Source organism: Empidonax traillii, unplaced genomic scaffold (assembly GCF_003031625.1).
Source record: "Empidonax traillii isolate 1590-97213 ecotype Southwest subspecies unplaced genomic scaffold, ASM303162v1 scaffold380:size670999, whole genome shotgun sequence".
Lineage (NCBI taxonomy): Eukaryota > Metazoa > Chordata > Aves > Passeriformes > Tyrannidae > Empidonax > Empidonax traillii.
Genome location: NW_020955573.1, coordinates 131331 through 201751, shown reverse-complemented (window position 1 = coordinate 201751; position 70421 = coordinate 131331). Strand labels below are relative to the sequence as shown.

At 45.2% G+C, this 70421-nt stretch overlaps 2 protein-coding genes and 1 long non-coding RNA gene across 3 annotated transcripts in view; 2 read left to right on the top strand and 1 right to left on the bottom strand.

The window, feature by feature from the left end:
• HMGN5 (high mobility group nucleosome binding domain 5) overlaps nucleotides 1-1475 on the top strand; it is a 5839-nt gene extending 4364 nt beyond the window's left edge. The window contains exon 4 of the mRNA XM_027893082.1: nucleotides 749-1475. Within this exon, the coding sequence (XP_027748883.1) occupies nucleotides 749-796 (48 nt within the window). The 3' untranslated portion in view covers nucleotides 797-1475. The remainder of the gene's footprint in view (nucleotides 1-748) is intronic.
• A 14256-nt stretch (nucleotides 1476-15731) lies between these two features.
• LOC114062054 lies at nucleotides 15732-19901 on the bottom strand. Its single transcript, XR_003572298.1, has 3 exons — nucleotides 19822-19901; nucleotides 16356-16491; nucleotides 15732-16001 (listed from the first exon to the last, which is right to left on the bottom strand). It is a non-coding gene; the product is annotated as an uncharacterized LOC114062054 (long non-coding RNA).
• BRWD3 (bromodomain and WD repeat domain containing 3) lies at nucleotides 19590-67238 on the top strand. Its single transcript, XM_027893085.1, has 40 exons — nucleotides 19590-19696; nucleotides 19811-19869; nucleotides 19997-20026; nucleotides 20290-20349; nucleotides 28174-28324; nucleotides 30335-30433; nucleotides 36293-36453; nucleotides 37101-37322; nucleotides 38755-38855; nucleotides 39468-39538; nucleotides 40428-40528; nucleotides 41697-41737; nucleotides 43192-43296; nucleotides 44233-44386; nucleotides 44810-44944; nucleotides 45335-45463; nucleotides 45871-46096; nucleotides 46789-46959; nucleotides 48889-49072; nucleotides 49537-49630; nucleotides 50254-50403; nucleotides 51305-51381; nucleotides 51999-52176; nucleotides 52666-52782; nucleotides 53219-53326; nucleotides 54388-54512; nucleotides 54684-54766; nucleotides 55308-55419; nucleotides 55737-55798; nucleotides 55886-56041; nucleotides 56768-56888; nucleotides 57425-57550; nucleotides 57635-57716; nucleotides 59286-59342; nucleotides 59654-59794; nucleotides 60017-60169; nucleotides 61643-61806; nucleotides 62333-62430; nucleotides 62864-63022; nucleotides 64194-67238. The coding sequence occupies exons 1-40, from the start codon at nucleotides 19660-19662 to the stop codon at nucleotides 64976-64978; spliced, it is 5385 nt and encodes a 1794-aa protein (XP_027748886.1). The 5' UTR covers nucleotides 19590-19659; the 3' UTR covers nucleotides 64979-67238.
• Nucleotides 67239-70421: the final 3183 nt, after the last annotated feature.

Sequence of the window (70421 nt, the reverse complement as noted above, 5' to 3'; positions counted from 1 at the left end):
AGATCTGCAGAGTCAGCTCGGTCCTGTCTCTTCATCTGCAGCCTCTTCTCACAGGTCCTTGCTGTGGCAGCTCCTGCCTCAGAGCTGCCTTTGACTGGGACCAGCTGCAGGCTCTATCCTGGTGGGATTTTTTCCCAGCAGATCCCTTGCTGGCAGTAGCAACACAGAGTTTTCCAAGGGCTCTCTTTGCCCTTGATTTCTCTCTAACTGACAGAGAACTCTGGTCTCTCCTCACGGGTTCAGTGTCACCATCACTCAACTGGTTGTTTATTCTTTCATTTCTAAAACGAGATCAGGAGCTGCTTTGCTAAAACAATACATGGCTGATGTGCCTCAGGGGGTCTTTGAGAGGAGCTTTGCAGGTTTGACGTGCTACCTTCAAAAGTAAAAGCACATTTTTGTAGAGAACAGGTGGGGACTGAATCCCCCAAAACCTGGACAACAGTACCAGGGGTTGATGTGTAACTCTGAGACTTCCTTGTACAATGAGGGCTTGAACTTCCCCTGTCATAGCATTGATCCTAATCTAAAATACATTCCCAACTTCTGCCTCTCTGTAGGCACTTATTCTAAAACTACCTCAAGTTGTTTTCATTTTTACAATTATCAGCCTCGTTGCTGTGTCAGTACTATCCACACAAAGTGTCCGTGTCTCTGCTAACAAACTGCTCTCTCTTTGATGCTTGTTAGATTGGAATCCAATTAGCATTTCCAATAATATTTCTATTCTTCCCAAACACTTTTATAGGCACCAGCTGCTGAAGCATCTGATGATAAGGAAGCCAAGTCCGAGTAATGTTAACCCTGCCCTATATCTCCATCATTTGGTCTCCGTACCTCCATGCTGTATTGTTAACAGAGAGGAATATTTTTATCAACTATTTTATAAATGCAGGTTTTTTTAGCATGAATTTAATTATGGAACATCTTCATCTCGGTTACTTGGGAATTAAATCCCTAACAAACAAAAGAAAACAAAAAACAAAAAAAAAAAGTCATTGTTTTTAAATTTTGTGATTGTAATAGTTTGTATGGTACATGGAAAGAATAAGTGGTGGTAGCTTTTGACTTCTGTCAGTGTGTCCCTTTTTGTGTAAGTCATGCTTACAGACTTCAGATTTTAATTTTTCCCTTGTATGTGTTGTATGGTTTCTTAAAGTGGGGAGGTCTCAAAACAAATAACTGTGTGAAACATTCCAGTGGTTCTGTGGGTTGCTTTTATAAAGAAGGTGAGCTATTTTCATGAAAAAAAAAAAAAACCTAAGAGCTGGAAATCTGTTGTTTCCCAAATGTAATTTTATTTTGTCAGTTTTGAAAAAAAAAAAAAAAAAAAAGAAAAATAAATAAATAAAAGTGTAATCCTGTTTTTAAATGAAATACAAACATTTCTTTTCAAAAAGGGCAGGTTGGTTGTATGTACCCACTGTTAGGAATTTTGCTGGATTTATCTTAATAAAAAAGACTCCTCAAAAGCTGATTGTGGTTTGTTGCTTGTGCTGCTGGAAAGCTCCCAAATTCCAGGAGAGCTGCAGTGGGACAGGGAGAGAGCAGAGAGCTTTGGGGCTTGAGCCCCTCTCTGCTTCAATTGTGTGACTTCCTTATTCTGGGAATAACAGCTGGACCAGAGCAGTGCACTGGGGGTTTAGTCCCAGTTTTGTTACTACGGCTTTTCTGTGCAGCTTTGCCAAGGACACTTCCACTTCTGCTGCTCAACCCTCCTTTTATAGAAGTCTCATCCCATTGGTGACCAACTGCACAATGTATTTAATAAGAAGAAAAATGTCTGCAATGCAGAAACTTTATCTCTGCTTTGAAATTGTTCTGCAGCCCAGCCTGGAAATTCCAGGGGCTTGAATATTTTATCTCATATCCAAACCCCAACTCAGCAGCTGAGGGCAGAGTGTCTTGGATTAAATGTGGGATTTGGGATCAGTCCCCCAGGGCACAGGCTACTAGAGGATGTTTAATGTGGATTTAATTTTCCAGGCCTGAAGTGCTGGGAATTTTTATTCCTGCTGCTTTTGTTCTGTAGAACTGCTCAGGGGTAACTGGGCTCCAGCTTCCTCAGCAGCAAAGGTGAGGGAGTTCTGAGGGGCCTTTTCCTTGGCAGTGTATTCCCTTAATCCCACAGACATTTTGGGATGTACTCTGGTCTCTCCTCCAGTGAAAACTGGACATAAATAACTGGATTCCCTTTGCTTGGTTGGATGAGTGGTGAGATGTGGGTAAAACCAGGGGGATTCTGAGTGTTCCAGTTTGAAAATGATCCAACAATAGTTCAGATCTCATCCTGACTCTTTTACATCTAAAAATGATGCACTGATTTTCCTCCCCTACAAAGGACAGGCTGGGAGAGCTGTGGCTGCCCCTGGATCCCTGGAAGTGTCCAAGGCCAGGTTGGAGCAGCCTGGGATAGTGGAAGGTGTCCCTGCCCATGGCAGGGGGTGGCACTGGATGATCTTTAAGGTCCCTTCCCACTCAAACTATTCCATGAGTTTTGCCTGCAGTTGATGAGAAATCCCAACAGGCCTGAACTCCAGGGAGAAAACACTGGAATGAAATGTTTTATCCATTTTCCCCCAGCCTGTTGTTTCCCTAAAAGGGCTTCAAACAGAAACCCAGTTCTGCAGGAAGGGGAGTTCCTTCTCCAGCTCCTGATGCTGTTGAACCTTCTCTCTTTGGCTTCAGCCCCCAGTCCCTGAGTGTCTCAAACGTTGCCATTTGAGCAGCAGACACCGGGTATAGTCGGTATTTCCTTCCCAGCACAGGCCCATCCCTCTGCCACGGTACAACCAGCCCATCACACGCTCACTGGGGTCACTGGTGTCGTGTCCCTCAAACACCGGAGTCCTGAGGTTGTCACCCAGAACAGACAGCTGGGTGTTTGGTTCTGGTTATTTCTTCCTCCTCCGGTGCCAGGGCGGCAGTTGGTCTTAATTCTATAACTATTGTTGTGATCAAATTCCTCTCTCAAATAAGTACAGAAAATTGCCCAAGAGCTTTGCAGGGAAACTTCCTCGCTCACACTGAGAGCTTTTTGCAGCCATGGGGGATTGAGGGAGTTGCACAACTCAGTGGATTGTGTGGCTTCTGCCAAACCCTCCTCATGGGCTGGGCTTGGTGTGTAGGCACCGAATCAAAGCCCAGCTCCATGGTGTATCCCAAGCTTGGCTTAGTTTGTCCAAAAAGTAGAGGTTTTGAAGGAAGAAAATCCTGTAGAGTCAGCCTACTTTCAGGTTTATTTGGAATTTGTGGAGAAAGCACCTTCTTTGAGGTCCTTGGCTGGCTCTGGGTGCTGGCAGTGTGTGTTACCTGTTCTGATACTGGTTATGAAAGATCCATGGAATTGCTGTGTGTCTGATTGTCATTATTAATCAGAACAATTAGAGACCTTGACACAATGAGGTGAAGAGGTTAATGGTTCTGGGGTGGAATGAGATGAGCTCTAAGGTCCCCTCCGACCCAAACCATCCTGGGATTCTATGAAAATCCAGCAGGTCTGATTTTCAGATCCTGAGCATCTCCCTGGCAGTTAATGGAGTTCCACTGGCGTCAATCTGATGAAGGGGAAAGCAAACTGAATGCCTGGAATGGCAAGGATGGCTCCTCCCTCTGCCTGTCCCCGCTGCTGTTCCTTCCCCTGCAGCTGCCCGAGCCCCTGCTCTGAAACCTGATGCCCTGGACGGGCTCCAGAGAGCCCAGAACACCCCCAGGCCCTGCCAGGGCTGTCGAGGAGCCTCCCTGGTTTGGAGGGAACAATGTGGACGTGGTTCCCAGCCAGAGCCTGTCCCACGCCTGGAGCGGCTGGAGCTGGTCATCAGGGAGGGTGGAGGTGGGGACGGAATCACCGGTGAGCACCGTGCCGGGCTTTGGAAGGAGCGTGGTTAGGGTTGGGATTGGGTGAGTCCAGGAGAGGATGGGGAGAGCATTGGAATGCTGCTCCTACCCCCTTCATCCCACACCTTTCAGCTGCTCCCACAGAACCTGTGGCTGCCCCGTCCATGGAAGTGACCAAGGCCAGGTTGGGCGGAGCTTGAAGCAACCTGGGATAGTGGGAGGTGTCCCTGCCCGTGGAACTAGATGGTCTTTAAAGTCCCTCCCAACCCCGGCCATCCTGTGATTCCATGGTTTGGTTCTGTGATCTGCGCTGATTTATCCACCTCTGCTGGGAGAGGACAGAGGGGCCAGTGGGAGAGGATCCCCCCGGAATGACTCCCTGCCTTCCTCCTGCAGCACCAGCCAGGGAATCACTGGAAATGTGTCAAATGGAATCTGGAAGTGATGTCCAAGAGTTAGGGTGAACTTCAGGCGGAGGTAACACCTGAAAGGACTGAGAGGAAGGTGGTGCTTATGAGATAGAAAAGGAAAAAAATAGCAGATTAGAAAACTCCTTTCCTAAGAGCTGGAATCCAATTGACACCATAAAGCTCTCAAAGGAATCTTAATACAATTGGACACATCTTAAACAATTCCAGACGTTTTTTAAAAAAGGGGGAAGGGAGGAAGCACGAATAACACAGGGGAAAATGCTGGATTGAAACCTAAACACAGAGTGGTCAAGACCACTACCCCCTCCCAGCCTCGGCATTCCCGGCATGGGGGGTCTCGGACCCCCTTTGGAAGTGCCTCCCTGCCAGGAGCGAGGTGAGCTGCTCCCGTTAGGAGGAATGAAAGAAGCACAAGCCTGGAACTCACAGTCAGAGCTGCTCCAAAGTTACCCCAGAGCCAAAATCTCGCAAACTCGCCGGGGTTTTATTTGTTTAACAGGAACAATTCGGGGAGGGGGTGGAAGTGCATTTCTTGGAGCTCAAACCAGATGTGCGACATCCCGGCCACAAAGCCTCGGCTTCTGCGCTGTTTGTTTTCCCCCCAGGAAGATAAAAGGAGCTGCGGGGAAGGTTTGGATTGGGGCTGCTCTCGGGTTTCACCCTGGCTCCGAGGGCGCTGGCAGGGGCTGCTCCACAGACCACAAACAGCTTTTTTGTTTGACGGGGCCGGGAACGCTCCCCCGGAACGCGGCTGGGATGGAGGTGGGCTGTGCCTGAGCCTCGGCTTTCCAGCGGGCTGGAAGTTTGCTTGGTTTGATTCCTTCCCTCCTATAAAGCCACCGTCCCAGGGGTGCTGCCCGGAGCTGCTTGGCCAGGTCGTGGTTCCATTTTGCACCGGGGAAAGGCTGGAGCCGCCTCTCCGAGCCCCGACTGCCCCATCCCGGGGAAATCCTGCAGGATCTGCCTTCCCCTCCTATAAATCTTTCCATGCTGCAAACAGAAAGTTCCAAATGCAGGCCAAGCCTTCCCTGCTGTTTCACCCTTGTGGTTTATAGACCTGTTACCAACGGAGACCTTGGAACAAACTCTGACTCCTCTGCTCCGTGTTTACTCCCACGTGTGCATCCCAGTGGGCTCCTCTACACCTACAGCATCACCCTGGGAATAATTAAAATAATTAACAAGTGTAATTAACTGTTGGAGGGGAAAGGAGGGTTTTAGCACATTGTATCAGCAACAATTAAATAAATCACCCCTTTTGTCTTGCAAAGGATTGACAGACAGGGGGAACAAGGAGGTGGGAGTTGCATTCCCTGAGTTGTATTCCCTGGTGCAGCGGCACCAGGACAGTGAATAGGGGTCGGTGGCTCTTGTGTGGGGACACAAAGCAAACAAAGAGGCCCCAAATGAAATTACTGAGCGGCAGATGCAAAGCCAACATATTTCACACGATGTGTGAAATTAAGGCACGGAACTCACTGCCCAAATGGAGCCCCAGAATCATGATGGGTTGGTAAGAAATTGGACAGATTCTTGGAGGACGACCCGGTGGGGCTGTGGGACACAAAGACTTGTCCCCAGTGCAGGGCCAGCAAACTGTGGGGGGTGGGACAGCACCTGGAGTTGTCCCCTGGCTCTGCCCTTCCCCATCACCTCTGGCTGCAGCTGGAAGTGAAGGGACACAGGTTTGGACCCACCCTTGGTCTGAGCCCCTCTGGCCACACTCTGGGAGCCTCCAAAGGAGGAAAACTCGCCCACTGTCCCCTGCACGTGGCTGTTGGTGGGGACAGACACTGTGGACACACCCTGTGCTGCCCACCTGGGCTGTGCACATCCCCTGGGCAAGTGTGTTCCCAGGAATATTCTCCATTGGAGTTGAAGGATGGGCTCCTCCTGAACCCCTTGAGTGGGAGAAGGTGCCCAGGAGGAAAAGGGCACCACGTCCTTCTGCTCTTGGCAAAACTCCCTCCCTAACACCCACCCTGGGGCCCAGGTTTGCTGGGGGCTCCAGAGTCAAGGCCAGGTGAGCTGGAGAAGGGGGCCCAGACTCTCAGCTCCCTGTGTTGCTCAATTTGAGCTTGGGAATAATTTCCAACCCCCTTTTTGGCCCATCTGGGCTATAAATCTTTCCAGCTTCACTTAGTGCTGTAGCCTCTAGGTGGTGGTCATGGCTGGGGATTCCTGTGCTCTGCACACACAGCCAGGGCAGTGGGAGCTCCCGGGAATCTGGGGTGATCCAGCTGCCTGGGGCGAGGCACCGGGACCCACAGGAGGTATAGCAGGAGCAGGGATGGCAGGAGCAGGGATGGCAGGGGCAGGGATGGCAGGAGCAGGGATGGCAGGAGCAGGGATGGTAGGAGCAGAGCCTGCAGCTCGCAGGGCATCACTGGATGTGGCACCGTGGCACTGGAACGGCTGCTCCTCAGGGCTGGGGAATGTGGTGGCAGCAGCTCTGTCCCAGTTCCCTAAGCAGAAACACCCCATGAGGATACACAAGGCCAGTCTGGACCACGAAGCAACCAAGGGAAAATGTATCCATGGATTTCTATCATCACTCAGGAGCGTGACGTCCCTTTGGGAACCAGAATGCTCTGGAGTGCCGGGTGCTCCTCCTGCCTGCCCTGCAGCCTCTTCTGCTCAGGAATTTGGGGGCTGTGTGTCCCCACCCTCCAGTCCCACCATCAGGGACCAGAGGGTGAGTGCTGGCCAGCCAGGCCGCTCTCCCTTGGGATGCAGCACTAAAATCACTTTATGACATGATTCGGTGCCTCACATGCTGTGTGATGATTTGTGCCCAATCCCAGGGGTGTCATTCCCAGCTCTGTCCCCAACGTCCCTCTGTGATTTGTCAGGTGTGGCACTGTCCCCTGTGGCTGGAACCATCCCCTCCTCAGCTGGGACCCAAACTCACCGGCTGCAAAGTCCCCCGGCCTCACATCCAGGGACATCCTTGGGAGAGCAGTGGTGTGCCCACTGGTGCAGCAGGAATTGGTGATATTGGCAATATTTGGTGTATCGTTTATATATTTATGTTAATACACATCATAGGACATCACAAAATCCCAGAGTGGTCTGAGTGGGAAGGAACCTCAAAGCCCATCCAGTCCCACCCCCTGCCATGGGCAGGGACACCTCCCAGTATCCCAGATTGCTCCAAGCCCTGTCCAACCTGGCCTTGGACACTTCCAGGGATGGAGCAGCCACAGCTTCTCTGGGCAACAATATCACATCACATAGAATATAAAATATAAACACACATAGATCTGTGAAGTGTGATTGCAGGTCCCCTTTTTGGAGCAGGAGTGACTCTGTGGTGGATGCTGAAGCCGGGGTTGATATTCCAGCACCAGGGCTGTGCACTCCACAGGAAGGTGTCCCCAGATGGCCCGTGCCAGGTCCCCTTTCCCTCAGCAGGGACAGACCCAGCAGTTTTGGTTTATCCCCTGGTTGGAGTCCTGACTCTCCAGATCTGCAGGACAAAACCCCCGGCTCCAGCCTGTTTTGGCGCCCACTTGCTCCAGGAACCTTAGGAGTTTCATCAAAAGCCTGGATGGATTTCGGGTCTGGGGTTTTATTCATTCCAGCATTGGCTGACAAAGCCCATTACATCATCCATTTGGAAGAAAAATTCTCTGCAGCTGCCTGTGTGGTGCGGGGAGGGGGGGGGGATGTGTTAAAAAATCAGGCAGATTTTTTGTTTCTTTCTTTCAGGGCAATTTTCCTCCCAAATTACTGGAAAAACTGAATGCTAAAAAGCTGCAAGAGCGGGAAGGGAAAGGGCAGCGCTCAGCAGCTCCAACCATTCTCTGGTTTATTATTATTATTATTATTTCCTTTCCAAAGACCATAGTGTGTGTGTAGGGGGGGTGGAAATAGTTCCCCCGGTGCATCCAGAGTGCCCAGCCAGGCGTGAAAGCAGAGCCAGTGTCATGGCAATGGCAGATGGCACAGGCAGGGAGGGGAGGGAGGGCTCCGGCCCCGACCCCGCCGGACCGCGCTCCTAATTAGCTCTGGAGTAGGGACTAATTAACCCCGAGGTAAGGCAGTGATTCCTTTTCCTGGGTGGGCGCTGGGATGGGGCAGGGGCGGGTGGATGGAGCCGGAGCCGCTGTTGGAGTTGTCCCCACATCCGCGCTGGGAATCATTTCCATCTCGGCTCGTCCCTCCCGCGCTCCGGGAGCAGAACGGCAGCTACTCCTTGTTCTCCACATGCGTAAAACGTGGGATTGCAGCGAAACACCGACGGGAAGGGGAGAGGCAGCGTCTGGATGCTGTGCCGGTGACGTTAAAACGTGACATTCCCAATTATCAGCGTGATTTGGCACCCAGCTATTCCATGCACCCACCTGAACTCTCCCACTGCCGGAGCCAAACCTCCTCTCCCCTCCTCCTCAGTTCTGGGAGTTGTTTTGGAGCAATTTTTTGTGCTCCATAACCTCATTCCTTTTAATCCACTTTCTCTGGTTTCCTATGAAAATGCAGCTGGGAGGACATTATTCTTGTTGCTGGCAAACTGCGTGCAAAGCTCTCAGGGAGTGGGATATATGGAGGGGAAAATTAATATAATATAATATAATATAATATAATATAATATAATATAATATAATATAATATAATATAATATAATATAATATAATATAATATAATATAATATAATATAATATAATATAATATAATATAATATAATATAATATAATATAATATAATATAATATAATAATGCATAAATACATATTATTAATTATACAATAGAATTATTTTATTCTATAAAACAGTAGTATAATTATTACAGAAATGTATTCATTTTTGCACTGCAAGAACTACAAGTGCAGAGCTGCTCACACAGCCAGGTGTGCCGGTGGTTCCTGCTGGGATGTGCTGGGCTTTCCATTCCTTCTTTGAACCAGCTGGACTTTGCCAAAAAAACGGGAAAATCCCGTGGTTCTCCGGAGCCTTTGGCACTTGTGTTCCCATTTCCAGGCAGATGCTGTGTCTGGCCCCAGCACACATCCCCTGACAGGACAACCCCTCTTTGCTGCCAGGGTTTGATCCCTGAGCAGCTGCTGGTGCTGCTCCAGCTCAGCACCACAGCACTTCCCATTCCACTTCCCTGGCGTAGAGATGGTCAGAGTTACCCACTCCAGTCTGAAAAGCATCCAGGATTATGAGAAAACCTGGGAACATCTCACCAGCAGCTCTGTGACTGAGCCATCGTGGTCCCAACCCCGCTGGGATGCTCGTGGGATGAAAAGAGCATTTGGCATTCCCAGAGAAACATCTAAATTTATTCATTGAGGAAACAATGGGAAAACAAACCTGGTTGGAAGTACCAAACATGGAAATGGTGTTTGGGATCGTTGGAAAGGGATGGACGATGCCCATGAAAAATATTAGCAAAAATTAGTCCCTGCTCATTGCCCTGATCTGGATACTCTGGATCCCACATCCATCAGAACTTTCAGCAGCTCCAGGGTTTTCCTGCCCCACAGCAAACACATTTTACCTCGTTCGGGAGGTTTGGTCGTGTTCAGCTGCATTTATTGCCGAGAGAAATTAAAGCATTTTTTAATATCTGCATCAGCCTCTGGTGAAAGGGAAGGAATGCAGGAAGCCAAACAAAATATTTAAAAAATATTACAAATATATTAAAATATATATAAATAAATATATATATATACATAAAATCCAGGAGCTTCCTCCCCCTGCTCCCCGAGCACGTGAGGCTGCTCCCAAGGCACATTTTATTGGAAGGTGAGTTATTTTGTTGCCATAGTGACATCACTCAGGTTTCCAACCGCTGCCGGCTTGGTTTTCTCCCAGGCAACACTCGCCACAAGCAGTCACATCCCAAAGGCTCTTCCCGGACAGCAGCTCCCCACGGTGCTGCAGGATGCCTTGGAATTCCAGCTCCGACCTGCAGGACGAGGTGTCAGCTCTCTCCCCGCCGAGGCACGGCGGGACGCGGGATCCTGGGCAGTCCCGGGGGAGAGCCGGGAGGTCATGGAAAAGCTCCAAGCACAGGGATATTCCTTTGCTCGTCCCTTATCCTTCCTCCCCATCCCTTGCAATGAGCTGGGAGAAGGTCAAAGATAACCTGGTAGCTTTATTAATTAGCACTGATTAACGACACGCAGTGACGTCGATCCTGCCCAGGCTCCGATGTGGGCAGGGATGAACTGGGTGTGTTTGCCCCCAAAATCTCTGTGAATCCTACATATGGTTGTTGCTGCACAGGTGTCCCGTGAATTTATTTTATTACCAAGAGAACTGCACTAAAATAAAGGTTTTTAATCATGAGTTTTTGAGGGGGTGTTAATAAAGATGCAAAGAAAAGGGATTTCCTTGTAAGGGAATAGTTCTGGGGTCATTTGGGTGAAATGGGCTCTGTAAGGGTAGTGGAAATTAATATTTAATTTTATCTATTTATATATTAAATATTTAAATGTATTGTATGATCATGATGCTAAATTCTTTTTTAATGGGAAATGCCTTTCTTGGGCTATAATTTGTTTAATTAAAGCAGGCAGAGTGTGCCTCATTAGCCTAAAACCTATTACATGGCTTCCAGCCCCTAGATGTGACCGAGAGCCCTGAGAGGCCAAAAAGAGCTCAAAAAAATCCCCCCCCCCAAAAAAAAACAGTTCTAAAGCTTTTTCTCGTTTTTAATTTTAAATCAACCATTCCCAGATTATCAAACCACGGCTCTGTGGCTGGAGCAGCCCTGAGCTCCACGTAAGCCTTCCCAGGATTGCTGCATCTGGCTAAATCCAGCCCAGATTAGAGCAAAGCTTTCATTGCACAAACTCTCCCTGGAAGGAGCAGGATGCTCGTGCTGCTGGGAAAGGGACAGAGCTGGGAACAAGGAATGCCAAAGACAGGCACCACGATCCAGAGGTGTGGGGAAACGGCCCGTGCTGTGCATTCCTCCTTCGAGAGGGAATTCGGGAAGCGGAGCCATTCCTGGAGTGTTCCAGGGTGTCTCTGGGATTACACCCTCCAGCTCCTTGCTGGAATCCTGCCGGAACCCAGCGCTCTGCAGGATCCAACAGCAGCCCAGAGCACAGCAACAGCCTCCACCACGAGGTTCTTGGCTCTCAGAGGTTTCAGCCAAGCCCATTGTGCTGTTTTCACACCCGTTTTTGTCTTTATTTCCGACCGTCTCTGACTGGGGGAAGGGTGGAAGGGGCTCCCAATTTAATTCCATAATCCCCCTAAGCCTTGCTTAATGCACTGGCTCTGTGTGGCCTCTGGGAATTTCACAGTGGCATTTTGGGTGGTTGCAGCTCTGCACTGGAAAATGGCCCATCCTTTATTTTGCAGTTATTTGAGGGAAACGGTTCCCAGGGCGGGCACTCAAATCCGTATTGCCAAAAGAAACAAAACTCTGTCACCCAGATGGGGCTGGAGCTCGGCGCTGCCACGCAGATTCCTGGATGAGGGAGCTCAGAGTCTGGCTGGAAACGGCCAAAATAATGCTAAACAGGAGCAGGAGACTTTTGCTGTTGGGGAAAAATGTTATTTTTGGCTGAGGGGGCGGCCGGGGCAGAGTCCCCAGCTCGGGGATCCCACCGGGGATGGATCCCCCCAGACGTGGGCACAGCTCACCCCGACCTCCCCTGGGCTGGGAGGGATGGAAGTGCTGCAGGAGGGAAGTTCCAGCAAGAGTTTTTGTCCTGCTGCTTCCTTCTCCCGACAGCAAAGGAGTGCAGCAGCCTGGCTTGCTTTCCACATGCTCAAGAAAGGCAAAACGAGTGTTGAATGAGCATCAAAGCACCTCACGAGCCTCTGCTCTCCTGAAATTCCTTGGCTGGTGCTCAGCTCCCAGGATTTCTCCAGTGTCTGCTGGAACCTGATGAATTCAGCCAGCAGTGAGTGAAAACCTGTGCCACGAGGTCAGCATTGCTCCCCACGGGATTTTTCCAGGTCCCATTTCAGGGTGCACTGTATCTCCCGTGGAAATTCCAGTCATGGAATGACTCCCCAGTCATTCCAGAAGCAACTCAGGAGTCAGCAAGGACACAAAAAAATCCAAATACAAGGGAATGGAATAGTCCACAGGCAGAAGCAAAGCCAAGATGGGAAGGAGGGTTTGGAAGAAAATTCAAGGTCTGAAAGGTGTCACCTGTCACAAATTCAGTCACCAAACAGGAGGAAGGAGCAAAGAAAGGGAAATATTTGAAGATACTGAGATCTACTGATGGGGAGGGAAAGGTGTCCAGAGAGACAGCAGGAAATACATGGAGAGGAGAGAATCCTCAACAGGAAATGGCAGGACCCTCAAGATTCCAAGGGCAATGTGGAGAATATCAAGAGGTGCCTTTTTCCACCCCTACAGTCTGTGCAATTGCATTCCACGCTTATTACAACCCAGGGAGAACAATGAAACACCTCAGGGAAATAAGGACCAACGGCACAATTCTGATTTTATGGCCACCATGAGCTTCATCTCCCACCTATGGCCCGCAGGTTCCATCAGAAACTAAACCCACAGAACCTGGGGACTCCCCAAACTCTAAATAAAAGCTCTTTTATTGGTGTAAAAGAAATGAAAGGGAACAGCCAGCAAGGCAAGAACTTGCAGGTGTTGGAAACCACTTCACCAGAGGTTCAATTAAATTAGTCTATAAAAAAAAAAAAGCCTTTAAAGGGCCTCCTAAGAGTTCAAATCCTCTCCAAATGGAGATGACAGAAAACATATTCTAGCAGGTTATGGCTCAAACCCCAACAATTTAAGGCCAAAAATAGAAAAGGGATTCTGAAATCCGAAAACTCAGGATATCAGGGGAAAGACTTTTCCCAGAGATACAAAGCTGAAAGGCCACAGGGGGATGTGAATGTCCAGTAAATGATGGAAGTGCAAGAACTAAATGAAAAAGGGGGGTCTCTTTTCCACAGAGGAATTTATGGAGACTTCCATGTTAAAGCCTTTCTTAATGAGGGATAAGAGGGAGAAATCACCTCAAACTAGAATCTCTCAAAGTGGCTTTAAACTGAATATATAAAAATAATGGGAAGAAAATGCCTGTATGGGACAGCACTTCGAGAAATGTTCCAAAATCCCATCCTGGGATTTCATGATTCATAACTTAGAAAGATCATCATAAACTCACATTTCTTTTGGGAAAACTTATCTCAGCTTTCTAATCTATCACCTCATGCAGTAATTGATATTTAGTTTTATGAGACCGTATTTAAAGAGTATTAATGAGCTTATTTACAATGTCTGCATGTTAGGGATATTAATAAATATAAAAAAATACATCAAACTGTTTTAAAACTTTTTATTTCAATAAAATCAGGGATTTTAACCAACCCTGGCATGTCCCTTCCCGATATTTCTAATGTTTTTGTAAAACAAAAAATATAATTAAAACATAAAAATCCTCAAAAGTTAATGAAGAAAGGGTATGGAATATACAGGGATGTAATTTTATTAAAATTATACACCTGGCTGGGGGAGTTGAAGTAAAATTTGCATGTTCAGGGAGACAGGTGATGGATTCCCAGTTGCAGTCGGGCACTGTGTGCTCACACTTCCAGGAGAAGTCAAAAATGCAGGACTTGGCTCTAAAACTGACAAAAATCACGAACCAAACATGAAAGGCTTATTTTCAAACATCTTCCATGACGTGAAGTTGCTGAGTCAGCCCAGCAGGAGACACCAGGTATTTTGGGGATCAGGAGACCCCCGGCTTGCAGCTGCCATGGACACCTCGGGAAGAGCTGGAAAAGGTTGGGAACAGGGAGCTTGATCCCAAACAGGGGCTCCTGGGGACACGGCTCAGAATCCCTCAGACAGGCAGGGATGTGCTGACTGCAACAGTAACTCCAACAAGAACAAAACACACCTTATCACTTACAACCAGCAGTAATTTTCCTGCTGTAAAACGTGGGGGGGTTCCAGGCACTTTTGGGGGACAAAGCCGGAATTCTGAGATGCCGAGGACGGACCTGACACTGAGTTTATTCCCCTGGTCCTTCTGCTGGCAGAGCCGCCCCTTTTCCCCGGCGTTTCATCCGCAGCTGAAATTGTGCATTTCTGGGTATAAACGGAGACAAGGAAAACGTGTAAGGAATAGTCAGAAATGTAATTTCTTTGCAAAGCAGGCGGGTTTAGCCCCCCCAGCTGCAGCAGGGCTGTACAGCCCACCCAGCTGCTCCCAGCTCACACTAATGGCTGCCATAAGGAATAGGAGACACGGATCCGTCCACGGAGCACGGGAGGACACCGCGCCACGCACGAGGAATTTGGGCTGTGCTGAGTGGGTTTGAGCATTCTCAAAAGGCAGAAACATCACATCTGCGTCGCGCAGAACAAGTAATTTATCAAGGAGATGAAGTATTATGTGACAGAATTCCGAAACAAAGGCGAGCGGCGTCCTGGCTGCTCCTCCATCGCCGTTCCTCCAGGATAATGTTACACCCAACTCTTGGATGTCGGGCACCATCTAGAGGAATGGCTGCAATGATGCAGCAGGGAAATGAGATACTAAATTATTAAAACCTGCAAAAAACCTAGAGCACATCTTGTATAATATCTAACAGCTATTTATTTATTATTTACAGCTCTTACTGAGCTGGGAGAAAACCCCCAGGAGGAAGCAGGAATTCGGATACTTGTCCTGCAAAACAGGATGTGGGTTTGCACACAGCAGCCCTGCACTCCAGCAACTGTAATTAGTGCTAATTATTTTGCACCTCATAAATTTATTAGAATAAATAACTATGATATCAAAATCTGATTTTGCTGTATTTAGAGATCTTAAAGCAATGACTTTTCAATGTCCCTATTTGCTCCCAGTTGTGCAGCTCAAGGCACCAACCTCTAAATTCCTTCTAAACACCTCTTGGGTTTTTTTATCAGCTAAATAAAACTTTGGATTTAATTTAATTACTATCCTTGTTTACCATTTAGCTCCATATGAGCAGGATAGAAGTCCTTGTGGGTCCCTTCCAACTCAGGATATTCTATTAAAAAAAGCTGAAAATGTTTAATTTATTCCAGTGTTTAAATCCAGCTGGATTCAGCCATGTGCATCCCCAGCTACATTTCTTGGAAAGTTACAATCCAGGTACAACCCACCACACCTGCACAATTCCACTCTAAACTTTGTTGTTGTTGGTTTTTTTATTTATTTGTAAATGTACATTTCTGGCTGTGACAAACCACAATCGTGTTTCCACTGTTAAAGCAGAGGTCAGGATTTGATTCATCAGGACACTAAATCATAAATAAAATACGAGAGAGAGACCTTTACCTGGTGTTCCAAGCTGGCTGTGGGGAAGTTGATTTAATTTCATAATCAAATTAAACAGGGGATTGTGTTTCCTCTCAAATACAACCCGGAGTAAATCTTTCTACAACACCAAACGGGGTGAAGTGATGGGTATTTGTGTGTTACTTCCTAAAATCCCTTAAAACCTTCAATTTCTATTTATTTAAAGAACAGTATGGAAGGAAACCTTCTCTGGCTCATTAGTCTGTTCTCCCTCCTCTCTGCCGCGGCTGCCGCTGGCATTTACATAACAGAGCTCTGCTCCGAGGAAAGATGAATCAGCACATCCATAAAATCCTGCCTTCACTCCCAGATTTACTATCATCCCCAGCATGCTGCTGCTCGGAGGCAGAGGATCCGGAAAGAGATGAGTCACGGAGATGCAAGATCCGCGTGTGGCGGGGAAATGGAGCTCCCGGGGAATGACAAGGATGGGCATTACTCAGCAGGCAGGACTCCTGCAGGGGAAAACCCGGGACAGGTGGGAAGAGGTATCGACCACAGAGCTCGTAGCATGCTTAGGGAGTAATAAAGCAGCTGGGAGAATGGCAAGGGGAGGAAGCTGAGCTGCCAGAGAGCTGGGAATGTTAGGGAGAGGCTCGGGAGCGACGGCAGAGCAGCACAGAGCAGCACAGAGCAGCACAACACAGCACAGCACAACACAGCACAGCACAACACAGCACAGCCACGGCTGTGCCAGCAGGGCCGGGGGATGATCCACAAGGGCTGTTTGGAAACGAGGGCTACTGGTTGTGCCTGCCCCCAGTGCAGGTACCTGCACGCCTGTGCTCTGCAGCACACACAGGGCACACCTGGGGCATTCCTAATGCTCTCCTCTCCTCCTGATCCACAAATCCATCTGAGCTGCGATGAGGAGCAACATGGAGCATGGCTGTGGATTTATAGGCATTAAGCAAAGAGCATGTGGCCAGGCTTCCAGCTGGAATGCTGTGGGAAGGACACAAGCAAAGCGTGGATGAGCTTATGCTGGGAGCATTTGCTATCCCAGGCTTTTGAGAGCTCATTTTAGTTACTGCTTAAAATCCCCATCGGCCCCTGATGGGCCCTAATGGAACAGTCCTGCCTGGCGGTGCTGCAGCTTCACCTGTGCCACCCCCACGCTCACAGAAAAGCAAATCATGAGTGGAGAGACTCAGTAAGACACCAAAAGGTGCCAAGGAAAAATGCCACATTCCTAAAGAAATACACAATCATGGAATCCCAGAATGGTTTGGGTTGGAAGGCACCTTAAAGCTCATCCAGTCCCACCCCCTGCCATGGGCAGGGACACCTTCCACTAGCCCAGGTTGCTCCAAGTCCCGTCCAACCTGGCCTTGGGATCCAAAGGCAGGGATCCAAGGGCAGCCACAGCTTCTCTGGGCAACCTGTGCCAGGGCCTCCCCACCCTCACAGGGTAGGATTCCTTCCCAATATCCCATCTAACCCTGCCCTCTGGCAGTTTAGAGCTGTTCCTCCTTGTCTATCACTCCAGGATGTTGTAAATATTCCCTCTCCACCTTCCCTGTAGGCTCCCTTCAGATATTGGAAGACCACAATCAGGTCTCCCTGGAGCCTTCCCTTCCCCAGGCTGAACAATCCCAAATCTCCCAGCCTTTCCTCATAACAGAGGTGTTCCAGCCCTCCAATCATCTTGGTGCCTCCTCTGGACACCTTGTCCTTCCCGTGCTGGAAGACAAGGACCCTAGGGCTGGAGGCAGCACTGCAGGTGGGATCTTACCTGAGCAGGGATATATTAGGGAATGTTAGCACCGGAATGCACCAGGAGGCAGTGCTGTGCAGTGTTTGTGGGGCCTTTTTTTCCCCCCTGACGTGGAATTTTATTCAGCTCAGGAAGATGGATTTGTACCTCTAGGGCACATTATAAAACATCATCCCTGTTTTTTCCTGGGCCTTCCCATCACGCATCAAAAGATGAGCTTGCAGTTCTGGGCTCTGAAGGCAGGTGGGAGAAGCATGACCTCTCCAAAGTGGGATTGGTGTGTGCTTTTCCTGGCTGGGATTTATTCTGGGGGCTGCACTGTCTCTCTCCCAGGAAGCTCCATGCTGCAGCCCTGGAGGCTCTGGGGTCCTTCTAGGAAGATGGGAGAGCTCTTACTATTGGGAAGCCACTGGAAGTTGCAGTTGGTGAGGTGGCACCTCGTGTCTGCTACTGATGAGCTAAGCAATGAATGTGCCCTGAGAAACTCCAAGAGTAATGTTTTGGAGCCTGCAGGAAAGGTGGAGAGAATGTTTCTACAAAGGTCTGAAGTGGCTTTAAGTTGAAGGAGGGTACATTTACATGGGATATTGGAATCCTTCCCTGTGAGGGTGGGGAGGCTCTGGCACAAGTTGCCCAGAAAAGCTGTGGCTGCTCCTGAATCCCTGGAAGTGTCCAAGGCCAGGTTGGACAGGGCTTGGAGCAACCTGGGCTAGTGGAAGGTATCCCTGCCCATGGCAGGGGGTGGGACTGTTTAAGGTGCCTTCCATCCCAAACCATTCCATGATTTTATGAACTGTCACTGGCAGCTCAAGAACTTTGGAGGATGAGGAAGAAATGGGCTCTACACACCACCCAGTCATTCCAAGCTCCTGGCACAAAACAATTTCCCCTGTGGATGGGGAGCGGGTGAGTGGAGGTGAATTATGTGGAGCAGCTCAATGTCAAAACCTCAAATCCTTCTCCAGAGACTGGCTGGGTGCCTGGAAGCATCCCAAGGAGCTGCTAGCAGGAATGACTGCACAGCAGGGAACTCTGAGCCAGCACTTCACAGCAGGCCCAGTCCTGAGCAGCTGCTTTAAATATAAGCCCAAACTGGATGTATTCCTAATGTTTCCACGGCATCGATCCGCAGTGATTCAGCTCCTGGTATTCCAGGTATGAGGGTGATTGTCGTTTGTTATTCCCTGTGGTGACTGGTTGTTAGACTGCCAAGGCTCTGGAGTCCCAACATCAATTGTCAGGTACTTGAGGTGACAAAACACAACTTTGCAGTGAGGAATGCTGTCAACTCACTTCATGCTTTAGCAACTTATTGCTGAAGTGACACCAAATTCTTGAGCTCTGACAGGAGACTTCCCACAGAAAAATATTTATTTCCATTAAAACTCTATATTGATACTGAACCTTTGTTCCTTGGGGAGTACAGGTGCTGTATCCATCGTCTTTTTATTTCCTGGTCACTGGGAGGAAACACTTTTAATCTGGCTCCTAAAGCCACTCAAACCTGAGACCTTTCCTTACATCCAGGCCTTGTTTCCCGGGAGCCAGCAAGGGCTGTCACCTTACCCCCCGTGCGGTGTGTCCCCTCCACAGCACACCCATGGGCTCCGTGCCCCTACCCATGACAGGACGTATCAGATTCCTGAACCCCTGCGTTCTCATTTAAATAAAACTGATGGGTTTGGGGACCGTGATGGGGCCCCATTCCCCAGGCGCTGGTGGGCAGGAGGAGGTCGCACCGAGGCCCCGGGTGTCTGAGGCCGGGAGCAGCAGGGCCGGGAAGGCCGGGAGGGCCGGCGGTGAGCGCCGAAGGCTTGAACCGTGAGGACTGGAAGGGCTGGAGCTGCGAGGGCCGGGCCGGGGAGCCCCGAGGCCGACAGGGCCAGGGCTGGGAGCGCTGAGGCCCTGAAGGCCGCGAGGGCCGAGCCCGCGAGCGCTCCCCCCATAACGGCGGCCGTGCCCCCCTCAGGCACAGCTCCGCTCAGCGCTGCCCCCGTGCCGGCGCTCAGAGCCCCCCGACCCAGCCCGGCGGGGCGGGTTTAGGACCGGGCCCTTCCACTCCTTCCCTTTCTTCTCCTTCCTCCTCCTCGCGCCCGTCCCTGCGGGGCCGGAAGCGCCGCCCGCCCCGTGCCGGCGCCGCCCTTCCTGCCCGCCCGTCCCGCCCGGCGCGGCCGCGCGCGCCCCCCGTCGGCGGGCGGGGGCGGTGCGGGCGGTGCCGGCGGCGCTCGGTGCGCGGAGGGAGCCGCGATGAGCCCGGGCGGGACCCGCGCCCGCACCCGCACCGGGACCCGCGCCCCGCGCCCGCCCCGCCGCGCCGGCATGCGGCCGCGCCCGCTCTAGGAGCGCCGTGCCCCTGGGCCGCCATCCGCCGCCTCCCCTCCCCCCTCCCGAGGAGGATGGCGGCGGCGGCCGCCCCGACCCAGCTGGAAGCCGGTGGGTATCGCTGGCGGCGGGGGCTGCGCTCCGCGTCCCCCCCCACCACCACCACCTCCTCCGCCACCCCCAGCTCTAACCGTGTCTAACGCCCTCTCCCCCGCCCCTCCGCAGAGCTCTACTACCTGATCGCGCGGTTCCTGCAGTCCGGACCCTGCAAGAAATCCGCCCAGGTGAGCGGAGCCGGCCGGGCCGGGCGGGCGGCCACGGGACGGGACGGGGCGGCGGAGCCGCTGCGCTGCGGGCGCCCGGCTCACGTCCTTTGTGTGTGTGTGTGTCTGTGTGTCCTTCTGTCCCCAGGTGCTGGTGGAGGAGCTGGAGGAGCACCAGGTGAGGCGCCTGCCCCGGCGGGACGGGGGAAGCCCTCGGGACGGGGGGGGTCGGGGTTGCCCTGCCCCGTCTAACCCAGCCCATCTCCGCCCGGGACACCCGGCGAGGAGCGCGGGGGCTCCGCGGCGGGGCCGGGGCAGGGCCGGGGGGCTCCTGCCCGGGGGAGCTCCTCCCGGGGGGGGCGGACGGGCCACGGCGGGGGCTCCCCGGGGAGGGCTCGCTGGGGTCTGACGGCCGCCCCTGGCCCCGTGTCCCTCCCGCAGCTGATCCCGCGGCGCCTGGACTGGCAGGGCAAGGAGCACCGCCGGAGCTTCGAGGACCTGGTGAGACAACTTTCGCTCCCGACTTTCTCGGCAACTTCCCATCCACCCCCCCTCCTCGCGCCGCCGCCGCCGCACCGGGCGCCGCGTCCCCCCCTCCCCGTGTATGGGGGTGTGTGTGTGTGTGTGTGCGCGTGTGTGCGTGCGTGTCCCCCACGGCGCTGCGGGCTGCGCCCCGCCGAGGCCGCGACGGGCCGGGAGCGCGGAAGGGAGGGCAGGGGAGGCAGCGTGGGCTCCGCGGGGCCGGGGGTACCCGGTGAGACCCCCCCCAGTCCGCCCGCAGCGCCCCCGGCCCGGCTCCATTGTGGGGCCGGGGGTTATCCGAGGGCACGCTCCGGGGCCCGCCGCGGCCAATGGCGCCGCTCCTTACATCGCGCAGAGCGCTGCGCCGCGATGTGAGGCGGCGGCTGATTGGCTGCGGCGGCGCCGCGGCGGGGCGGGGGGCGCGGGGCTCGGGTCCCCCCGGAGCCCCCGGGGCCGGGGCCGAGCCGGGCCCTTGGGGTTCCCCCGCACCGCGCTGGGCTCCACCCGGGCCCCGCAGCCCCGCGGGGGGACGTGCCGGACGTGCCGCCGGGCTGGGTCAGGCACTCCCGGCCTGCGGCGGCCTGCGCGAAAGCCGCCCCTCAGCGCGGCGGTCGGGCCTGCTGTGAAGCGCGGAAGGGGGGGGTCGGGGACGGGGATGTTGTGGCTGGTAAATGCCGGTGAAATAAACGGAGCGGCGGGTTTTGCTGAGATATAAACGTATGGATGTGTGTCATTGAGGAAGGTCAGGCCCCTCGGCAGGGCCGGGGGTGGCCCGTGTCCCTTCGCCCCCTCCCCGGGATTTGTCACTGTGGGATTGACAAACCCGAACCGTCCCAGTGCGTTCCCAAAGGGTCCGAACGGCCTTGGTGTCGTTCCTGGGAGCTCTGGGTGATGCCGTGCGGCGCTTTGCCGTTGGAATGCTGTGAACTTCCCAGTAGCTCTTACAGCACTGGTACCTGTGATCAGCACCGTCTCCTCACCGGGAAGGAATGGGAAGCACGGCCCGGCCTCTCCCACGGAGCAGTGGGGATGTGGGATTTGCCCGTGGCTGTTGCTCAAGCCCCTCTGTGCCTTGCTCAAGACGTGGTTTCCCGCTTTAGCAACGTTACAGGAGCTCAGGTGGAGACAGGAGAGCTCCTTGTGTCCACATTTGGACCAGCTGCCTTTCCCTTTCCAAGGCGTATTCAGAAATCCAGGGAAGTTGTGCTTCATCTCACCTCTGGTGGATGATTCTGGGACTGTAAATTGAGTGAGCAGACATAGAGTAAGTGTTGCATTCAATAAATTCTGATTCTCTCTTCCCAGAAAATCTGAAATCTAGCTATAGGCTGTCTCAGGTGTAGCTTGTGACTGCACCCACGATCCAAGAGGAATATTGGCAGTGCCGGTGTAAAGTCTGGTGTCAGACATACTAGTTTTGCCTAATCATACACATTTTTAACATGTACATTTTTTCCTTTCATTCTGTGTGGCATAGATAGAAAAGCTTTAAAACCTTAAAATATTTTTTGTGTGTGTATATGTTACATGTTAAAACCATATATTTTTCTTTAAAATTTCAGAAATGGGAGACAAACCATTTTAGAGTGAGTTTTGGAGTTGATGGAAAATTGCTTTTTTCTGTATAAAATTATCAAAATTAAGTCCTAAGATCACTAACTAATCCTTTTAGTTTGCCCTTTTCTCTAGTATTATTTAACTGTTTCTCATGATTTACAGGAAGGAACAGGATTATAAATGAATCATTACAGTGAGACAGGTTGATGCCAGGTGCGATGAGCTGAGCTTCTCTCTGTTAATCCTCAGAGGGCTGAGGATGGTGAAGGAAGGCTTTTCCTCCTCTCTGTGCTTGGGGTCTGTTCTGTTTGGAATTTGGACCTTTGGCTCCATATGATTGTTTATTAACCCAAACTCCTCGACTCCAGGGCTGGCTGGATGTCTGAATGCCATGTTCAGGACAGACCAGAGTTGTGAAGGACACAGATATCTCCGACCTTCATTTTAATTATCTCAGGCTTGTAATGAACCAAAATTAAATTTTCATTGCCAGCAATCAGTGCTAAAGGTTTTTTCCTACCTATTTCTGCTTTTTTGAACCCTTACAGACAGAAGACCAAAATTATTTACAGTCTCAGCTGGGTGTTGCAACTCCTCTGGTCAGGCAGGCCTGAGGTAATTGAAGTGATGAGAGTTTACAACCTGGACAAGTCTGATTTGTTTGTTTGTTTGCTCAGTATTCTTACAGAGTATTTCTGGTTCTGCTGTTTCAGCTTTGTTTTCCATCCTCAGTGTGGCTGTTCAGGTTAGCAGTGGTGTTTTTCAGAAAATATGCCAATTGTGGCCATTGAGCGCGTTGTTACTGCTCCTGAGCTTTTGGAAATGATAGGGATGTAACAACCCAGTGGCTACTGCGTGGTTTTTATCTGGGGAATGTTTACTCCCACTTCACTCGAGTTTGTAGTCAGGATCTGAAAACTCTTTCTGAGATTTCTTTGTTTCTTTTTTCTTAAAAGTTAATATTTTACTTTATATGTCAGGTACCACAAGACAGAAGAGTAATTTAAGACACACTAATAAGAATTGTACTTAGTGAGCAAAATCACGCAGAGGATGCAAGTTCATGTGCCTTTGTGTTCCCTTTGTCTTTCCTGCTTATTTCCACCTTGGAGCACTTTCTGTGTGCAATATGTGGCTGCCTGTCTAGGTAATCACAGAATCTCCTGAGCTGGAAGGGACCCACCACGATCATCCAATCCAAACCCTGGCCTTGCACAGACACCCCAACCATCCCCTCCTGTACTTGACAGCGCTGACCAAACACTCCTTGAGCTCTGTCAGCCTTGGGGCTGTGCCCTCTGCCCTGGGGAGCCTGTTCAGTGCCCACCACCCTCTGGGGGAAGAACCTTTCCCTGAGATCCAACCAGACCCTGCCCTGACACAGCTTCAGGCGCTCCCTCAGGTCCTGTCACTGTCACACAGGGCAGAGATCGGAGCTGTCCCTCGGGAGGAGCTGCAGACCCCGATGAGTCTCCCCTCAGTCTCCTCCAGCTGAATCATTCAAGTGTGCTCCAAAGTGGTTTTACTCTAGTTTTGGCTGCTGGTGGTCTTGAGACATGAGATGTGTTCGTAAAGGGGAGGGTCACAGAGTCATAGAACCCCAGACTGGTTTGGGTTGGAAGGCGCCTTAGGGCTCATCTCATTCCACCCCTGGCATGGGCAGGGGCACCTTCCACCTTCCTGCTGGAGCAGGTTGCTCCAGCCCCATCCAGCCTGGCCTTACAAAGGCCTGAAGTGTGTCCAACTTGCAGGTAATTAGTGCTGTGATTTTAAATGAGCAGCAGCCCTCAGTGAGGACTCAGCTGCTGTACAGATGAGTCAGGCTGAACGACTCCGATTATCAGTGCAGTCTCCAGTGACCTGCTGTTCCACATTATCTTTGTTTATTCCTGATAAAGGTGACTGCCTCTGCTCTGGTTTTAAGAACTTTCTGATGGCCTGTGTCTTCTGGTTCAGCCTTTTTTTGGTCTTTGTGCTGAAATATGTGTAATTTCAGGCAAAACAGAAAATCAGCTATTGTTGGACAGTGGGGAATTTGCATCCACGAACGGCTGTGCTGGTATGGAACAGCTTATGGGATTTGGCTCTGAGTTGTTGCCTTGCCCATCTGCATTGATTTAAAACTAGCCCTGACTCTGAGGTGCTGGTATTTATAGATCCTGCCAATCCCAGCATTAGCAGAGCAGAGATGTTACAGTTTTGTCACCTCAGGAAAATGTCATGTGGTAACATGGTCATTCCAACCTGTTCTCTCTGGGGAACCAAGTGGGTAAAGGCTTTTTAAATCCACGTCTATTTGCATATTGTTGGCATCTTGTGCAGGTCCAGTGTCTGAGATTCCTTCTGCTGAGATTCCCTCTTTGAGGTCATGAGCAATTTCCTGCTTGCTCAGCTGCCCTGGGCCTCTTGACCTCCTCCTCTGCTTTTTGATACAGTTGTCAATTGATTCTTAATTGATGTTTATTTTCCGAATGAGAGAAGTGCTGTAGGGACTACCTGGAGGACAGAAATGTGGGATGGGGTGGAGGAGCCTCTGAAGGGCCACGTTGCTGCCTCCCTTCAGTCTGCACCTCCTGCCTCAGGTCTGTGCTGGGAAGAGAGGTTTCACTGGGCTTCCCAAGAGAGATGGTTCTGAGCTCCCTGGTTCCCCCTTCTGGGAAGACAGACATCCTGAGTAGTCATCACAAAGAGTTCTTTTTTGTGTCCTGTTTGTTGAAACCTTTCTTGGAGGGGAAATTGTCAGCAGTCATAGAATCACAGTCGTGGAATACCCTGAGCTGGAAGGGACCCACGAGGATGATCAAGTCCAACTCCTGACCCTGCACAGGACACCCCAAAATCCCACCCTGTGCCTGAGAGGGGTGTCCAAATGGGAATCACAGGACACCTTGCTCGTGGTCTCTGAGGTGACACTTTGATGCTTCCAACCACAGGAACCTGAACAGGTTTGGAAGTTGAACTTCTCCCAGCCCTGACATGACTTCACTTACCGTTATTTTCCTCTGCTTATCACTGTAGCAACTTCTCTGCAGCCTGACTCAAGCAGTCAGGACTGGGGGACTTTTTTAAAAAGAAGAGTTTTTTTGTAAAGAATGGATTCACTTTACTCAATTCTTCATTTTTTAGATCCATTAGAACTGTGTGGTTACTGTGTCAGGGAACTCTTCCGTGGTACTGTGGCATTCTTGTGCTCTCACATTTTAACTTTTATGGGGTTTTTCGCATCTTCAGGCAACAAAACACTTTGTCTTTATAATTTATCCCAAGGTGCAGCATTTGTTCTCACTTAGCACATTTTTGGTTCTTCTGCATTATTTTAACATGCCTGGTTTGGGCCTGTATTACTCATATCTAATTTTTTCCAATTTTCTATTTATCTTCTAAAATATTTTCATATGTTCTAAAAATATTTTCCTAATATATTTGAGAAGCTGATAATATCCTTGCTGTTGTCTCATTTTGCCAAGTAGGGTTTGGACAAGCACAGACTGAGAGATGTGGTTATACCTTTGCTTTTTTCCATCCTTCTTTTAAGGGAAATCTGATCTGAGAGACCGGTTTTCTCAGCTGGATGTTTGCAGCTTCAGGTTTTAGAAAAGTACTTAAAATCCATTTACAGCTTCTCACACAGAGGTGAAAGGAAGGAGTTTTGTTTCAAGTTCTTTTGGAAACCTGAAAACTGAATTGCTTGTTTAGCTCTGGGCTGTGATTTAAGCATTTTATCTGGAAGTTATTACAGGAAAAAGTCTCCAGGAGAATTTGCTGGTTTTGCTGCCTGCCTTTGGAGCTGTTTGGTAGTAACAACAGTAATAATATTCAGATTAAGGGCCACTTATTTGGGCTGTTGGGGCTCGTAGAAACATGGAATTGTGCAGGGAAAGAAGTGTGATAGAGCCTTCTCTGTGGTGTGGCATGGTTTGGATTGCAAATCCAGAGGAGAGGGAATGGTCACTGTGGCACGTGGCTGGTCTGGGCAATGTGCTCCACATTAAATATTCCTTAGGAAAGTTTACAATCCAATAAGACTGCACGAAAATGTAGAAGCTCCAGCAGCTCACGGGTGCCTGTTTAACTGTGGCTCTGTGGTGGATTTGCCAGCATTTCTGGTCTGGGCAGTGATCAAACAGAGGTCTGGTATCCTGAGCTGCTCAGCCTCTGGATATCCCAGGGAAATTCCCACCAGGCATGTGCAGACGAGTACCCTGTGCTCCATGAGGCTGCCCCAGCCATCCCTCCTCTGGGAACGTTGTCCCATCCCCAGTGTCCATGTTCCCTCTTTGCTGTTCCCTATAAAACTATGGCTTCATCCTTAAACAACAGAGGAAGTCCTTTTCCATTTGGGGGTTAGTCAGGACTGCTTGTGGAGTAACCTGTGCTCTGTCTCTGCAGTGGGATATTGGCTTGTCTTGACATGGAATGTTGGTGATGCTCCCAGACCAGCTCTGGGGTGAAAAGAGGAGTGTTTGCCCTGTTACACTGGGAGAATGGGTTGGAACGTTGCGTGAAATGTTGTATTTCCAGAGAGAGTGCTATGATTTGGTTTATTTTTTACCCTGGAAGTAAAATTTCACACGTGTGGGCTGGTTACTCCTTTTAATCTTTTAATCTTAAGCTTGATATATTGCTGTCTATTGGCAGCTGGTGACTGGGAAGGTTGTTACTGGTTAGCAGAGATGTAAATAAGGATTTCATACTCAGATGTTACTTAGCTGATGATTTTCTCTTTAGAACTTCCCTTGGTCCAGACCCTTTCAGATCCCCTACACTCTGAAGGGAGGCTGGTGGAGGGTAATAAAATATTTTGTAGCATTAACACATTTACAGGATTTCAGGGATGAGTAAGTGCAAGAGGCAAATATCAACGTTTGAGATAATCCTTTCATTTTGACTTCTGTTATATCCTGTCATTTACAATGAAAGGCGACTCCTGCTCATTCACTGAACTGCACTGGCTGTATTATATTGGGAAGGTGCCAATATAGTTTTGGAACTCCACTTTGGGGAAGAAGAAGTTACAATGGCTGGAGGAACCTGTCAGAGCAGGAGAGCATTCACTGAATGATCCTTTAACCTGCAGTGACTGAAGGATGTGTGGAGGGAGAAGCCTCAAGGAGTTTCAGTCACATTGGAAGAATTATTAGTTGGCCTTAGTTAAATGATAATTTGTATATATTGTTAGAAAAGCCTTCCTTTTCCTTTTTTATTTTTGGTTAAAATCTGATTTGGTGCAGGTGGTGACATTACCCACCCCCTGCCTGGCCATGTTGTGTCCTGTAGCTCCACTGCTGTTGCCCAACTGGAATGAGAAAATTCCCAATGCCATGTGCTAATGATCTGTTTGATGACACAGTTGAGTGAACAGTGTTTTGGCAGCAGGGCTGAGTGAATTACACACCTTTTCCTCCTTCCCGATTCCTGCCGCTCCCTCAGGTGTGTGGGGTGGGAACTGGGCCTATCCTCAGGATCTGGGAAGGCAGGATGCTGTTGATCCATAAAAGAAGGTGGATTTACCTGTGTGGCCTGCGTTGAAGGACCTAAATGAGCCCCGATGGGGAGTTTTTCCTGCCAGTTAGTAAATACGAAAGTCAGGCAAGTGCAGGACATTCTGGATAACAGACTGTTGGAAAAACTTTTTTTATTATTTTTTTATTTTCACTTAAAAAAAATTTTAATAAAAAATATTGTCATTTTTTTATTGCCTCTCAGTAGAAAACAAAGGAATAAACAAGAATGTTTCCTCAACATGACAAATTTCGAGCCTACACACATGGATCTTAAACATACCTATTCCCAGGAGCTGGAGAGTGGGTATTGCTTTTAGGGTGATGTTTAGGGGTTTTAGGGTAAGATTTCAGGTTTTTCAGGTTTTAGCACATGTGCTTCATACAGTAATGTCAATGTAAGGGTATTTTAGCTAAGCCAGAAATGGCAAAAGAATGAACTGGAGAGTAAAAAAGGCTTAAAAAAAGAAAAAGTTGCTTGAGCAGAGAATTGCACTGGGAACTCTGAGTTTCAGGGATCTTTGTTTTTAAGGGATATCCTAAATTAAAATTCAGCTGCTAGAACCTGGAGTTTCTGGTCTGACTTTTTCAATGCTCCACATCACTTTAACATGTGCTATAATTGATTTTGAAGGGTTTTTTAGACTCGATTTCAGTAACTTTACGCTTGACTATGAAACAAAGAAATACCAGGAGAAGCCAAACCAAACCAGTTTTCCAACGTCTGCCTTGTCCGTGTGTTTAGGTGGCTGTCAATGCACACATCCCTCCGGATTATCTTCTTAGGATCTGTGAGAGGCTTGGACCCCTCTTAGACAAGGAAATCCCCCAGAGTGTTTTAGGGGTGCAGACTTTGCTGGGTGTCGGGCGCCAGTCTCTCCTGAGGGCAGCAAAAGGTAAGAATCCCCATTTCTTTGTGCTTGAATCCCGTTTTAATGATCAAAACCCTTTTGTTTCGATTCAAGTTGTGCTATCTGTGTGTTTGATGAGCCCTGCTTTGTCTCCCGTGCTTGGCAGCTTTCTTGTTGCTGAAATGCAGTTGTTGCTGGCCCTGTTGGATGTATTTTCTGTGGTTGAAAGTGCCATTTTAAGCAGTTCTTGCCTGATCTTGTTACTTGCTTTCTCTGCCTCCTCTCCCCAGTGTGTTGGACTGGTGGTTGTGTAAATGATGTGAACTGGATTAGGGCTTTGATCCATCTGAAAAATGCCATTTTTTCATATACATTTGCACACACCTGTGTCAAAATCACCCAGCAGTCGGTGTGTTTTGCTGGGCAATTTTTGAGCCTTGTTTCTTCCATTATTTGATTCCGTGGCTGTGCAGACACAGGACGAGGTGGGATTTGGGGCAGCATTTAGGGCATGGAGAGAAGGTGAGGCTGTTTCTTCAGTGACAATTCCTGCTTGTCCTTGCTTAAAGTTAATTTGAAAGCCCCCAGTCCTTTCATGAACAGTCCTGTTCCCTTTGAAGAACTGCTCTGCTTGAGAGAATGATCCTGAGAGCAGTTTTGTGTTAAAACTAAACAGATCCGAGAGCCATCTGCTATTGGAGAGTGATTCCTCCCTTCCCTCCTTACTCTATGCCCCTGACACTTCCTCCCTGGAGGAGCCAGAACTTCCTTGATCCTGTGATGTGCTGATTCAGGGAGCTGAAATGTTGCAAAATTTGTTGTAGTGCATTAAATTGAGTTGGTGGAAAAGGATCAGAGGGCTGGAGGTGACACAGGAGCATCATCCTGGCAGAGGAGGAGGGATGGGACAGCAGGACCTTCCTGTTTGGGTGGCATTGAGCACTTAATTCCCTGCATCCTGTGAAGTCACACTGATGCTAACGAGGACTGTGGCTTTCTGCTGATCCATTGGATGTCTCCTGGAGGGATGTGCTGTTTGCAAACACCCAGAGTTTTGGGACTAAATCTTGTTTTGCCTGTGCTTTTGCTGTAATTGGGTGGAGAATTTCAGGTTTGCAGGGAAACATTCCTTCATTTCACACTCAGTTTGCAGAAAACAGCAGCAAAACATGGAGAGAAAATAAACATTTTTATGCAGGGAGACAGAACTTCTGAGGGGAATTGATCTATTTTGGGAAGTCTTGAGTGCTGTTTTTAATGAGTATCATTTATTACTCTGGGCTGCAGTTTGGGGTTTAATCGGAAGGTGCTCTCAGGGAGCTCTGAGTCCCCTTGCTCTTGATGTTCAGAGATGTAGATGGTGCTACACAGACCCACCAACCTGTGGCACTGTCCTTCTGTTTCACTACTTACTCACCGTGGAAGCTCATTTCTCTCCTTCCAGATGGCCAGAAATGGAAGAAATCCAGGTCTAATTTCTGAGGCACTCAGAAAAATCACTATTGTTCTAGAGAGGAGGCTCTCCGAGGCCAGTTGGCAGCAGAGAGCTGGAGAGTCTTTAAAGAAAGCAGTCTTCGCTTTAAAACAATGATTTTTTGGGGGGTTGGGGTGCAGAGGACAATCTGAAAGGAGGGCATGTTGCCACCAATTGCAGGAAAACAGATTTACTGGATAAAAACTCACTTCTCCACATTCAGGGAGCAAATGTGTGTGTGTGTCTTCTCAAATGTACAGTTCCTAAGTGAGGTGCTTTTAGTGCTGGGATTGCAGGACTGAAAACATGGCAAAGCTCAGTCCTGCCTCAATCCAAAGTGTTTTTTTTAAATTCTTTTTCTTTCCATTAATTTAGACTCACCAGTCACCCAAATTAACCAAAAATAAGTTGAAACCACTTACAGTGATAATTGCTTAGGAACTGGAAATCAGAGTAGCTTTAAGTGATAGATCTCTGGCAAACTGTTTAACAAGGCAGATCTTATTCTGGGGTGCTGGGAGCGATGCTTGATCTCCCGATTATTTAATTTGCTGATGATTTCTGTTCTCTCTGTGGTGCAGACTTCAGACACACGCTATGGAAAGGCTCTGCCTTCGCAGCTCTGCACAGGGGCCGACCCCCAGAACTCCCCGTGAACTACGGGAAACCTCCAAACGTGGGTGAGTTTGGAACTGCATTTATTCCTGTCCTGACAGTAGAATGGTTTTTGTGTTATTCAGGCTTGGAGCTCCCACAATATGTGTAGACATGTTTTGCGAAGCTTTGCACGTTGACTTGTTCGGAGGGCAAAAGGTTTGAGTATCTTTTTATGATACGCCTACATAATATATACATTTGTTTATAAAACTGGATAGGCATGGCCACAGGAGCATGGAATCGTGGAATCATCACAGGAATCTTAGCCAGAACCAAGTGTCTGGCTCCCAGGGAGCTTTTTTGACTCAAGAATTTCTTTTAGTTTGATTATGACAGAAAACAGACTGCTTGCAACATCCCTCTCCAAAAAGGAAATAATCACCAAAGCAACATTTGTGTTACTTCAGACTCAGTTGTCCACACAGATAAAGAACTTGTGTAAAAATATGTGGGCTCTCAGCTGACATCTCATCACAGAGCTGCTCTGTTTTATTTAAACTGAAGTGTTTTCCTTGTATGGTCTGAGCTTTGGTTAACTATTTTTATAGCAAACAAGTTTGGTTCTTGCAGGCGTAAATGTAGATCCTGGTTTAGTTCTTCTTGAAGTATTTTATCTGTGTGCAGATGTTTTGCTGGTTTGTCAGGGAATCCTTTCAGATGTGCACACTCCCTTCCTTTGGAGGTAAAGGGATGGCAATTTTCTTTTTTTACCATATCTTTGTATTTATTATTTTAGCCTGGTTCTGCAGTTACTTTACTGTGAGCAGTTGTGCTGATGGATTACTAATAACCTAGATTGTAGATTTATTGCACACAACTTCTACAGCTGTATTTCTGTATGGATTCTTGGATCAGTTCTTTCATCAGACTGTGTGCTTTTGGAATATGTGTTGTTATTATTAATGAACCAACCTGGCAGATTGGGCTTCAGCATTTATCATGTTTTCATGGCAGACGTTTGTGCTGTTTGCTTGGTGATTATTTAGTCACTTAAAAAAAACCAGAATAATTTCTTGTGTTTGGTGTTCTCCTAATTGCTTTTTTAATAAATGCAAAGGTATTATATGTAAAAGGGTCTTTTATAGCCAGGAATTAACTTTTATAAGTATTGATTTGTGGAAGAATACAGGGATACAACCCTACTTGGTGTATCTACATAAATTACTTGTAAGAGAAGAAAATGTGTATGAAGATTAAAACAAGGAACTGGCTATACTTAAGGCAGGAGTTTGGTTTTCGGATTCCTCGTTGTTAATCCTGAAGTTGAAGTCACAAAATTCTGTATATATCTGTGCACAATGGGTGTTTTTCTCTCCTGAGTAGTGCCAGCCAGTGTGTCTTGTTTCAAATACAAAATGAAGAGCAGTGTCTGACCTCTTTGGGATTTTGGCATAACTCTGAATTCCCACACTGTGCTGGCTCAGTCAGAGGGATTTTTCTGGAATTTCTTGCTGAAGGAGTTGGGCTGAAGGGAAAGTCACCCATGGTCATGTGTGTTCAGGAGTGAGACGAGATGATTGTGCAGTTACCTCTGTGAACTGGTAAATAAGGTATAGAATGAGCAGCTGGAAGTCTTCCTGTATCATTGCCCTTCCAGTGATAGGGATTTAAGCTTTCCACCATGAGTGTGTTGTTCTGCTGGGAGAACAGGATCACTGATGGTCCAGCTGGGATCAACAAGGAGGATCCAGTTGGAAGAGCTGGTAGCTGCAGTGGTTTGCCTTTCCATGTGGTTGGGGTTGGTTGGGATGGGATTTTGGGGTCTGTACTCCAAAATGAAAGGTCTGGTGGAACTGGAGCAGGAAATCAGTGTTGCCTTTTCCCAGTGTGTTTGTGCAGAGCTGGGAATCTTCTGCCTGGGGGAGTCTCCGGTAAAGTGCTGATCTGTGAAGTTGTTCCCAAGGATGTGGTGTCTGTGGGGATCTGCTGGGGGAGGAGAAGGAGGGAAAACACTGGCTGGGTGTCCTGCTGCCAGGACAACTCAGGGAACACTGGAGATGGTCTGGTGGAGCCTTTCTGGGCAGGTTTTGCAGTTGTGGGATTTTTAGGGCTCCGTTTGTGCTCTCCCAGTCAGCAAGTGGAAAGACTGGTCATGCAGTACCTCAGCACTGGGAGTTATTCCCCTTTGATAAACCTGCTTTTGATGCTACTTCAGTTTGTCAGAGCTTTGTTTTTTGGAGGCAACTCAAAGCAGATCAGAAAGAAGGCTGTTTTCGCTCTTTACAAGCTGCTCTAACCTGAGAATGAAAATCATTCTGTAGGTAACTTGTTAGTGAAAATAACACAGAATTTGGAAGCAGAAAGCACAGTCTCAGTGAATAAGCATTTGGGCTGGATGGAAATTCACAGTCAAGGTGATCCAGCTACCTTGGCCGTGCCAAAGAGCAGCGCTGGGATGAGGTCAGGAATCGATGGTGTCTCGTGCTGTAAATGAGTTCCATGAGGTCAGCGGCTCCCAGAGCTGGAACACGTTGTGCTTTCAGTGCTTTTCCTGGGTCCAGCTCTCTTTGTGGCCACTCTGAGATGATATTTTCCTCGAGTGAGCCAACTGTATTTAATTCCCAGCGCTCTTATGAAATCCTGACCTGTGTTTCTCCCACACTCTGAGTGGTACCTGATCCTTGCTCACTCCGGCCCTGCTGTGAGAGCAAAATTTAAGTCCTCATTCCAGAGTTACAGTGCTTATTGCTGAGGGTGAAACAGTCTGATGTGAACTCATCACCCTTGAGAAACTGGTTTTAAACCAAACATTTGCACCAGTTTTCCTGTGTTCTTAGTTTTCCTTGCAAAAAGTGGAGCAACACAAGGGTTTGTAGGGAGAGGAAGAATTCGAGCAGGTGCTGCCTCGCCGACTTTGCCATCTGAAACGCTTGAATTCCTCCTGAAGTTGTGACTTAACTTTGAAATTTGGGCTGTCTGGTGATTGATTTTTAAACTTCCTTTACACTGGTGGGTTGTTGTTGCAGGGTTTGGGGTTTATCCTTCCTAGGTGAGCTTTCTTACAGGGGATTTTACGTTTGTGCTGTTACCTCTGGTAGAACGTGAGGTAAATTGTGATTAATGAATTGCTGTTGTACAGCATATATGGCTTGCATTAAGAACTCTAATTTTCCTGAAGGTGTGATCTTCCAGGACCAAGGACTGTGGAACATAAAGAGAAAAATGCCTGTATTTTACAGGTTGGTAGTTGGAGGAGCTTAGATGGCCCTTCAGTTTGGGGACAAAGCTAACTTTTCTTATCAAGAAGACAAGATCTGCTCCCTTTTTTTTTTTTTTTTTTGTGAAATAACTGTCTGGAAAGTTTTTCCTGGCAGGGAATAGTGAGAGGGTGGACTTGGCATCTTTTACACCCAGTATGGCGTGAAATACATCAGTTAATTAGATAGGTTCCTAAAATCTTTTAAGGTTACTAAGTTCCTGTTTCTTTGGGTGGGAATTGTTGGTTTTTAATGCTTTGGGGCCTTAGAGGTACAAGGACTTCATTGTGCTGAAGAAAGGAAACTTCACAGGGATTTTTGTCATGTGGGGGTAATTCCCTATTTGGATATTGCATATTAATCTTCCTAAGAACTGGAATTTGGGATGGTTTTTTTGTCCCTTTGAAGCAGTGATAGGGTGTTTTGTCCAAAGATGCTGTTGCTTTGATAAAGTCGTTGCTCCTCATGGCACAACGAAAGTTCTGGGTGTCTCTTGATTGAAGCATTTCATAAACAAGGCTTTTTATTTTGTAATTATCCATGGGAGATTGGGGAGTTTTGTCCTCATTGTGCAAATAGGGAAATAAACACAGGAAAAAAAAAAAGTGAAATCACTTTCATATCCGCTGGAGCTGAACTGATTGCCAGGCTGGGAATCCACCGGAAAAGTGAGGTGCCAAGACTGGGATTTAAGTGCCTGAATATTCTTTATACCTTTCAGTGTTTCCTTCATGTGATTTACACCAAAAATCAGGGGAAAATGTTCAGAAGGATTGCATGGAGACACGGAAAATACCGCCATTATTGGGAATATTTTGAAATGTGAATATACCTTTTTGATTCACACAGTTCTTTGTGTGGCTAAAACATTATTCAGAGCTGTTTGAAATTGCTTTAAGGCAGATACACTGTTATTATGTATTTAAATCTATAAATATATATGTATTTAAAGGCTTTAAGCATTGAAAAGCACAGCAGAATCGCCAGGTTGCTGAATGACTCCATCCCTCTGTTGGCACACAGGGTCCACAGGGTGGGGGGACAGGGAGGTTTAATATTTTTAAAAATTTGGCTTTTAAGCTGTCACACTTACATAATAAATAAAATAACTTGCAGGAAAACCTGAGGCACCTTTGTAGAGCATTTAGCACTGTGGGATCTCTGTGTTAGAGGTGTAAAAAAGGTTAAAAAAAATTTCAGTTTTACTCTGCTTGAGGAGACAGTTTTGTTTAACAGCCCTGTGTAATGCCAGGCAGCAGCTCAATAGTGGGTAGATAGTAAACTAATTTGCTTTAGTGTGTTTTGCTTTTTAGTACTGCTGAATATGTGCTTTTACATGCAAAGCAAATATTGACTGAAGGTGAGGTTACGCTGGAGCCTGATGGCTTTTGCAAGTGTCTTTTATGCAGCTTTTTTCCCTCGTGGGTTGTGTTTAAAGTGCATTGAGGGGTTAAAAATAATCCAAATGTCCAAATTTGAGACAAAAATACTTTCTGTAGAGCTGAAATAAGTTTACTTATTAATAGATGCTTCAGTGGTACAAATTTGCACAAGTGAGTTACGGGTTTGTAACCCTTTGAAATGGCACTTCTTGACTTTGTAGATTAATTTTTTTACTTTTTTTTTGTGGAGATTGGGAATGATACAATGAGACAATTAAGCAGTGGCTTGAGTTTTGCACTGTAGTTTTAAACTAAGGGGTTGAAAGGCTCTAAGGATCTTGGTGGTGCTCCCGTGAAGCCCAACCCACTTCAAGGTGCAGGAGGTAAGATAAGGAGTTTCTCCAGGGGATCTGCTATCTCAGGGACTCCACAAACCCACCAGCCCAGCAGTGCTGGAGCCTCAAGTGCCATTGGAAAAACCTCTCCAAACTTTAAACCCCAAAGTTCAAGTGCTATGAAGGAGGATGGGTCAGGGGAAAATAGTAATAACGGAGGGTTGGTGAATTTAAATGCCCCAAAATGAGCTAAAATTGTGCATCAAATCAAAGATGGGCTTTTTTACCTGGTGTTTTGGTGGATTTAGATTTCAGGTTGTTCTTGGAAGGATTTCTGTCTGTAGCAGTGGGAAATGATTGGGTATTGCAGTTTCTTTTCTTGTACCTGCCATTCTTTTGAGTGGGACTTTTCCATCAGTGCCACATATTTCTTATTCTTCAATTCCACAACGTAAGGAATGCAGTGATGTTGATGTTGAACACATGGAAGATCTTTGACCATCACATAGGATCTAAAAGCCACTCAAAAGAAAGATTTTTATCACCAAAAAAGCACTTAAAATAAACAATTATTATAAAACTAAATGTCTTGTAATTGTTATTGGTAACATCTAATATCCATAAAGCAGATTTCCCAAATCCATGTAGAGTAACTGTATCTGTACCTGTTCATGAATTGAACATTGGAACAACTCCCACTTGTGGTGGGAATTTTTAATTTTGCTGCGATTTTTGGTGAGGAGGCAGGTGCAGCGTGTGGTGGGTATTGAAAGGCTTTATCAGGAGTGGGATTTCTTTTTATAACATCATTCAGAACATTCTGATAAGGTGGAAGAGGCTCAGATTTATAGATCATAACAACAAAGTTGTTAAGGAACGTTATATTTGATTTAATGCTTATTTACATTGGGTTCTAGTCAAAAATTCACATCTCAGTTTTCTTTCTGCTTTGTTTTTCTCTCTCCCAGTTCACATCCTGTCTGCCAGGCAACTAACTGGATGTGGCCGTTTCAGCCACTTGTTCCCAACATCCACCTACCAACACATGAAGATGCATAAGAGGATTTTGGGGCACCTCTCATCTGTTTATTGTATCGCCTTTGACCGCAGTGGGAGGAGAATTTTTACAGTAAGTTTAAAAATTGGATTTTTTTTTGTTTTGTTTTTGAAGATTGCTTTGCTTGGTTCGATTTCCTTGTTTCATGAGTCTCTCAACAGCCTCTTCCTCACTGATTGAGATGCAGACACAACTTAATTCAGCTGCAAGTTAGTTTTATAATAAATTCACCTTCCAGAATTTGTCAGTGAATGAATGCATGGCTATTAATTTAAGATCTTCTCCAGAATACAGTAGCATCCATTTCTGTGGTACTTCCCGAGCTTTTTGTTGGACATATTTAAAAATTAGCACATTTTTCAAATTAATGCTGCATTTTTAGCTGTTAATGTTAATCCCTGTGCATGGAGTGACAGGACAAGGGAGAATGGCCTTCAGGAGACAGGGGCAGGGTTAGATGGGATTTTGGGAAGAAATTCTTGGTTGTGAGGGTGGGGAGGCCCTGGCACAGGTTGCCCAGAGAAGCTGTGGCTGCCCTTGGATCCCTGGAAGTGTCCAAGGCCAAGTTGGACGGGGCTTGGAGCAACCTGGGCTGGTGGAAGGTGACCTGCCCATGGCAGGAGGTGTCTCTGGTTTGGGTTGGAAGGGACCTGAAAGCCCATCCAGTCCCATCTCCTGCCATGGGCAGGAACACCTTCCACAATGTCTTGTGTTCCCAGGGCTCAGATGACTGTCTGGTGAAGATCTGGGCGACAGATGACGGGCGCCTGCTGTCCACCCTGCGGGGGCACTCGGCCGAGATCTCGGACATGGCCGTGAACTACGAGAACACGCTGCTGGCCGCGGGCAGCTGTGACAAGGTGGTGCGGGTATGGTGCCTCCGCACCTGCGCCCCCCTGGCCGTCCTGCAGGGCCACTCAGCTTCCATCACTTCCATACAGGTGAGGGACCGTTGGGTTTGGGTTAAAATGGTGATACGAGATTGGCAATCCGAGATAAAATTCATCATTCCATATCTGGCGGCGACAGGTTTGTCCCAACTCGAGGGTGTTTTTTCGTGGCAAATTCGCTGCTGCTTCATCCTGCTGCTTCCACGGGCCTTTAGCTGTGGGATCCCACTGCTGCTTCCACAGGACTTTAGCTGTGGGATCCCACTGCTGCTTCCACGGGCCTTTAGCTGTGGGATCCCTCTGCTGCTTCCTTGAGTCGAGAAAATGATAGAGCTGGTGCTCTCAATGAGCTGAGGAGTCATGCTTGGCATCTTTGGTGCTGGTCCTGGCGTGGCACCTGAGCCAACAGTCCTGTGTTCGTGGAGGACGTTTATTTTTTGGAAGAATCAGCTAAAATTCCTTATTCCATGTTTCTTGTTTCTTTGTTGCCTTAACTTGTAGCATAAGGAGCTGTTCTGGCTTTTGTAGCAAGCGCAGATTTTCTTTAAAAAACAACACAACTGCCAGAAACCTCCAAAAATCAAAATTCCAGCATAAAAAACCCCCAGTCCCTGCAATTTGGCAGGTGATGCACATAGAGGGGAGAGTGAGGGGGGCTGTTTGGCTCAGAATCCCTCTCTCTGGGAGCTGTGCTTCCTTGGATTCAGCACAGGCTTCTCCATTATGCCAGTGGATGCTCCATCATGTCACCAGGAGCTTTGTTTCTCCCCCTCTTCCCTACACTTCCAATTTTGTCTGATTTCAGCCATATTAAGGTGATTGTTTTGGAAACATGTTTTGCAACCTGGTGTTATAATTGGGATATTACTTTTTTACATATGTGTGTGTGTATATATGCTCCTTACAAGCTTTTTGTAAAACTCTGATCATTTAGAATAAAATCAGTGATGGCTTTTTTGAGGAAACAGTGCAAACAATGCAAATAGAGGAAACAATTCCTCTATCAAATTACCAGGTAGCCAGAGGATTAAAGGCATTGCTGCAGTTATGAAATTAAGAATAAAAAGCTTTCCCACTCCTTAGAGAGGCAGAGGAGACATTCAGGAAGAGGGAGGGAGTGGGGATCCTGCTGTGCTGCTGTTCTTCTTTGGGATGCAGGAATCATTTTATTTGCCATGTTTGATCCAGTTCTGTCCTCAAAAGAACTATTTCCTCATCTTGATACCCCATTAAAAGGGTCTGGGCTTGTTTCATTTCTCCCATTTACTCTCCTTTGTGTGGTAGAAATAAAGAATTCCTCCTCAAAATGTGGGTGTTTTCCATTTCCTCAGCTTGATCTGTATGGAAGTTCAGATTCTGTGCCTATCCCTGCTCCCCGTTCTCCTGGGGAGAAAAAAAAACGTGAAAAAAATCCTTTACAGGTTTCCAGCGTGAAAGAAGAGAAAGAAATTAGCTGGTTTAATTGTTCCAACTTTATTTTTAGTTCTCTCCAGCAAGGAAAGGAACAACACGATACCTCACCTCCACTGGTGCCGACGGAACAATCTGTTTCTGGCAGTGGCATGCGAACACCATGAAATTTAAGTAAGACTCTTTAGATAATTATAATTATTTTGACTCAAGGAGGGATTTATTTTGAGTTTTGACCTGAAGAGGAATGCTGAGATAATTAAATAAGGGCGTTTTCTTGCTCAATGAACTGGTGTGGGGGGCAGGGATTCTGTTGGAACCCAGAGGGGAGGCAGAGATTGGGGTTGTTATTTCTGGGGTTTTGTGCCTTGCGAGGCAAAGTTGTGAAAGAACTTCCAGCTTTTATGTTAAGGAATAAATTCTTGTCCAAAATGGCAGAAGACATCATTTGCTTTTAATCAGAAGAACATGCATATGTAAATGTCACCAAACCCATATTTAATAAATGCCATCAGACAAGTGGTTTGGCAGGTTCTGTTTTAAATAGATTTGAATCGGTGAGTATCGTGATAAATCAGTTAAATACTCCTTTCAATTTAGAAAATTATGGTTTTCTTGTTCAACTAAGGACAAAAATGCCTCAAATGAAAAGTTCTAGGAAACTTTGGTGAGAATTGTGACATAAAAACATTTAAGGTGAGCATATTGACCCCAGCCTGAGCTGCAGGGAGATGTTTTTGTTGACTAGAGCAATGAAAAGTAAATGTGTTGTGTTGTTGCACGTAGGGATCGTCCTGTAAAATTTGCAGAGAGGTCCAGGCCTGGTGTTCAGATCTCCTGTTCATCCTTCAGTTCTGGTACGTGTCTTGTCAGGTATTCCATGGACTTTGGTCCTTTGGTGACAGCTCTGCTACTTCTCTTTGAATACAAATACTATGAAACCCTTTCCAGTTAATTCTCGCTCTGTCAAATTGGTATTGTTTGAAATTTTTCCATGCCAAGTGTTTGCCTCAAGTTGCTTTTCCCCTTTTTTCCTGTAATTTAAGCTAAAATATCTTGACCAACTCAAAGGCTTGAAAGTCTCGTTTTGCACATCAGAGACGTTTTATGTGTTATATTTTTATACTTTTTTATATTTTTACAAAGAAAATTTCTCATGAAATTTGCCTTTTTGAAATGGAGAGCTCTTCTAGAGCCACGTTCCTTTCTTCATACCAGAACTCCTGAAATAACTAAACCCATCTCAAATGCAGTAAATCACACAACAGTGCCCTTTTGGGGCCATATTGTAAAGAAATTACAGAAAAGTAAAACTAAGAGTGTAAGTTTGTCACAAGCATTTTTAAACACTTTTTTATTGCAGTGGAAAAATTCAGATTAGGGAAACTGGAAAGGGCAAGGTCACTTAATAAAATTGAATTAGTTTGGCTTTGAAGTGTAATTTTGTATATAAATGGAATGTACTTTCAAAAGGTGTTGGCCATCCTGTGAAAATGTATTAGATAAGGAGCTTTTTCCCAGTTTCTCAGCAATCACTGACTCCTGATTCAGCAATAATTTCTCTGGTTTGTGTCAAATAGAATGGAAGATGCACTTAAATATTTTATATCTACCGGTTCACATTGAAATTTTCTGTTTGGAACGAGTTTGCTGCTTCGACAAGAAAGCAGCAAATTCAGATAAACAAAGTTCGAAGAAGTTGTTCCTTGGATGACTTTTCTTCTCATGGAAAACCCTCTGTCTTAGGTGGCATGTTCATTGCAACAGGCAGCACTGACCACGTGATAAGAATTTATTATTTGGGCTCAGAATCTCCAGAGAAAATGGCTGAGCTGGAATCTCACACGGTAAGAGGAAAATCAGGAAGCAAATCTTTTTTTCCCCCCCCTTCACCTGATTTCAGGAACTTGGGTTTTTACATCTCGTTTGATTTATTAACTCTCTAGAATGTATTTGGCTCTCAACGCTGTGGTATTAAAATGCCTGGAAATGTTGGGGGTTGGTTGTTTTTAAATCCCTCTGAGGCAAGAGGTTTGTGCAAAATAGGTTTTATATATTTTATTCTCCCAGAAAACTGAGGGATCGGGTGATTTTCCCATATTCCTGAAGAAAATCTGGTTTGTAATGAGGAATTAAAGAAGTTTTAATGTTATTTTTTTCCTATTAAATTTCCTGCTGAGTATTTAACTTCAGCTGTGACCACAAATCCACATAGCAAAAAAAAAAACCAAAAAAAACCAAAGTAATTCAAGTTTTAGAGTGTGCAGTCAGAGTTTGGATCATGATGGAAATTTCCTTTAGAAAAATCAGGTTTTGAAGCATCTTTTTTCAGGTAATGCAGAAGGACTCCCATAAAAATTCAAACTTCCCACCTTAACAGCATTCTATGCATTAAGCCTGAGGTGTAAATTGATTCACTGAACTGAAGTGCGAGTCACTTAAATCTCCAAACCAACCCATCTTACAAGTATTTTGCTCACAAAAGAGTGTTGTCTGTATGGAGCAGGGTTGGAAGGAGCTGTAATTCCTTTAATTTTTTGAAATCCACTCTTAATCCTGTGGACAACAAATCCCAGGTGGGTTATCAGGAGCTGGAGACACCAGTGGGAGTAAGGATACAAGTACCAGGAGCCAACACACGTATTTAGCAAATTAAAAAAAAAAAAAGGCAAACCCATGTCTAAAACATAACATTTATTTCTCAAGAGTTCGTAAGTGGAAATAAAGCCAAGGTTTGCATTTTTTTCGATTAAATTTTTTTGATGCACTTTAATATTAGGTCTAAAAATTGCAAGAAACCATCGCCTCTCTGAAGTTTTCTGTTTGAGTGTTTGACACAGCAAGTCTGGGGAAGTTTTAGCTTTAAATGCTTCTTCTCTGCATGTGAATTTTTAAGACTGTTGTAGGAGAGATACAGTTTGCTAAATAAAAGCTAATCAAGAATCAACTAATTAAGAACTTTCAGGGTGAGTGTTTCAGCTTACAAAGCACTTACTGCTGTGTTTTCCTCTTCAGGACAAGGTGGTTGCAGTCCAGTTCTGTAACAACGGGGACAGGTGAGTGGCTGTCCTGGGGTTTGCACCTGAGACTGTTGGTATTTAATTGCCCAAAGAACATTTCATGGAAAATTTGGCACAACAGGAAAACTGCCAGTGGGCTCTGATTAATCCTGGACTAACTATTTAAATGTGTTGCAAGATGTGTGTCATGTCCACGAGCTCCAGCTTGTTGTCCTCTGCTGTAACAACAAAAACATTCTGTAATTATGCTTTTAATTTGTTTGTTTTTTTTTTTTTCTTTAAAACAGCAAATAGGAACCCAAATTTTGTGTCCTTTTCTGTAAGAGTATTTTAGTTCCCAGGTAACTCCCATAGAGGGAGTTATAATATATATATATATATATATATGTAAAAAATATAATAATAAGAGCATTGTAATAAATGTAATTTGAAGCAAAAGTTAGAAATTAATTTAGATTTTTTTTTTCCCAGCTTTTTGTCCCATTTCTTTGTTTTGCTGGGCAGGAGATTTAAGGGATGTGTGTAAGCAGGAGCCTTCCAAACTGCAGCTTTGCACCTGTACGTGGAGATCTTTGTCACTTGAAATTATGTGGGAATGTGGTGGTGTAATTGTGCTACCAGTTCCTTCCAAGCCATGTCAGAGGGTTTAGGTCATATAATCACTGAAAATTATATGCTACAGTGATGCTTTGAATGAAAAAGTAGTTTCCTTTTTATTTTAACATAAAGAAGTAAAAATAAGAGGAAAATAAACTTGTCAAAAGCATTTTAAGGCTCTTTTTCGTTCACAACGAAAAGATTCAGTTCAGGGAAACTGAAAAGGGGCAAACAATCACTTAATAAAATAGAGTAGATTTGCCTTTGAAGTGTAATTTTGTGTATAAATGGAACATGCTTTTAAAGGTGTTGGCCATCCTGTGAAAATGTGTTACTTGAGGAGCTCTTTTCCAGTTTCTCAACAGAAATGATCTCTGTGACACTGATGGCCAAACACTCTGAAGAAGTGGTTAAATACCTGTGCTGGATGCTTGAAATTTTTAAACAAGGAGGAGTTTAAAAATTAAAAGATTCGTGTTCAGCTTCCCAGTCAGAGCTACCTACTTTTAAATTTGGCTCGTTCCTTTCCCTGTCTTCACCCCCTCCCTGAGTTAATGTATTGTAATTTATGCCACACTCCTGGCACACAGTTGCTCTTTCTTTGCTGCCACTCCGAGCTGCTCCAGGGATTTGCTGATGTCATGAAACAGGGAATGTGCAGCTCGGATGAATTACGACATTGAAGTCATTCCAAGGCCATCTGCCTACTGGAGCCAAATGTAATTAATGTTGTAAACTCCTCTGTACAATATCTGATCTGAAAATTGGAACCACGCAAGGAAGAGGAGCAGTGGCACACAACTACACACTTCCAGGATATGTATTTGTGTACATGGGGGTTTTAGACCATCCTTTTTTGGAATTTCATGGCTTTTTTTCTCTTTGCCCCCCAGCTTAAGGTTTGTCAGTGGAAGCAGAGATGGAACAGCAAGGATCTGGCACTACCATCAGCATGATTGGAAGAGTGTGGTCCTGGATATGGCTACTAAAATGACAGGGTAAAGCAAACCAAGCAGAACACACCTCATGGCCACATTTACATGCAAACTAAATCCTCCATCCTATTGAAAACTGTTTATTTACTACTGTTTCGAGTTAATTTCTGTGCATATTTTTTGTGTATTGACAATGCCATGGCTCTGCCTGTTAATTTAGAGGCAGTTAAATAGCCCACCAAAGAAAATATTAATACATTGGTGGTTCCCTACCTAATAGTTGGGGAATATTTAGTATTTTACATATGTAGTAAGAATGTCAAACAGTTTATGTCACAAAAAGAGGTTTCAGTAGAACCCCATTGATCACATGCTAATATCCAGAATGTTTCTTAACATTCTATTTCTTCCTTAATTTTCCAAGTAAGAGGTGAAATGTGGTGTTTTGGTTCTCAGGTTCAATTAGGGTTTCGAGTTTTTCTTTTTGAGATCCTCAAGTGACTTCTGTAAGTGCCTTGTAATTGGATATGCACAACAACAGAGAGCAGAAATCCATTAGGCATTTGCTTGGCAGAATTCTCTATGTTTCATATGGTTACATTTGCAGTGTTTGCTGTCAGAGGTGTGATTTGGATTTATTTAACAAGTTCCTGCTCTTTGTGGAGTTTACTGATATTGATGACTGATAAAAATGCCTTGTAGGAAAAAGCTTAATAGATCTGAAGAGCTTGGAAGGAAAAATTAGGGTAGGCGAGGTTGGTGGTTTCAGAACAGAGGAGAAAATGTCCTTTTTAAGGACACAGAGAGCTATAAATCTTAGTGGCACTGAATATTTCCTGTATCCTGTTTATACCACCACAGAGCCATCCTTCTTTCTCCTGCCTCAGCCAGAGTCACAGTCACATCCATCCTCCCTGAATTCCATAGTGAATTAGCTCTGGGAAATGTTTCCATATGCAGTTACTGATTTATTCCTTTTTAACTTATTGATTTCCTTAGAAACAATGTGGCATCTGGGGAGGACAAGGTGACTAAGCTGAAGGTCACCATGGTGGCCTGGGATCGATACGATGCCACTGTCATCACTGCAGTCAACAACTTCCTTCTCAAAGTGTGGAACTCGTCCACAGGGCAGCTTCTCCACAGCTTATCCGTGAGTAACATTCCAGGGGGGAATCCCAAATGGATGTAGTTCAGCTCTGAGATTGATTTGAGGCAAAACTGCGTCATCATTCCCCCTTAGGAGGAGTGTTTGGCCTTGGAAGTATCCAGCTGTGCCCTGCCTATTGGGAGAGGGTGTATCCTGGGGAAGGGAGCTGATGGCCAAACTCCTGGTGATTTCTGGCTGGCAAGGAGCCCTTTGAAGGCTCCATTTGTGCCCTGATTTCTCCTTCTTCCCCATGTCAGCAGTGCTGAGCTGCAGTCAGGGCATTGACAATGCCAGACCTCTGGCAGGGGTGTTGTCCAACACTGAGCTGCTCCCTGATCTGACATGTCCTCACACTATTTACCAGCACATCTGGAGGTACCACGTGGAGAAACACAAGTTCCTTTCTCCCCCCTGCTGTCGTTGTAGGGTCATGATGATGAAGTGTTTGTTCTGGAGGCTCATCCCTTTGACCAAAGGATTGTGCTTTCGGCGGGCCACGATGGGAATATTTTTGTTTGGGATATAGACAAAGGAACAAAAATTCGCAATTACTTCAACATGGTAAGAAGGATGAGGGAGTTTTATTTTCATATTTGCTTAAAACCGGTCTTGAGACGAAAGCAGATTTCATTGTACACCTACAGAGCCAGCACAGGTCTGGGATCTTCGGCGTGGGCTTGCCCTGTGTCTGCCATTAAGATAAACCACAGATTTCCAGGGGGTTGTTTCAGAACCTGCGTTAAAAGTGCTGAAATTTCAGAACAAAGAGAAAATGTGAAGTTTTACAGCGTTGTTCAGTTTAACTTTAATACACAAAAGTGCAAATCAGTCTTGAGTGAGGTGAGAAGTTACAGAATGAGTGTGAAACACGTGTTTCAGGTGATATGTTTGTAAAAAAAGCTCTTACAGTGAATATATGGTTGTGAGGGGAATGTTCTGTGTTTGATCCAGATTGAGGGCCAAGGCCACGGAGCTGTTTTTGATTGCAAGTTCTCACCAGATGGGCAGCATTTTGCCTGCACAGACTCTCATGGACATCTGCTACTATTTGGTTTTGGATGCAATAAATATTATGAGAAGGTGGGTTGAATGAATTTTAAACTCTTCCCTGTCTTGACCTGATTTTGTCTCAGAAGTATTTGTGTTACAATTTCTTCCCTCACCCTGCCCCACACAAAATAATAATTAGATCATGAAGCAGTTGCTTTTTACCTAAACCAAAAAGATTTAGACAAGAGAATCTTAGACAGGGGAGCAAAGCATTAACTTCTCTCTATTCACCTCTTTTGGCCTATTTTACTCTTGAATTTCTGCATCAGGCCTTGGTAATAAACCACATTTTGTGGTAGGAATCTGTTCTCTGTCACAACATTCCTGCTGCTGCTCCTGAGTGCAGGAGTTGTGGTTTATGGGTATGGAGCCATTCCAGAGCAGCCAGACAGCTGCAAATGGCCATTGATTCATTCCCTAAATTGCTTTTCTTTCAGATTCCAGATCAGATGTTCTTCCATACGGATTACAGGCCTCTGATCCGTGATGCCAATAACTACGTGTTGGACGAACAGACCCAACAGGCTCCACATCTGATGCCTCCTCCATTCCTGGTGGATGTTGATGGAAATCCTCATCCCACGAGATTCCAGCGCCTGGTCCCAGGGAGGGAGAATTGCAAGGATGAGCAGCTCATTCCTCAGCTGGGATATGTAGCTAATGGTATTCTGTCTGAACCTCCTGAATAATACACGTGCGGCCCGGGATTGAGCAGCAGCTCCAGGGGGTGGTGCTGGAGGGATTTATAAATTATTGGTTTGAATTCAATAGAGAGGTAGAAGAGGAGATAGGGGGAGTTTGTGGCACTAAGGAAGTGTCTGGAATCGACTTGACTGGAAACAAGAACGTTCCACAATCTGTTGGCTTCTCCCAGATATGGCAGGTGCTTAAAGCATTGTCCCATTAACCTCAGTGCAACTCTCTATGCGTAGAAGGAACCAGGAAGGTGAGAAAGATGTGGAAAAAAACAGCTTTTGTTTTTTAAAACAGGACTTTTCTTTCTTGTAGACATAAATTTTTGCAAAATGCCGATCTCCAGAAAAGACCTTCCATTATTACCCATTGAAGCATAAATTATTTTCTGTTGTTTTTAAGGGTTTGTGTTTATGTTTCACATGTGCTCTGTAGTTTCAGGTTTTTATTGTAGCTTCTCTTCTAAACTTTGCCTACATTTATTCCATGAGAGCAGAAATCCAGCTGGTGATCAGATGTTCTGCAGGGCAGACCAATAGTAGTGCAGAGTTTTAAATGGGATTGCTTCTGTGGTGTTTAGTAAAACAGAAATCATTTTGTAAGAGAGATTAATTTATAACAGAAATTAATAATTTCTTATTTGTGGCTTTGTTCTTGCCAAGGTGATGGTGAAGTAGTTGAGCAAGTCATTGGGCAGCAAACAAATGACCAGGATGAGAGCATCCTTGATGGAATGATCAGGGAACTCCAGAGGGAACAAGATCTGAGACTAATTAATGAAGGAGAAACCCCTCCAAACCCTCCACTCAACAGATCCCTCTCTGTCAATGGAGGTCAGTGTCCTGCCTTGTCTCCAGCAGTTCTTACCTTAATCACAGAAGGTACTGATCAAAATGTGTTCATGTGTCTTGGAGGATGCTTTTCTCTCCTGTTTGTACACCTTGTTAACCTGTGGGGAGCAATTGGATGTTCTTTGGATTCCAACAGAGAGATTAAAAGTTCAAGGTGCAGCTGAGGGCACAGAGTATCTGACTGGGCTGTATCTGATTACCTGAAGCTATTAGACTGGAACTATTCCTGTTACAAACCATTTTCCTGAAAAATAAACGTAAAATTCACTGTATTATCTTGATATCACTGCAGAGATGATACTTCCTAACTGCATAATGTCAAAATAACAGCATATAATTAGAGGTTGTCAGTGAACAGTGTTGTGACAGACTAATGGTTTCCTGCTGCAGCGGAAGGCTGAGCATCAGTGGTAATAAAATAAACATGTTGCTCTGCCTTAGTGTTTCCTTAGAAAGCTTGAGATTATTCTCCTGGTAAATGTTCTGCTACTGTGATTTTATTTTTAATACACAAAGTGATTAAAAATTTAAACGTAACTCAGTCAGATGTGAAGAGCTGAGTGAGTGCAGCTGATGGAAGGGGAGCAGATGCTGAGGACCTGAGCTGCAAGTCATCCTGAGCTCTGGGAAATCTACAGCTGCTAATGAATTAGTTCTAGGTTAAGTGACTGATTACACATGTTTGAAGTAGATTTCCTAGAAAAGCTCATTAGGATTTGGACTTGCTTATGTTGAAATTCAAGAAGGAATAGGAAAAATATGAGTGAAAAATGCTGAAAATACACTTTTGCTTTCCTCAAAATTGGTATGTCAGGAAGGGTGTCTAGAAGGCACCTTCAGCTCACACAAAGTCTGTTCTGCATCATAGGATAGGCTGATGTGTTGTGCAGTCCCAGCTCCCATTTTATTTGTGTGTCCTTGTAGTTGTACAAAGGAATTTCCAGGTATGGATGGTATGGAAATTAAAGCAGTTCCCTTCTAGAGCTTACACTGAGCACTGACTTTGCTACATGATCACCCAGTTGATGTAAGCTAATTAGAGTATGTAAAAGTCTTAAAATAGCCAAATGTTTTTATGCAGGTTTGCACAACCATGAATTGCAGTATATTCATGTGGTTGACCATATTTAAGCATGTGGGAGTTGTGTTGGTGAGCTAAAACAAGAACAATGATGGCAGTGATTCCATTATTAGCAGCCTTTTTGTGTCTCTCTGCTGCCTAAACTGTGTGTTTTCACTGTGCTGTGCCACCTGATGAGAAGGCCAGGGCAGAGCAGTGCCTGTGGCACAGCAAATAAGAATTAAAACCACAGAACAAATGGAGATGCAACAGAAAACTTAAACCTTGCAGCAGTCTTATTTTAGATGTCAACCTCGTGTCTTCTTCTTCCATAGAATTTAAGACTGATGATTTTAGAGCCTTTAAGCAGTTGAAAGACTTTAATTTGAAGTTCACTTAAGTGCCCTTAAAACTTTCCTCATGAATTACATTCTCTGTGTGCCTCAGGTATCTCTGAGACACCTCAAGCCAGCAGCAAACACTTCCCTAAGACCAGCACACACAAGTGTTCACCTGGAGCAAAAGAAAAGCTGCTTTACATAGAATAAGTGTTCATTATTGCCAAAAAAAGAATCTTTGTGTGGTCCTCAAGCTTTAAATTGTAGATGAGATCCTGGGAAGGAATTCTTCCCTGTGAGGGTGATGAGGCCCTGGCACAGAGAGGCTGTGGCTGCCCCATCCCTGGAAGTGTCCAAGGCTGTCTTGGAGCAACCTGGGCTAGTGGAAGGCGTCCCTGCCCGCAGCAGGGAGGGGGAACGGGACGAGCTTTAAGCTCCCTTCCAGCCCAGCCATGACTGCATGATTCCACTGATGGTTCATGGAAGTGAAGAGGTTGTTTTTGCCTCCCTCAGCCCTTCGCAGCCCGGCCCTGGACGTGGCCTCCCCGCCGAACGTGGGGCTCCGGCGGAGCGGGCAGATCGAGGGCGTGCGGCAGATGCACCACAACGCGCCCCGCAGCCAGATGGCCACCGAGAGGGACCTCATGGCCTGGAGCAGGAGAGTGGTGGTCAATGAGCTCCCTCCAGGCGTCAGCAAGTAAGATGCTAAGTGAGCCGCAGGGGGGAAAAATAAAAATCTCATTGTGTAATATTTAATAATTAATTTGTCCTCTTGAAGTAATTTTTCAGAAGTGTGTTGGCTTTGGGGGTTAGTTGGTTGGGTTGTTTGGAATATTAGGATTGGGGTGGGGAGTTGAGAATAGTAATTCCTTCTTATCACAATTCAGTCTTTCTTCAGTAGTTCAAATATCACATTTCCCTGAAGTTTTATTTAAAAAAAAACCTGCAAAAATAATTTTAATTCATTCCAGTCTACTTGGAAATAATTATGGATGCTCAGCTAAGGAGTTTGCTTCCTTAAGCTGGGATTACAGGAGTGATGCTGCCTGTGCACAGGTTTCTTATAGCAACAGAACAAGTATTTCTATGTGTGTATTAATGAGGCTGTCGAGTTATGTGATGATTTACTGAATAAAAGGGATGTTTCTTATGCATAATTAGGGTCCAGGAAGAATGTCGAGCTGCCAAAGGTGAAATAGAAATTAGTTTATACACCGTTGAAAAGAAGAGAAAGCCATCCCACACCTTACAACGGGTGAGTTGTACCACTAAAAGAAACAAAAAAACCCAAACCAATTTTATTAAATTATTTAGAAGATCAATACTCCTAATTGTTCCTCTGGCTCTGTCTTCCTTCTGTAACTGTGATTTGTCTGTCCATAATATGCAGATAGTGGTAAATCTTTATCCTTGAGGCTTCAGTGGTGGGAAAATGCTGGAAAAGAAAAAGAGCAGAGCCAGAGTGGGGCTTCCCTTTGACTTGTGGAAAATGGGGATGGTCCTGTGCAGGGCTGAGGGTTGGACTTGATGACCCATATGGGTCCCTTCCAACTCAGCATATCCTGTGATTCTGTGGAAACAGAGAAACTTTAGAGGTGCCACACTTTTAGAAGTGGCTGGAATTATCTTACACAGAGATTTCAGGAATTTTATAGAAAAAATTATATTTTCCCTAACTTCCTTTCTGCTTCATAAAGTAGAATTGGTATTGAACCAAAAACCACGCTTGGAAGTGCCCTTAAATGAGCCACGATGCCTCCAAGATCCTACAGAGATTTGTCATTGGAATATTAACATTCAGTCACATTAACAAGGCGTCTTCTAAGTGTGTAACTCACCCTTAACTCCTGGATCCTGTGCTGTTTGTCCCCATGGCAGAGCGAATTCCAGGCTGGCAGCGGCAGATCCCTGCGCAGGAACCAGCGGAGGCGGCAGCACGCCTACCAGACCCGCTCCACCATCGAGCACAGCCCGCAGGGAGCCGCCCACCACCCCTGTGCCCGCCAGCAATCCGACAGCTCCTCCGAGGTCTGACCCCCCAGACACCCCCTCAACAGCCTCCCTGCTCCCAAATCTCCCAGCACAGCAGCGCTCCCGAGTTTCCCTGCGCAGGGAGAAATGCTCAGCTCGTTGATTCCCTGGGATCTGGGGCCTGCTGGTCTGGGAGGGTGAAGGATCTTTCCCCTCGGTGCCAGTACAGTGTTCAAAAGGAGCTCGAGACAGCTCATGTATTTTTGGAAACCTGAAACGTTTTCAAGTAAATTTAACTGGGTTGTGTTAAACCATTTGCTATTTTGGGACCTCACACAGCACGTGGATTCGGGGCAGGGCTTTGATTTCGTTTTGCAGTGCTTTGGTTTCAGCTACATCTGTGGACTCTTGTGGAAAGAGATGGAGTATTGGTATTAATCATCGATATTGGCAAGGGAAGAACTCTAAAATATGCCAGATTAAATGTAACTTGTTGTCCTTTGGGAAGAGGCTGAGCAGTTGTTCAGAGGCAACAGTTGTTGCTTTGTAGATGCATTGTATGTACAGAATAGCTAAAAAAGTTGGGCACTTGGCACTAAAATTTATTAACCAAACCCTAAATAAGAACTCTTCTAATGGTTCTGATAGAATTAAAATTCACATCCGTTTCTGTAGGAGTTATAGCATATAATATTATTTATATTATATTATATAACTATAAGGGACAAAAAGGACAAAGTATAATATTGATTAATACATACAAGTTGTCTACTTGTATAGGAATTAAAAAATCATACAGTGTCATACTAAGATACAGGAAGAAATTGTGGACCTACTTACTAAAATCGAAACCAGCCCTTAAATACAAAGTTTTCCTCAGGTGGCACAACTTGCTTGCAAACAGAAATTACATATTTTACCCTCGGCCCCAAAGTGAAACACTCTGTTTTTAACACAGGAAGATGAGACTGTTGGCACAAGTGATGCGTCCATGGATGATCCTGTGGCAGCCTGGCAAAGTGAAAGCAGTTCCAGGTACCTTTACTGGGCTCTGAATTGGTAATACTGGTTTATTGTGGAATTTAATTAAGACACTTGATGTCATGATACTCAGACTTCATTTTGAAGACTGATTTTTGTTCCCCAGTTCTTCATGAAACATTGTATGTTGTGGGTTTGGTTTTTTTTTTTTCAGTTAAAAGCAGGTTTGAAAGACCATTGTAAGAAAATGTTGTCTTTAATTAAGAACTGCTCTTAAAAATCAAAGCCAGTTTGCCATGTAAATCCAGACATGTATGTGTGTTACTTGATTTTCAAGAAGTGAAAACTGGATTTTTAGGGAAGTGCTCTGGTTTTCTATGTTTTTCAAGCATCTTTTGCTGCTGGTTCTTCTGAAATCAGTCCATGAATCAGTGAGATGATGAGTATGAAAATTGCTATCAGCCATAGCTTCAGTTTTACTGGGAGTTTCAAACTGATAAAACAATTTGCTGAAATCACAAATTCTGTAAATTCACACGATAACAACATCCTGTGCTAATCCTGACGTCTGCTCCACAGGAGCACAGGTTGAATGTTTGGGCCCTTTCAGTCCATTGTGTGAAAACTGAAGTTTTCTGTTCTCTTTCTTACAACTTTTTCTTATCTCCCAGTGATTCATCAAGTGAATACTCGGACTGGACAGCAGATGCTGGAATTAATCTCCAGCCTCCAAAGAGACAAACCAGGCAGGCAGCTCGGAAAATCTGTAGTAGTTCTGAAGATGAAAATATGAAGGGAACAAAAGGACTGGAGCCAAAGCGAAGGAAACTTAAACAGCCTAGAAAAAAGGTCAGCATTTGTAATTTTTTAATGTCTGTTTGTGTTAAAATTACTATGGATCTGTACTGTATCTACATTGCCATGTTTCTTTTTCCTGTTTTTTTTTTTTTTTAAGAGCTGTTTAGAATATTTATAAAAGTACAATCTCTTTATTTTATTTTTTATTATCATAGAACCACAGACTGGTTTGGGCTGGAAGGGACCTTAAAGTCCACCCTTGTTCCATGGGCATTTTGATGAATTTATGAATGTTTTAATTTTCTGTTTATAATAGTCTTACTCCCTACTATTTAGAGGAGGTTTGGGAAGGCTGACATTCCAGTATTTCCTTGGCTTTATATCTCTTTTGTGCAGTAACTGCCGTATGGTCAGTTTTTCATATGTTCTGCCAAAGTAATTAATTGCATTCTGAATATTTTAGTAATTGCATTCTAAATATTAAATCAATGGTGTTCTAAATACGATATTAATTGTATTCTAAATATAATAACATTTCAGAAGCCCAGTGGCCTGCTGTCCCTGGAAGGGGAGCCCAGTGAGGAATGGCTTGCTCCTCAGTGGATCCTGGACACCATTCCCCGGCGCTCCCCGTTCGTCCCACAGATGGGAGATGAGGTACTGCCTGCAGCAATTCCCACATTCCACAGGGGCTGGAGAGCTTGGGATGGTCAGGACTATATATCCAGCAGGGAATTGTGCTCAAAACCAGGCTGAATTGGGATAATTCTCAGGCAGTTTGTTGTTTGCAGATAGTCATGCGTCTCTTTTTCTGCGCTGGTGACTATGGAGTAGCAGGAAGAGCTGGTCGTTCATCCTCACCTACCATTTCTTCATTATCCCAATTATAAGGCACAGAGAAAGTGCCAATTTGGGAGGCTGATAGGCATATTTTTAACTAGAAGAGTGTTTTATAATGAAATAAATAAGTGGGCAGTAAGTTCTCATCCCTGAGGCCTTGTGTGTTCACAGAAATTTTAGAATGAACGGGAAGAGAACTCTCAGTGAAATAATCTTCTCTTTTTTTCTCTTTTCTCTTTTTTTCCCTTTTAAGATCATATACTTTAGGCAAGGCCATGAAGCTTACGTGAGGGCAGTAAGGAAAGCCAAAATTTACAGTATTAACATGCAAAAACAACCATGGAACAAAATGGAACTCAGGGTAAGTTCAAGAAACACTTCAAAGAGCTGAGTGTCTTTGTGATGTTAAGCTGACACAAAAAACCAGCGTGGAAAATATGAAGCAAGAATTACTTTAAAATGTTAATATCAAAGTTTAAATTGTAAATATTAAGTCTACATCTCTTCAGTTCCTGATTTTGGACTTGGTTCTCAGGAGTCACTTTCCACAGATATTTTCATTTAATACTAATTAATTCAGAACCCACCACTCCAAAGCTGTTCATAGTTCTTTCACAGCTCTACAATGACCTGAATATTTGAATTCTAATTCTTGTTTTTAATGCTGTGGTAAGAAGGAAGAAATTATGGTGTAAGCACCTAAATGTGTGTACAAGCTCTTTTAAACACTGGATCTTGCTTTGAACCAGAGTCCTCTAATACTTAATCCACAGTGTTGCCATATTTTTTCCTGCTTTACTCCCAATTTTATATCAAAAGAGGAGTCCATATATGTGCTAATTTTCATAGATGTGTATGCCAGTGGTTCTGTTATATGAAAATGATTGCTTATCTGGAACATTACCCACTTACTAGGCCGAAGTGTTCAGTGATTCCAGCTGTAATTTTCCAGGGCATCATCAGCTTGCAAGGAAAAGGAAACAGCATTTGCACTTAGGATAGAGTTTGACAGGATGTGAACATAAAGGCTATTGTGGAACTTCTGTTTTAAGGGGAAGAATTTCCTTTCCCCCCCCCTCCATACAAGAGTGAGGGGCCCTGGGTTAGGTCAGGGATAAACTTTGGTGCCATCAGTGTGGTTAAAACCAGAGTGGGCTTGTTCCTTAGAACCTTCTTAAGTAATTTGTGGGAATCTTATTCACAAATCTACCAAAGGAATGAGCATCTTTTACCTTCCTTGTTGTTGTTTTTAAGGTGTCAGTGATTGATTTTTACTATTTGGAAAATTAAAGTTTATGGGTGAAATTACCTGGGCTGTAGAGTAGAATCACTGGTTTATATTAATATGTTTCATCCTTTAAAGTGGATGTTTTTGTGATCAGCAAGTTAAAATAATGCTGTTCCGTATTTATTGATAAACAGGAACAAGAATTTGTGAAGACTGTAGGGATTAAATACGAAGTTGGGCCTCCCACACTCTGCTGCTTGAAGCTTGCATTCCTGGATCCAATCACGGGCAAAATGACAGGAGAATCCTTTTCCATAAAGTAAGTCACTGGAATGCTGATGACACCCTTCAAGAGATTTTTATTTTTTTTTTACAGTGTAGAAGCTTCTCCCTCCTCCTCCTTCCAGATGTGTGGGATTTGGGGACTGTGTTGTGCATGTGGAATTTTATTTCTGGGTAGTAGTAACTTTCTTTGTCTCGTTTCCTGAAGGTACCATGATATGCCAGATGTTATTGACTTCCTTGTGCTGCACCAGTTTTATAATGAAGCCAAAGAAAGGAACTGGCAAATAGGTGACTCCTTTTGTTTTTTTGGTTTTTTTTTCCCACTTCTATATGTTTTATGCAGCAGCAGTTTAATGGGATACAGGGTCTTCATTACATCACGTAAAGGACTATACACAGATGATATTATGGAAGGGACCCCACAAGGATCATCATCATTCACATTTAGGATATGTGAATCGAAATCCAACCCTTAGCCCTGCCCAGGACCTTCCCCAAGAGTCACACCATGATATTATAGAGGTCATTGGAAACTTTTGAGTTTTGCTGCAATTCCTGTACCAGAAAAAAAAAAATACATGAGACAAACTGTCCTCAAACCTGTGAGAGTAGGAGAATTTGCTGATCTGTAGTGATTTGAGGCGTGGAAGCAGCTGTGGGTAATTCCCAGAGTTGTCCAAGGCCTCCCTTTAGGGCTCCGTTCCTTTAGTGCAAAGTATAAAAACTGAAGGAGTGCATTCATGAGAGATGAAGCTGACTCTCTAAAAAGAAATATTTAATAATTATTGATGTTGTTCTTGTTGCTGAATGGAATATTTTTGCCTTCTAGGGGATAGATTTCGCAGTATAATAGATGATGCTTGGTGGTTTGGGACTGTGGAGAGTCAGCAGCCTTTCCAGGCAGAGTATCCTGATAGTTCCTTCCAGTGCTACAGTGTCCAGTGAGTTTTGACATGTTTTACATCCAACTCTAATGTGTACCTCGAGCAACAGCATCTCTTTTTGCATTTAAATACATAACCAGCCATTTGATTTACTTATTTAATTCTGAATTTATTCCTAAAGCAACACTTCCGGTGTAAACAGCAGTGCAGTGACTATATAGGGGATACAAGAGGAAAATCAGGAGTTGGAATGTCATCAGTGACAGGTCTTGTTCCTAACAGGGGTGACCTTCGTGGTGTAAATCTGGTAAAGAAAAGGTACATTGTTATATTCAGCTCTAACTTGTGCATTTTGAATGTCTTGTTTTTAATAGCTGGGACAATAATGAAAGAGAGAGGATGAGTCCATGGGACATGGAACCAATCCCAGAAGGAAGTAAGTGTTGAGCTCATGTCCCTGCACAAAGTAAGCAGCTTTTTCCCACTGCTGGGACTCACTACCTGTGGAATTCTCCCTTTCCAGCTGCCTATCCAGAGGAGGTTGGTGCTGGAGTTCCTGTGACTCCAGAGGAGCTGACAGCTCTTCTCTACAAACCCCAGGAAGGAGAATGGGGGGCCCATTCCAGAGATGAAGAATGTGAACGAGTGATCCGGGGGATTGAGCAGCTTCTTTCCCTTGGTATGGTTGGAGAGAAGGGGTGGAAGGATTAAGAATATCAGTATGTTAATATCAGAATATCATGTGGTGGCACAGGACTGAAGAGTAGATGGGATGAAGTGTTGGGAGTTGGTGTGGAGTATTTGAAATGTAAACTAAATTAGTGAAAAGAGCCTTTTAAATTTCATGTTTCAATTTCCTTTTAAGCTATATTCCCTTTTTTCCTGGGGGTTCACCTGATTTCTTTCAGTGGGGGTTCTCAGTGGGTCATACCTAAATGTGAATGAGCAAAACATTGAATTAAACCCCTCAAAACCAACCAACAAGTCCTCACTGAACATCCTCACCAACAAACCCCTTGTAAATTATTTGTAGCCCCTTAATAGCACACTATGATTTAATTTCTGCCTATATTTACACCCAGGGCATGTCTGTATTCCTAATTAATATTACATGTTGTAGTATTCCTGTTGTGAGTGCAAATGCATGTTCCTTTCAGTGGCACATTTGGCTGCTGACACACAAACCTCAGACGTGATTCTTAAACAAAAAGTGCTTTTTGAAGAGTGGTAACAGATGGCACAAGGGGAAGAACTGTACCCTTTGTGTAATGGCATTTCCAGCTGTAGGTCTGGGTTGCTTTTGCTGAATTCTTAGAAGGAAAACCCAGAAAGCATTAAAAGAAATCCTGATACCGTGTAACATCTTGTTGAGGCATCTGAATGATTTTGCTCTTTTGTCTTGCAGACATTTCCAATCCCTTTGCTGTCCCAGTGGACCTTAGTGCCTATCCCATGTATTGCACTGTCGTTGCTTATCCAACTGACCTCACCACGATCAGGAGGAGACTTGAAAACAGGTTTTATAGGTCAGTTGGCTTCGGATTTGTTTGTAATCTACATTTATTACAGCCCCATGGAGGCCAGTCTCGAGCTGAATAGTCTGTAATGCTCCTCCAGCAACGTGTGCACCAGCATAAGATCAGATTCTGTTTGGCCTTGGGCAAAGGGAGTCTTCCTGAATAATAAATTCCTTTTGGTTTTCAAGGCAAAAGCTGGTATGGCTGGATCTGGAGTGTTTGTTTAACATCCTGAGCCTCGCTCTTTGGTGGGAGGCAGAGCATATTTGCTTTGTTTCCATCCCTGCTGCCTTTGAACCAGAGGTTTTGCTGGTGTTGCAGTTCCCAGAAATGGGCTAAATGCTGTAAAGTAGGAAATCTGAGTTTTTCCAGTCAACTTGGGAATAAATAACATCCTGTTCTTTTTTCCCCCTCTAAGGACCACCTGTTTCTCCTCTTGCTGAATTCCCAATTCCTTTTTTTACTGAAGAATCCTACTGATCTCAGAAGGAAAACAATCCACACTTTTTTCTCCATCCCATTTCTTTAATTTTCTGTATTTTTAGGAGGATCTCTGCACTGATGTGGGAGGTCAGATACATTGAACACAATGCCAGGACCTTCAACGAGCCAGACAGCCCCATAGTCAAAGCAGCCAAAATTGTGACAGATGTCTTACTGCACTTCATTGGGTAGGTTTGGACTTCACAGCCCCCACAGCTTTGATTTCCTGAGAGATTTGATTGTGTATCTTGGTTTTTGTCACTGTCCTGCAGAGACCAGAGCTGTACTGATATCTTAGAGATCTACAACAAGGTGAAAGCAGAAGACCTGAGCAGCACTGATGAAGAGGAGGAGGTAAGATCATTTTCCTGCCTTCTGAAGTTCAGCACGTGCAAGAAATCTGCTTTGTGTCGAGTCTTTATTTTCTGGGTAATTGCACCGAGTTTTTTGAGATCAGCCTGTTCAGGCTCACCTGGGACAATAAGCTCCCTTAAGCAGGTAAAAATGATTCTTGGAACTGCCTGTCTTTAATCTGCTTCCAGTACATGGTGTTTTGTTGTGCGGGGAAGGATGAGTAATTAGGGGACTGGGAAGTGGAGCTGTTACTCAATCAGAGGACGACAACTCCCCATTGCCAGCGAGGCAGCAGAGATGGTTTTCCTGGGTAATTCTGTGTCATTTCCCATCTGTTGTTCCCTGGAGTGAAATGACAGGTAGGGCCCAGGTTAGATATCACTTCCTTGAGCTTTTTCTCCCTCCTTGCACCTTCTGCCCTTCAATGCAGTCTGAAATGTGCTGTAGTTCCTGCTGCAAAGTGACCTGTTACAACCTAAATCGCTTGGGGTTTACTTTTTCAGTGTTATTTTCTAATTCACAAGGTAATATAAGGTTTAGCGAGGAAGTTTCTTCCCTAAGACATTCTCCTTTGTGGCAAATTGGAAATATTAAAGTTAAACCTGATGCTGCCTGAGCACCTGTTTGCTTGGGGCTGGTGCTGCTGTCTTGGGTTTGTGTTAAAATTGAAGTCTGTGCTACAATGAAATAATTTCATTATTTTACAAAACTGAAGTTGGGATAACACCACCTGTTTTCACAGACTATTAAAAAAGTATTTTGAAGAAAATGAGAGACTTCCATGGTAAAATAGCAGGCCCTCCTTTTCCAACTCAACCTTCTACTTGAATCTCAGAAATGACCAGAATTCCCCCTATATCACCCTCCTCTCTCCAGCCTTCCAAAGAGCTGGTTTATAATATGTTTTGCTTTATAATATTTTAAAAGTTTAAATATTTTTTTTAGATATTAGGAAGGAATCCTCCCCTGTGAGGGTGGGGAGGCCCTGGCACAGGTTGCCCAGAGAAGCTGTGGCTGCCCCTGAATCCCTGGAAGTGTCCCAGGCCAGGTTGGATGGAGCAACTTGAGACAGTGGAGTCCTCTCAAAAATTATTTATATTTAATTACTGGTAAAAGCTGTGTACAAAGGAATTTTTGTTGTAATTCCTAAATCCAGGTTCTGAAAAGAATATTACAGCCAGCTGATGTAAGTAAGGCACTTCATGAAACCTAAATAAACTCAGTGCAGCTGCTCAGAGCATGAAAACTGAGGCAGGGGAATGAAGCTCTGCGAGGCAGCAGCTTAGCTGAGTCTTCAGGACTGAAAATCAGCCATTCCTATTTCTCACACGTTTTTATATATCACTTTTTATAGAAGCAAACTTGGAAAAAGTATGAAACAGCATAAAATCAGGTGGATCGAGTTATGTAAATTCTAGTTTGAAATTAGTTCCTATTTTTCTCAAGCCATTTATTGCATTTGAGTAGTTTGAAATGTTGGTTGTTGTTGTTGGCTGGTTTTTAACCCTTTTTCCATGGCTGAGGGTCCATCCAAGGCCCTGTGTGTGTGATCATTCCCTTTGCCTTTAGGTGGCAGAAGTAGATGTGGATTCAGACGCTCCAGGAACTTCCTCTGGGAAAAGAAGAGTGAGTAAAACTTCTGCTTTGGTCCTTTTATTTTTAATATTAGACTTGAAAAACATCAACAACAGTCAAGTTTAGATAAAACTGATAAAAATAACGAGGCTGGGGCTGAAATATTATAATTCCTTATGGGTGTGAGTGTTACATAGGACCAGAAAAGCCTAATTTTGGGCCATCAGCTTTGCCTGAATCTTCCTGGATTTCTGTTTTTAGTTGTGGAGATCTTTGAATCAGAACGCTGGGCAATTAATAGGAAATGGAAGGGGCAAATCGGAATTTCCTGCTAAATTTCTGGAATTTCTCTTTCCCTGCAGGTGAGACGACGAGTGAAGAGGCAGCCCATGAAAGCCAGTCCTGATGCCTGGAAGGAGCAGTGCCAGCAGCTGCTGAACCTGATTTATGAACGGGAGGACTCGGAGCCTTTTAGGCAGCCCGTTGATCTCTTCTCTTACCCTGTAAGTGCAGCTTCCACATCCAGAACGGTTCATCCTCTGGCAAAACATCCGTGCAGGGCATGGCTGTGCTCTCCTTTTATGAGCAGAGAATTCTCTGCAGGAACTCCAAAGGAAAATAATTACATGAGCTGCTGGATGTTAACACTGAGGAGCTTTTATTGCTGTAGGATTTGACAGCCTTTACTGGTTCCTTCAGCCTTTACTGCTTTCTTGTTCTTCCAGGATTATCGAGACATTGTAGACACTCCCATGGACTTCAGCACTGTGAAAGAAACCTTGGAAGCAGGAAACTACACCAGTCCCTTGGAATTCTACAAAGACATTCGTTTGATATTCTGCAACTCTAAGGCTTACACTCCTAATAAAAAGTCTCGTGTAAGTAATAAATTTTAATGCCCTTTTTCTCCACAAAGACCTCGGCCCTACATGAATAAAACACACGGAATAAGGTCTGAAGAGCAAAGCATTGCTTGGTGTAATAAAAATAACCAGTGTACATCAGTTCTGGGGCCTGTGCTTATAAATTTGCTTTGTTCTGCTCACCCAGATCACTTCAAACTTTCATTCTCATCTGAACTTTCTGAACTTTAAGCTCCTGAGATGTTGCAGCTGTTACTTTAAATATTTGCAGCAGAAAACTGATCACAAGTTGGCTTTTATTTTTTTTCAATAGTTTATTCCTGGAAACAAGACTATCAGCTTGAAAACTGCATATTTATCTCTGTCCATCTTATCTACAAAAGGCTCCTCCTTAAATCTTGCTGTTAATGGAAATATGAAGCAACATTTCTACTACCAGAGGAGATGAGATACTTATTTTTTTCTAGTTGACTTGTTATATTTGGCAGTACTTTTGCACTCTGTTGCCTGTGTTTCTCAGGTGCTAATCCTGCTTTTTGCTGCTTGGACTTAGAGGCGTAAAAAATGTATTGGATTGAAGCCTTAACAAGATATGGCAAGAGGGAAAAGGGAGATCAAAATGTTGGAATATAGATACTTATGCATGAACTAAAGTAAAATGACAACTGGTATGTGACTGATATGTAAATATGGCTGTGTTTGATCTGTGTTCCTGTGTAGCTTTTCCAAAGCTGTTAAATGATCAAATTACTCTAAAATCTTCAAATGTTTTAATGATATTTATCCTCAGAAAAAATCACAAGGTGACACCAGGATGAGATGCGGTTTTACCACTGTTGGTGCAAAATAGACTTGGAGTGGTTGGTGTCTTCGTGGTATAAAAGCAGACAGAGTTTTGACCGTGTTTTCAGACATAAAATGGTAATAATTGCAATGGAGGAACAGCCAGGAGTGAACTTGTGGCTGAGGCTACACGGAGACAAGGCCTAGAGAGAAGGCAGGAAAAGGGTTTAAAGATTTTGTCCTCTGGTTTACAGAAATTAGGAATGAGGACATTGTAGTTGGCTCCTGAGTGTTGCTGTGTAGGGGTGGAATAAAGACATTTCACCAGGGAATTAAAGCAAAAAACAAAGGTGAGGGGACACCAAAATTCATTTGTTTTTCCCATGGTATTCAAGTTATCTTATGGGTTGCTTCTTCCATGTTTTCTGGAGTTGACAAAGGAGGCTGTATTCCAGTAATTTAGATATCAAATTTCCTTTTACTCTTGAAATATTCTGTACTAGAAGTAAATCTTTTTATGAAAAAACTTCTTCTGTTGTGAGAATAGAGAAGGAAATTATCTGCAAAGGACCTTGTATAGTGAAATGTCACCATGAATTCTTCCTTTGTGCTACAAAGTCCTGGACATCTTGCTGATTGTTTTGTTCGGTTGTTCTTCCAAGTTATTCAACTTCTACTAAGTCTGACTGTGCTTTCTCACTCCAGATTTACAGCATGACCCTTCGACTCTCTGCCTTATTTGAGAATCACATGAAAAACATCATCTCTGAGTACAAGGCAGCAATGCAGTGTCAGAAGAGGAGGAGGCCGCGGTACCGAAAACGGCTGAGGAGCAGCAGCAGCTCCCCCTCAACCAGCAGAGCATCCAGGTAACGTGGGGTAGTGGGACTGCCTGGCAGTGGCATTCCAGGGAACAGTGGTGGGATAACCAGACAGCAAGAGTATTGCTCATTTCCTGCTGCAGCTGCTCTTTTGGGTGAGAAAATCATGTGTCAAGCATAGCTTGTGCATAATTCTGGTAAGTGAAAGACTGTGTGGTTACAATTACTCCCTCTGGAGGAAATGAAAGACCAACTGTCTCTTCACCTTTGTTTTGCTGAAAAAAGTGTTGTGTAACCCTGTATATCAGCCTTCTGTCTGATACATTGTCTAAGTAAATGAGTATTGGGTAAAAAGGAACATAGAGTCTTGTTCCTGCAAACTCATCTGCTTTAGCAGACTTATGGTGGTGTAACTATTTTTGGTGTCATTGCACCTGTGTAAGCACTGGGGAGAAGACATTTGTTTGGATAAATTCACTGCAAAATTCAAGGCATTTTGCAGGGGAAATTGGTTTTGTCTTTGAATCTTTTGGTGCTGACAGTTTTATCTCTTTGGTATGTTTTGTGTTTTCAGCCCCAAAGGGAAGCAGAAGCAAATGAAGATTCAACCTAAACCCAACCAGAATACCTCACTGCCCCTGACCAGGACGAGCTCTTCAGTCTCATCTCATGGTGAGGAGGAATGTTCTAAAATACAGCCCACCTGTATGTGCAGGTTGGATCTGATATTCCTGAGGCACATGCTAAACACACCTGTGGAGGGAGCAAGTGGCAAGGTCATGGAAATGTGTTGTCTGTAGGTTGTTTTAGCTGAACTTGGCTGTTAGGAAGTCATGGGTAAGATCAGGGAATTGGGAACCTTAGTGAGAATTAACCTAGTCACCAGAGCCTGGGCTTCCTGTACATGGGCTTCTCTTATACAGCAATTATGGATAAATTAATCTTACTTTGGATTACACCAAAAGGAGTCTGTCTCTTCATGGCTGCAGAGGCAGCTTGGTGAGATGAACCTGACTGGGGCTGTTAACTCAGGTGATACAAAACCTCCCCAGCCCTGTAAATAGAGGAGAAAAATCACTGTCACCTTGTGCTGTCCTGTGTAAAGTTTCAGATACAGCAGAAGAACCTCTGTGTTCAGCCACTGGTGAAGAGCTGGAGGGTCAACCATCTTCCTCAGGCTCCAATGCACAGAACCGAAGTGGAAATGCCATAGATCCAGGGAAAAGCAGGCCGGTCAGGAGTAAATCCACACCAGTGAAACAAGGTGAGAAATAATAAGATTCTGTTATTTGAATGACTGGTTTCACTAGAGATGAAAGATGTTCCTTCTCTCTCATGTTGATGGTATTATTGCCTGAGTGTAACACTGTATATACTCCCAAACCATACAAAAAAAGTGGAGTTTACTTTACTCTCACAGTTCTGTCGTCTCTTGTCTGAGGTGTGGAATGCACATGATTCCACATGAGATCCTTTAAAATCTCTCCAGGTGGAAAAGCTTGATTGCTCTTAAACTCCTGGAGTACCTTCAGGAGTTACAAAGAGCAAACAAACCAAAGGAATCCCCACCCCAAAACCTCCTTTTATTAATCGAGTCGAAACCAAAGATGAAAAAAGGTTTCCCAAAAAATTGTAAATATTTTTATCCTACTGAAGACAAAGTGGTTATGATTAGAAGGGAAGCACTGCTTGAAGCTGTGCTGAGTTGTCTCTGGGACATGTCACTCAGAGTTTGCACTGAGGTGGGCACTGCCTGAACCCTGGAGCCTTTCCCAAGTCCACACCCCTGTGCTGTAGCCATGCTGGATGCTGCAGGTGAGCTCTTCCTGTGTTAAAGAAGATATTTAATCGTCATTGTTAGATTCTTAACTCTCAAAACATGTAGGATTTTCGGTCCCAGGCCAGCAAGATATTTAATGTATTTTTAAGTTAAGATGCCCAGCAATCCTAGTGAGCTTTCTTGGGTTATTGACTCTCCTGAATTATGCTTCCCTGGACTCAGCCTTTTGAGAACATGCATTTGAGGGGGAATAAATCCTTCTTGCAGAGTGTTATTTTCATTTATATAGCTTTGAGATGGATTTGAGAGTTTTTTCCTGCCTTGGTAGGATTCACCAGATTGAGTTTTAGATGTTTGTGTCCAACCTTATCACTCTGGGCTCCTTTTATTGCCTGGATTTTCACTGAACTCTTAGTCAGGAGAGTTTGAAGTTGTTGCTTCCAGATAAGAACTATGTTTACTTTGATAAATTTTCCCCTTAGAGCACCTGTTTGTGTCCCCAGCACGTGAAGGGTGAGTAGCTCCCAGTGGATCATCCCCAGAGCACGCCTGAGGCAGCTGAGGAGAATCTCAGAGGCAGCTGAGGCCAATCCCACTCTTTGTGTCCCGTTTGGCTCAGGTGTGATGCTGATGGGGCTTTTTTGTGTTTGCTCAGATCACTCTCCTGATGGACCCCTCACCAATGGAGACGGCAGAGAGCCTCGGGCAGGAGTCAAGAGGAAGTTACTGAGCGCGTCGGAGGAGGACGAGCACCTGGAGGAGGCCGAGGAGGAGGAAAAGAAGAGGGAATTAAAGGAGAAGTCTGGTTTGTCTTCATCAGAAAGTGGGGAATCGGGATCCAGCTCCAGCTCCGAAAGCAGGAGCGGCTCTGATTCCGACTCGGAATCAACCTCCAGGACAGATCAGGATTACATTGACGGAGACCACGACTACAGCAAAGTGGTGCAATCCAAAAAGCCCAAACGGAAAATCAAACGGAAACTCAGCGCTGGGAAGCGGAATTGGCAGGGCAGGGGCACAGGGAGGAGGGGGAGATGGGGTAGGTGGGGGAGATGGAGCAGAGGGGGCAGAGGGGGGCGAGGTGGAAGAGGCTGCGGCAGAGGCAGAGGCGGCGGCAGGGGAGGAAGGAGAGGCCGCGGAGGCCGAGGGGCCTCGCGAGGAGCCACCAGAGCGAAACGCGCCCGGATCGCCGACGATGAGTTTGAGAACCTGTTCGGGGGCCAGTTTGGAGAGAACGTGTTTGGGGGGAGGTTCAGCCGCCCCCCTCGGATCAAAACCAGGAACGAGGGCAGGAGGACCGTCCTGTACAACGACGACTCCGACAACGACACCTTCGTGCACACCGAGGATCCGTTGAACCTTGGTACTTCCAGGTCAGGCAGGGTGCGGAAAATGACAGAAAAAGCCAGGGTCAGCCATCTCATGGGATGGAATTATTGACAGGTGGAAAACTTTGGAACAATTTTAAAAGAACTTCAATGGCCTTCTACTGCAGGGATTTTACCAGAAATTCTACCAAGCAAGTTGTGCGGGGACTCCACTCACGTTTTCACAGTGGTGCTTTTCCATCCTGTCAGTTTGTGTTTGTTTTAAAGCTTCAGCTCTCCACACTTCATTGGTCAAAACAAGCCTTAGTCATTAGGCCTTAAATTACAGAAATTCTTCCCCACACACTACAAGTTCATCACATTAAAGAGGCTTCCAGCTTCTCAGTAAGAACATGACATTTTTGAGTCACGCTTATGAATTCTCTCCCTCGTTTTGTTTTTGTATTATAGAAATAGCACCTTCTTACAGAGTTTTTATGTGGTTTCTGCCATAAATCCTTAGACACAGTAATAATTATAACTTTTGCACAATACACCAATCCTAAAGGCAGCTATAAAATGTTTACAGTTTCTATATTGTAAGAAGGATCTGGATTATTTTAATCTTCCCAGGCCAAACGTTGATGGAATTGTGCTGAACTGAAGTATGTCTATACTACAGTTTTGGGGGTCCTGATGTGCTTTCTATCGGTTCTTTATTCGTGTAAAAAAGTGACAAAAGGGTTGGTGCCTTGTAAATATGTAGCAAACCTTTGATGTGGTGTGTCCTATGTGTGCATTAACTTTATTAAAAAGAGAATACTTGAGAAGTATGAATATCTAGACAAAAGGTGCCAAATGCAAAAGTTACTTGCATCTATTTTCTTTTTGTCCTCTCATATTTTTATAGTATTAATTGAGATTGTGCAGCTAAAGGGGTGACTTCAACATTTGAAAGGTTCCTCCTCTTCAAAGCATAACGTGATTTTTAATAGTAGCTCAGCTACCTCTTATTTACAACTACTGGAAACTGAAAAGAAAATAGATGCTGTTATTCAGTGCGTGCTGAAGAGGCGAGAAGGAGCTTGAGGGGCGGAAGTTGTAGAGTAACTGTATCTTCATTCTGTTGTCACCATGAAAACCATCTGAGTCGTTACCAGAGTTCTCAGAAGCAGCATGTTCTGGGCAGGTGGGGATTTGTTTGTGCAGAGGGGCTGAGTGGCTCCCTCCTTCCTGCTGCCCCTTGATCCGTGAAAATGTGGGTTTGGATGAGGGGCTGGGGGAGCTCTGCTCCCTGCAGTCATGCTGGTACAGAACCCTCCAGACTGACTCTCGTATCTCAAGCTTCCAGAAGAGTATTCCTGTTGCACTGTACTCTTGTTATCCTGGGAAATGCTGACTTGAAACCCTTTGGGCAGTGGTGGTGCAGTTTGTGAGGAGATTGGTGCTGTGGCTCCTGCGGGAGCTGAACCGGGCGCTTGGCGTGGGCTGAGCTGGAGCTGAGCGGCCTCTTCCTTCCTTCCTTCCTTCCTGGGCTCTGCCTGGAATATATATGGGACTTCAATTTTCTCCCGTTGTCCAAACGGATCTGACAGCTCCGAGAGTGAGTCAGGTCACAGAGAGAACAAACAAAAAGAGGCCACAAAGTTCCGCTGGAGTTTTTCAAAGTTTTTAGGTTGGTTTTTTTTTTTTTTTTTAAACTTTCATCCAATATCCTTAAGTTCTTCTGTGCACAGCTTGGTCAATAATTCTGGAAAACCTCAGGCAGCAAAGAGTGACCCATGTATATTCTCAGATGCAGAAGGAATTTTAATTTTTGACTTTCTATATTCAGCACTAGCTATTTTATCTCGCTTTCCAAAAAGAAAAACAAAAAACAACTCTAGTTAGATGCAAAAATGACTTGGAAAAAGAAAAAAAAAAAAAAAGCAGAGGTTTAGTTTTGTGATGGAGGAGAGTATATCCTAAATTGCTCATTAATATGAATTTATGGTACAGTACAAAAATCACACTTTTAATTTTTTAAGGAATGGCTGGAATCAGCCATAATCCACTGCTGGACTCGATTCTGGTTTTGATGGGGGGGTGGGGGTGGGGAAACAAGTGCAAAGGCTCTCCTAGATCTGTGTTGGGCTTTAAAGTATAAACACCTGTCCTATCATCTCTCTCATATATCTGTATATATATACACGCATTTATATTTATAAGAAATGTATTATTTGTTTGACTGATTGGTCTTTTTACATATGGTAACCAGGAATAGCATGTATGCATCAGTCCATAGTCAAAATCATATCCTTAGATGAGTCCTGTGAGCTAATGTAAACACTAGGGGTTCTGTCCTAAAGCCTGTAAAGCTTGAAATGCAAAACAAATGCTTTTTTCCCCCCCTCTCTTTCTGACTGGCCGAAAATCCACTTAATTCCTTTATTTATTTTGTGTAAGGCTTGGGGAGAGATAAATCACAGGGATTCCAGAGAAACCATTTTATAAGCTGGTGTATTTTAGCAGCAATTAGAGTAAGATTAAATATGTTCTTAACTGTATCTTTTCTATGTCCTGTGAAGATACCAGTGAAGCATCACTTTGCTGTGGCGTAAGTATTACTCCATGTGTCCCACGATTCCCAGCTAGAGCAGGATGTGCTGGAACAACAGAATTTACTGTAAAAATTAAAAAAAAAAAAAGCCTTTTTTTTTTTTTTGGTGCATGAGAATCTTTTAGAAGCATGACAGAAATAACTTGGGTTTAGAGCTGTTCTTTTTTGCTTGGTTTGTGTCTGCGTTCTTCCTCCGAGTTGGGCAGTTGATTTCTCGCAGCCTCGTTCCGGGGAATAATTACACTTTTGTAGGAACTTGGACGCTTTCTCTCAAATCCCAAATCCTGTCAGGAGGTTGTAGAAAACTCAGGGTGAGCCCACCAGGTGTAGCAGAAGCAGGAAAGTGATTGAAACAATCTAAAGTCTCCCTGACCCAGGCCCTGGGTGCTCAGGCAGCAGCTCCAGAAGGTGCCGAGCTCCAGGCAGGCTGCAGAGTCAGGAATTTGATGACTTTCCTTGCACTCTTAACAAAGAACTCCAAACTCTGCCTAAGGAATGGGATGTAAGGTCTGATTTTTTGGGGATTGCTGGGGTTTTGCAGGCAGGCCAGGGGCTCCTCTGCTGTTGTAGATGTTTGGACATTGGTGGTTCTGTTCCCTCTGATGTCAGGCTGGCATGATCCCAGTCCTGAGCTGCCAGGGCACTTGGGGACACCTTGGAAAATGGAGCCTCAGCCCCACACACTCCATTCTCCTTGGAGATAGGGCTGGAATCTTGTGTCTTTGCTCTTGGCCTCTCCCAGCTCCAATCTGCTGTCCCTGCAGTGCTCCCATGTCTTCCTGGACCAGGGCATGGATGACAAAGCTTATTTTGCAGTAGTGTTGTGCTGTTGTCTCGGATAGTAGGGAAGATTTCTTCATGGAAGGAGTGGTCTGGCATTAGCATGGGCTGCCCAGGGAAGTGGGGGAGCCACTATCCCTGGAAGTGTTCAGGAAATGAGCAGATGTGGCACTTGGTGATGCAGTTCAGTGGCCATGGTGGGATTCAGTCGAAGGTTGGACTTGGAAGGTGATCTTGGAAGGCTTTTCCAACTTTAATGATTCCATGATTCAGCCCAAATTTTGCCTGCTCTTTATTTTCTTCATCACCTTTGATTTTCCTCTTTGTCATGCCCCACCTCTCTCCTTTAGCTTCCCTTTGTAGGCTATTTATGATTCTCTTTTGGAAACATAGGTGATGAATTTTATTTTGGCTGGACTTCTTGGCTGGAAGGTTTAATCCTTTTATCCCTCTTTTTCCCCAAGACTTTCCATATTTTTTTATATCTGCCTTTTTGTGTTTACTAGCAACATTCCTAAATGTCTGGAGGCAGATTTAATGAAGATGGAAAGTTTGAGGATTGGCTTCTTGCCTGCACCTCTGTGGCCATCCATACCCAGAGTGGGGACGCTGCCAGGTCAGATGGGGCAGCACATCCTTCCCTCAGCCTTGGAAAACACAGTTCCACTTGGGATCCTGGAATATCTGTGATCTTGGCTTGGGTTTATGTCTCCCATGTAGAATTCTTGTGCTTCCAGGTGTTCCTGTTCTAAACAACCTTTGTGTTGGTGCTTGAATTTCCATGGATCCTGAGCAGTTTTATCCCTCCTCCCTCTTTCCATCACTCCTTTCTCCATCAGCCAAGCAGAGGCTGTCCTGTTATCCCAACCACCCCCACCACCCTGCAGACACAAAAGCTGAACAGAATAACAGAAAAATAATTCTTGGAGGATCTTTGGCCACTTAAAATTTTGCGTCCTGTTGTGTAGTTTTGTTTTCCTGGAATGTTTTCCTTCATGTCCATCTCAGCTGTTTCTCCTGCAGGGAAGTGGAAGGACTGAGTAGTACTGGAAAAGAGCTGCCACTGGGTGTGTAGTAGAGAGTTTTTAGTTCATTTAAAAAATTAAAATATTAGGAGGCTCTCTTGACCCCCAGAAGCAAGGTGAACCTTGCCAGGCATTTGGAAAAGCTGCTCCTGCCTTGTCTCGGGAATGTTTTTGCCAACCGCTCCAAATCAGATTATTAATGTGAGAAAATCAGATTAAAAAATCATTAATTTTGATAAGAACTTGATTATATTTCATCTTTGAGTGGTGAACAACAGGGAAAAGTGAACAACTGTAGGTTTTAGGTCCTGACCTGGAGCATCCTGTCATGGATTTAATGGGTTAAAAATATTTCTGTGTGTTTGCATTTCTTAATTTTATCTTTTTCTTTCAAAACCGCCCTGCAGAGTCTTATAAAACGCTGATTATTTCCTAAAGGAACAGTTAACCACCCAAAGCTAATCTATATTTAGTAGGTAGGGAGCTGTCATTGTGTTCTTACAATGTGTATTATAGAAAATTCCTGTGCATGAGTGAGATGTAATTCCCAACTCTTTAGTGTATCCAAGGTTTACACAGGGAAAAAGAACTCCTTTTTGTACAGTAAGTAACAGCCTGCAAAATTCAGTCTAAACCCTTTTTTTTAGCCTTAGAAATGCAAAGACCTCTTGGAAGCTTGTAGATTTTTACTCTGTCCTGTTGGGGCCGCGGTGAATTTACACAACTCTGCTTACGAATCTCTGAGAAATGAGATTCCCAGTGGAATTGCTGTCACAGCCTTAAGTCTAGTGTCAGAAAAATGGTGCTGAAATACTTGGATGTGAGGGGATGTGGGTCCCTGGGACGAGTTTGTGAGATTTCCAAGTGAAAACCAGCGTTTGGAGTTACTACTCCTGGTAGTAACTGGAGCCCCACTGGAGAACTGGGAAGGGTGGAAATATTTGGGGGATATTTCAACCAGGGGACAATTTGGAGCAGTTCCTCAGTTTGGGGGGTTTAATTGGCAAGTACTGCAGATCTTCCTGATTTTTAGGTCGGTGAGATATTGCTTGGGTGGGGGTTGGGGGTGAAATCCTGCTGGAATATTCCCAGTAAAATCCAAATCCGCTGTTTCTCTTCCTAAAATGCCTCCTGGCAGAGCAGTGGCTGCTCGCGTGTGTTCAGAACTCAAC

What these genes read in the sequence shown, in the direction of transcription:
- BRWD3 (XM_027893085.1), top strand. Translation starts at nt 19,660, where the DNA reads ATGGCGGCGGCGGCCGCCCCGACCCAGCTGGAAGCCG. An exon ending in TCTCCTGAGGGCAGCAAAAG is followed by an intron (nt 28,325 to 30,334) that starts GTAAGAATCCCC and finishes TCTGTGGTGCAG; the next exon opens with ACTTCAGACACACGCTATGG. An exon ending in GCACTGATGAAGAGGAGGAG is followed by an intron (nt 57,717 to 59,285) that starts GTAAGATCATTT and finishes CTTTGCCTTTAG; the next exon opens with GTGGCAGAAGTAGATGTGGA.